This window comes from Diceros bicornis, chromosome 24, assembly GCF_020826845.1.
Source record: "Diceros bicornis minor isolate mBicDic1 chromosome 24, mDicBic1.mat.cur, whole genome shotgun sequence".
Taxonomy (NCBI): Eukaryota; Metazoa; Chordata; class Mammalia; order Perissodactyla; family Rhinocerotidae; genus Diceros; species Diceros bicornis.
Genome location: NC_080763.1, coordinates 24,957,675 through 25,028,403, shown reverse-complemented (window position 1 = coordinate 25,028,403; position 70,729 = coordinate 24,957,675). Strand labels below are relative to the sequence as shown.

At 49.6% G+C, this 70,729-nt stretch overlaps 2 protein-coding genes across 4 annotated transcripts; one reads left to right on the top strand and one right to left on the bottom strand.

Moving 5' to 3' along the window:
• The first annotated feature begins 16,474 nt into the window (after positions 1-16,474).
• ZDHHC22 (zinc finger DHHC-type palmitoyltransferase 22) lies at positions 16,475-25,788 on the top strand. The gene is made up of 3 exons (XM_058567428.1): positions 16,475-16,653; positions 18,488-19,027; positions 23,812-25,788. The coding sequence occupies exons 2-3, from the start codon at positions 18,502-18,504 to the stop codon at positions 24,075-24,077; spliced, it is 792 nt and encodes a 263-aa protein (XP_058423411.1). The 5' UTR covers positions 16,475-16,653; positions 18,488-18,501; the 3' UTR covers positions 24,078-25,788.
• A 15,537-nt stretch (positions 25,789-41,325) lies between these two features.
• CIPC (CLOCK interacting pacemaker) lies at positions 41,326-57,642 on the bottom strand. 3 transcript variants are annotated; one of them, XM_058567425.1, is made up of 4 exons: positions 57,581-57,642; positions 51,627-51,814; positions 47,001-47,170; positions 41,326-43,680 (listed from the first exon to the last, which is right to left on the bottom strand). In XM_058567425.1, exons 2-4 carry the CDS (start codon positions 51,760-51,762, stop codon positions 42,793-42,795), a joined length of 1,194 nt encoding a protein of 397 aa, XP_058423408.1. In that variant the 5' UTR covers positions 51,763-51,814; positions 57,581-57,642; the 3' UTR covers positions 41,326-42,792. The 3 variants fall into 3 exon arrangements, with proteins under 3 accessions (XP_058423408.1, XP_058423409.1, XP_058423410.1); XM_058567426.1 differs by lacking the exon at positions 57,581-57,642 and adding an exon at positions 57,427-57,500; XM_058567427.1 differs by lacking the exon at positions 57,581-57,642 and adding an exon at positions 52,141-56,685.
• Between the last annotated feature and the right edge of the window lie 13,087 nt (positions 57,643-70,729).

The following is a 70,729-nucleotide window of genomic DNA, read 5'->3' as shown; positions in this document are numbered from 1 at the left end:
GCCTTGCCTGGCACTGGGTGGGGAGGGGAGTCACCCTATATTTGCATATGTTTAACTTTTAAATTGGACTGGCTTAACTTGGATTTTTAATAATTGAAAAAACTAGGAAATCTGATCAGAAACTAGGAATCTGCCAGGAATATCGTTCAGGGCCAGAAGAGAATTGACAAAGCGTGGTTGAGGGCTGTGATTAGAGACAAAGCAAAACGTTTCCTGTTTGAATCCTGTCAAATTCATACTCTTCCATAAACCAGGTCGTTATGAACAGAAATATGTCTGGAAGGGTACGGAGCTGGGTGTTAGACAACAGTTAGATTTGGGGATGTGACTTTTCACGGAGAACAGGGTTATGTCCTCCATCCAGTCTGCCCTCGGAGTCTCTAGCCCATCGGGGGCCCAGCACCCAGCCAGCTCTGAGGGGATGAACTCCATCCTCTGCCTCCCCACCCACAGGGTAGAAGCTCCTTTGGGCGCAGCGACCTGACCTCATTCATGTCTGTCCCCCACAGCACGGGGACAAGTGTCATAAAAGTCTGTTGCATCAAAACACCACCTCAGAGTCAGGAAGGCTTCTATCCCAGAGACGGGCCAGGTGGGCATGATACACAGGGGACGGGGGCCAGAAGGTAGGTCAGGATGAGGATGGGAATGAGACGGGCAAGTAGGGTCACCAACTTGTCCCCAGGGACTGTTGGTCACGCTGGGCCATCCAGACACCCCTAGGGGCAGGGTCGGGTAGAGTGGAGGAGAGGGCTGGTGGAAGTGGGGTGAGAACAGAGAGGGGTGGAGAGATGGCAGGGAGGGCCAGAGGCAGGGGGAGCTGCCTTTCCTTTGTCTCCGTGGCTTTTACATCTTGTGGGGAACAAAGCCTCTCTCTACTGGGAGGGGCTCCTTTTCCTTAAGCTGGGAGGGGTGTGTGTGTGTGTGTGTGTATGTGAGAGAGAGAGCTCTCTCCCTCCCTCCCTCCCTTTCCTCTCTCTCACACTCACAGCGGCCTGCCCCTCTCCTCCAAAGCTCCAGTGGGAATGACTCAGCAGGAAAGCGAGGCCTGCTCCTCACTCTGGCTCCAGAGCAGCCACTGGGCCCCCACCCACCCAGATCCCTGCCCCTGCCTCTCCTCCCTGTGGCCCCCACACTGGCTGGCCAGAGGCGTGAATCTCTCTGACCCCCATCACAAGGGCAGGGAACTTCCCAGGCTGAGGCCCCCGCCATGGAACTTGGCGACCTTGAGGGGAGCTGGGCAGCCTCCTGCCAGGCAGCAGAGGCCCCTCACTCCCCCATTCCTGCCTTCTCCCCTCAGGAGCGAATGTTTGTGGTTCCCACGTGCCGGGCACTGTGCTAGGCTCTCAGCACACACAATCTCATTTCATCCTTACCCGGTGAGGTCGGTGCTATGACTGCTGCCATCTACAGATTCAGAAAGTGAGGTGTGAGAGGGCACAGACCTGGGCTGGGTCACGTCTTCATACCCAGTTCCGACAGACACGCATGCTCACAGGGGCTGAAGCGTGCGGGCAGACACTCACTCAAGAACCGTAGGGAGCAGCAGACGAAACAAAACAAAAAGCTGGGAACAATCCGTGCTCACCCAGTAGGGCTCGTTAAATAAATCATGGTGCATCTGCATGACGGGATACCACGATGTCGTTAAAAAGGATGAGGCACTCCGTGTGTACATGGACATGAGCGATCACCAGGTCCAGCGATTGGCTTGTGCCAGGCAACCTCTCAGCAGCCAGGAGGGCTGGCAGACAGACGCGCCCAGCACCGCAGGCAGCCCCAACGGCGCATTCGCACAAACAGAAAATAAGGCAGAGTGCAGAGCGGCGAGCCAGTGGGCGACCGCGTGTGCGTGCGTGTGTGTGTGTGCGCATGTGCGTGTCTCATGCACACTTTGAAAGAGGCTCTCATCTGCAGACCAACTCTGGAAGGAGACACAAGGAAGTGGTGACAACAGTTGCCCCTGGGGAGGGGAACAGGAGACTGGGAGCAGAGGGAGGAAGTAGACGGTGCCTTTATTGCACCTCTATGTGATTTAGGTCTCATTTATCCCTTCTGAAAAAGAGAAACCATCATTTAAAAACTACAATGCAGTGTGTAAAAGCAAACTCTCTGTCTGTCTGACTTCAGAGCTCAGACTCTGAATGCTAAGAGTGTACCGCCTTAGAAGAATTTGGACCATGTGTATATGTGTGTGTGCTTGTGTGCATGTGTGAGAGTGTGTTTGTACGTAGGAGGTGAATGCATATAAACTTTCAGAGCATCCAGCTCCTGGTCTCCAAGTCCTGTTTCCAGGATGTGAGCTGAGCCAGCCTTAACCCCTAACTGCCCTCCCAGCCCTCTCCCCGTCTCCCCTTCCTAGATGGCTGAACAGACTGTGCGGGGAGGGGAGCAGGCTGCCCAGACAGGCCTCCAGGTGCAGGACTCTCTGCTGCGTGGCCCTGGCAGAGGGGAGAAGGCGCCCTCCCCTTTGAGGGCCCCCTGGGAAGTTCCAAGCCAGCACTACAGACCTAGATGCAGGGAAGGAGGAGGACAGGCCAGAGCCAAGGGGAGGAGCACTGGTATGTGGCCTCCCTTGCTGAGTGGAGGGATGATTTTTCTGGGCTTGGAGAGATGAGAGAGAGGGCAGAGTCAGTGTCCCTGGAGATCAGAGGTTGAGGTGTGGGCGGGCTGCCTGGGGAGTGTGGAGCAGACAGGGGAAGGGGGCAGCCAGGGGAGCCCACAGCCCTTTGTCTCAAGTGACCGCCTGAACCACAGGCTGGGTATATGGCTCTTTGCTTCCATTACCAGCAAGGTCATATTTTCTCTCCCTGCTCCAGACTTAGCCTGGAGAAGCCGGTGGGGACAGGCAATGCTGCGAACACTCTCTTGCCCCAAACGTCTCCTCCGCCACCTGGCAGTCTGCTTAAAAGTCTGCCATCAGAATCCTACCTGGGATGGATAACTGATGACCGGGGCGGGGGGGGGGGGGTCGTGGGCTTTCGAATCGCAGAGCTGAATCCAATCACAGAGCTGCCATCTACACGCTGGGTGACCAGGGGAGCCTAGTGGCTCTCAGGCTCAGTGGTTTGATCTGTCACATGGGGCTGAGGTACCCAAGGCACAGGGCTGGTGTGAGGGTGCAGGGAAAAACACTGTTAAGGCCCCATCCCTCATCCACACCCCAGGGTGCCTGAGACCCCCTTCTCACAGGAAGAGGTGATGAGCAGGCAAATGAGTATTTTAAAAGGTGGGGGAGGAGAGAACAAGGTGAGACTGAGGGGCCTTCGCCCCCAGGAGGTGTCCCCTAAGCAAGAAAGAGAAGGCCATGGCGGGTCAGGAAAATACATTTAGCAGCATCCTGGAAACCTCTTTGCCCAACTCACCAAGGCAACCAGCGCCCGCTCCTGCTGTGCCGCAGCCGCTGTCACGGGGCCTCCCACTCGATGCTCCCCGCGCCTTCACTTTAGCCAGATTCCACTCTGGAGAGGGATGAGGGGCAGGGCTGGGTGCAGAGGGGGGTGTCTCAGGGGCGGGTGAGGGGCGCTATAGCTGGACTGCAGGGACAGGACCGTGCAGCTGGGAGCTTGGGGGGTTTACAGTACCGATTGCTGGCAGTGATGATAATTACAACAGAACACAAATGTCATTTACACGCAGAGAGGAAATTACTTCATTATTGTCTTTGTATAATTCTTGTTCTGTGATCTTACACTTATTGGGTTATTGTCCTGGTTAATTATGCTGAGGAGGTTGCTAGGTAGGGGCACCCCCTGTAGGCAGGAGATGGTACCTCACAGGCAAGGTGTGGTAGAGAACTCGCATGATTCCTCAATAACTGTTCTCCTTTTCTTCCCCAGAAATTGGACGTACCTAGAATAAAGACTCATTTCCTAGCCTTCTTTGTGTCTAGACAATGTCATGTGACTAAGTTCTAACCAATGGGAGATAAAAGGAAGTATCACGAATAACTTCCAGGGAGTGTCCTTAGGCAGAGAGGGTATGTACCTTGCTCAGCCTTCCTTCCTACATCCTGCTGGTGGAATGTTGATTTGATGGCTGGAGCTTGAGCAGCCGTTTTGGACTGTAAGGTGGAAGCCGCATGCTAAGAATAGTGGGGAAATTATATAGAAGGAGGCTGGGTCCTGATATCATGAAGAGCTTTGCCAGCCCTGAACTGCCACCTCCACCACGAGGATGAGGACTATACTTGAGTGATGACAGAACAGGGTACTGCAAAAAGCTTGGGTCCTTCCTGACACTGTAGAGTGACCATATTAGCTCTGGACTGCATGCCTCTAGACTTCACTTACATGAAAGCAACATATGTCTACCTCATTTAAGCCACTACTACTTTGGGTTTCCTGTCCCTTCACAGCCAAACAAAATTCTCCTTCCCCCAGGAGGAGAGGGGTGGGGAAGACCCCAGCGAAGCCTCTGTTGGTCTGGACGTTGGAGGGTATTTACAGTGGTAGGGGCCAAAGATAATGGCAAGTCACTCAGTGGCCTAGGAATTGGAAAGGGAGGGGCTGGGCTAGGTCCCTTTCTCCTCAGAGTCCCAGAGGAATGGGATGAGGGCTGAAGACTCAGAAACAAGATGGTGGCTATGCTAATTTTACTGTCCCCTTGGGACTGTTAAGCAACTAGAAGATGGAGACTGGCACAGCGCCCAGAACATAGTAGATGCTCAATAAATATTTGTTGAGTGGCCGACTGACTGTACTGGACTAAGGAGTTTGAAGGAGAGACTGAAGGGGGCCAAAGCATCCCTCAGGATTGGGGGTGGTAGAGACCCAGAGAGAGATCCCCTAGGAGAAGATGACTTGGGAGGAGGGGGTAACAAAACTAGAGTCACGTGGTCTGCCTCACACCCCTGCCCCAATAGTGCAGCATATCCTCCCGGGGTCAGCTGGGAAAGTTCTGCATTCAATGCATGCAGGATACTCCTAGGCAGAGGTGTTTTACAGCTAGCGATGCACACACGGCTTGTTCAGGGAGCCCTTGTTCCTCAACCCCAAGGGCAGGGGTGATTACTGCACTCTTTCCAGAAGAGAAAGCGACCCCCCAGAACTGCAAGGTCGCTTGCCCAAGACCGCTCACCACGAAACGCAGCAGCTGGGACTTTAACCTAGGGCTTCTGATCACAAACATCACCTTCGTGGAACAAAGGACGCGGCCGGGAACTGCCGGCTCCGATGGCTCGCTCCTCTGAACGCCCCAGCCCAACGCCAAGGCCCAGGTTGTGGTTTGTAAAGCGCTGAAATGAAGAGGAGGTGGGACAAGGCTGGGGAAGCGTGTCAGGCAACTCTCAGCAGATTGGAGAGCTAGTAGACAGACGCACCCAGCACTGCAGACAGCCCAAACAGTGCATTTGCACAAACAGAAGAGAGTGCCCCTAACTCAAGATGCTTTACTGCCATCTACTGGAAAATTGTCATAATAACCATACAAATCTCTGATGACTGAAGTGTGAAAATCACGCCCCCTGGAATTGTACAGTGCAGAACCTGAACAGCTGTAACAGGGCAACCCTAGATGCGTCTTCTCTTTCCTGAGAGAATTAAAAAAGCCAGGGTCCCTGCCACCATGGTAGCTCAAGTCCTGCCCTCTTCTTTCCTGCCTGGGAGTCCCTGGCTCAACCAGACAGTCTGTAGTGGTCTGTTTCCATAGTTTCACCACCCAGGCCCCTCTAGAGTCCATCCATCATTCCTTCTACTCTGTGCACATGTCCTGAGCATCTATTCCGGGCCGGGTTCCATGCTGGGCACTGTGGGTACAACATGGGCAGAACCCAGTCCCCACCCTTCCTGGGCTCACAGTCCAATGGAGGACAATTGAACAGGCCGTTAAAATTTGGTGTCATACGGCGGCAGAAGGACACATGTCAGCTGGACTTGAGGGCTTAGGGGAGGTTTCCTGGAGAAAGAGACAGCTCTGTGAAGGCTGAGGAGGAGTCCAACAAGGCAGGCAAAGGGGCGGGAAGTGTGTTCCAGGTGGAGGCCACGGCAACTGCAAAGGCCTGAAGGCTGGACTAAGCATGCAGCCTACAAGGCTTTGGCGTAGGATCCTGGAGGGTCCCTGGTGCATCCTTGGGGCTCCAGGGGTCCCAGGCCTCTCTCAGGGAAGGCTCCCCGCAGAGGTGGGCACTGGAGACAATGAGTCAGGGAGCTGGCTGCTGACTGAGGCAGCAGTGGGGCTGGGGCATCGGCTCACTCAGTCGTCACAACTGCTGACGAAGAACCGTTACTGTGCCCACACTCTGTGGCTTAAATTGAGGCTCAGGGAGGTTAAGTAACTTGCTCAAGGTCACATATCTAGAGAGTGACTGAGTCAGATTGGATCCAGGTCCATGTGACTCCAGGGCTGGCAGTGGCCCCCAGGAGTGTGACATGTGTCTCTGCTGAAGGATGCCAGCGGGGGGAGAGACAAGCTCCATCCTCCTCTCCTGTTGGCTTTCAGGTCTCGGTTCCTGAGGCCCAGGAAAGGAAAGAGAAGGAGCAGCTCCTCATGCAGAGAGGACGACCCCCCACTGCCACCACCCCCTCAGCCCGGGCAGTTCTGCCGGAAGGTCGGGGCCCAGCACCCTCCCCAGGCCGTCTTCCCTGTGTGACCCCTCAGCTCAGGAACCAGGCCTTCTTCCTCTGCAAGGCCCCAGAACAGCCTTCCTGTTCCTGTGGGGCCTCCGAAGACTCCTTGTTTCTCTCTCAAGCCTTCAGGCTCTCCCAAGGGTTATAGAAATGTACGAGGGCGTATTTTCCTGTCTGGATCAGAGAAGGCGTGTACATCTACCCTGGACTCTCTGGGCCCTTCACCATTTACCAGCTGAGAGCTCTTGAACATTCTCCTGAGCCTCTGGCTCCTCTGCAGTACGATGTGGATAATATCTTACCCGGCAGTTTGAGACCTACAGGAGATAATGTATATAAGGTCCCTGGCATGTGGTCACTGCTTACCGCTTCCCCTCAAGTGGTCAACTGTCAACTTGCTATGGTGGGGGACTCAGGCCAACAATCCTGCTTCTGGCACTATTGGAGTCTGAGTTACACACCCACCCCACACACACACATGTACACACACACACACACACGAGACAACCAGGAACTGATGGACGTGCAAGTACAGCAAGTGCCCAGCACAGAGCTGGGCCCAGAGCAGAGCGGGGTTCAATGCCTTTCCCCTTCCTTCTACCTTCAAGCCTCAGCTGGAAATGGATGGAGCCAGGAGGGCTCGGGGACCCCTTTAGCTCCCGGGGGGCTGAACAGCTGGGGTCATGGGGATTGGACCTTACAGGGTTCATTTACCTGCAGGAAAACGCTTTCGGTCTGTTGTTCAGCCAGGCCTCTGGAGGCTTCCATTAGGGCCAGGAGCAGGGCCACCCAACCCGTGAGCTTTAGTTTCCTCATCTAAAAAACGAGGCCAGTAATATTTACTTTGCACCATCGTTGTGAGAATTAAAATGCAAGAAGTACCTAAAGCGTCTACCACAATGCCGGAGACAAGATAAGAACAAAATAAACTCTGGTTATGAGCACAATGATGGGATCCAGGGGGATTGGGAACTGTCTGAAGGACGCTACTCCGAACCATCCAACTGCCAACCACCGTGGGAGGTGGAAAATGCGGGGACCAGAGCTGAGGAAGAGCCAGGATGCGATCTCTCCCTCCTCCACTCCTCCATGGGAGGGATGCTGGCGCAAACTTTCTGGAGGGGAGTTTGGCAACAGGGATCCTCTGACCCAGCGACTCCACTTCCAGGAATGCAGCCAAGGAAATAATCATAGAGTCTCACAGAGTTGTTTGTGCTAGGACATTCATTGCAATGTTGCTAATAATAGTGAGAAATTGGAAATAATCTAAAGTTAGAGATGCACTCAATACACTTTGGCTGAATGCCAGATGGCCAAATGTGAACGTCAGTATTTGGGGGAAGTCTAGGCCGACGCCTAAGATCACCTTCACGGGGCAAACATCTGTGATAAAGGAGTACATCAAAGAGTGATTGGTGATGATAATTTCATTATTAGTGAATCTCACTGTCAATGCTTAATAGTTTGACATTATAGTCAGGAACAATATTTTCCTAACGCTGGCAGTAGCTAGCTTGCTCCTGTGTTATGTATGACGCACGTTTGTGTTAATAAATCGATGCTTGCTTTCTATCGGTGATGGTGGAGGAGTGTCATGCTCACCTTTTCCTAATGCTTCTTCTTTTCTTCGTATTCTTTATATTCCTTCCCGTGTTGGGTCAAATACGATTTACCATAGCTATTGTTACACCTGATTTTAGAGGTTTTCCTCCTCGTGAAATTGGGAGGTTGACATTCCATTTTTAGTTTATCTTTACAAGGTGTAAAGAATTACAAATAGGGCTTTTTATTAAAGCCTCTTGGCCCAAACAGAATAAAGTAACCAAAAATTGACTACATTTTTAAAGATTATTTTGTTTAATGTTATGAATGCTAGTATCCCAAACAATTCTGCAAAGATTACAACTATGACGTAATCTAATCTCTATTATTCTGCTTCATATTATTATTATTTTGAGGAAGATCAGCCCAGAGCTAACATCCAATGCCAATCCTCCTCTTTTTGTTGAGGAAGAGGCGTCCTGAGCTAACATCCAATGACCATTCCCCTCAACTTTATATGAGACATCGCCACAGCGTGGCTTCACAAGCGGTGCGTTGGTGCACGCCCGGGATCCGAACCTGCGAACCCCGGGGCCAATGGAGCAGAGCACGCGCACTTAACCGCAGCACCACCTGGCCGGCCCCTTAATATTATTATTTTAATGTTTTGTTGTTGTTGCCTCAAAAAGTATCTTCTAAAAGTATCTGGTTGACATGTTTCCTCAATATTCGTATTAGCTATCAATGTTTTCTTCTACATTTAAACACTTGAAAACTCAATAATTATTTCTGTACATGAAGGGGACAATGTTTATAATTATCGTGAGTGATACATCATTTTACTCATCCAATAAACATACACTCAATCTTTGACTGATAAAATTTCAACAAACAGAGCACGAAAGAAGATACTCGTTACAAGTTACATCTAGAAGCTTATCAATATTTGAAAGTGATTATGTATTAGCGGTAAATCCAAATGATGTGCCATGTGTGTGTAACAGGTGATTATGTTTCTTGGATGCAAAGGTTACATAACATGGTCACAGGCTCATGGATCATATGCAAGTCCAGGGAACCCAGAAACGACACTGAAGTCTAACTTAGCTATTCAGTCTTTCAGAGACCAAGACTGAAGATAAAGCCGGAGAGCATATTTTGAACAGATACTAAGGTCAAAGCCAAATTTGGGTGCATCCCTACTAAACTGTGTCCCTTCTGTAAGAGGGACATACAAGGTGCCCATCAAAAACAACATTGCGGAAATGTACTTATCAACACGGATGGACTGTCTTACTATTGTTGGATTTTAAACGCTGGATATAAGAGGATGAAAATGTGAGCTCAAATTTGAAATTAAGGGGAAAAATTTGAATATTGAAAAGATTGAAAGACACATACAAAATGTTAATGATGTTTATCCCTGGGTTTAGAATTGAAGGATTTCTGCTTTATTTTTAATTAATTCTTTTGTACTTTCTTACAAAACGTTACTCAAATGGTTTTTAAAAATAAAAAATATTTAAAGCACAACTTTTCTGTCTCCTCTTTCTGTTTCATCCAGGGCCAGATTTCAAGCTCGCTGAGCTGGCCAGATGGCCCGAGACACTGACAACAGCTGCTTGTAGGGCTCGCTGTCCATGTTCATTTGAAGTCAAGGCTGTGGCAGGCTGGCACTGCCTTTCCTGGGCCTGTGTCTGTGAGCGGAAATGCCAAGAGGAAGACAAGGGTCACTGGGAGGGTGGGAGAGGGTACTAGCCCCATTTGACCAATGAGAAACTAGAATCTCAGAGAGGCTGGCAGTGCCTGCTTCTGCGCTGAGACCGGGGGGGATGGATAACTTAAATGTGTCTGAACTTTTCCATAGTAGAAGATAAAACTCCAAGGTTGTCTCCCAAATTAATTTTCATTTTCCTCTTTATCAATACAACTCACAAATTTTAGCTGGTTACATAACTACCAGTAGCTGGGTGTGGCCCTGTGACTAAGCTCCGACTGATGAGAGGTAAGCAGATGTGTTGTGTGCAACTTCCAGGAAATGTCCTTAAAGAGAGGGGCATGTCCTTTCTCCTTTTCTCCTTCTTGCTGGCTGGAATATGGACATGACGGCTGGGACAGGAGCAACCATTTTGGACCATGAGGCAACATGCTCAGGATGACGGAGCAAAAAGATAAAAAGAGTCTGAGTCTCACAAGACCATGGAACCTCCATACCAGCCCTGGACCGGCTCCTTTAAACTTCATTAATGTGAGAGTGAAGCAAATTTTCATTTTAGTTTAAACCAGTGTTTTCTCGGGGTTTCTGTCACATGTCATAGAACCTAATCCTAATTGATTACAATAGCCATCACTTAACGCTTAGCGTGCCAGCCACTATTCTAAGTGCTTTACAGATGCTATCTTGTTTAATCTACATAACAACCCTATGAAGTGGAAACTATAATTAGCCTTGTTTTACAAATCAGGAACTTGAGACACAGAAAGGTTGACTGATTTGCTCAAGGTCACACAGCAAGTGGCTGGTGGAACTGAAATCTACATCTACATGAACCTACGTCATCCGATCCCAGAGCCTGTCCTCTGCCTGCTCTTCTGGACCCTCTCCTCTGGCTCCTTTTTATCCTCCAGTCCCATCTACACTCTCTTCCCCACCGCAGGCCTCTTCACGTCCACTCCACTCCCCATCCCCCTCCATCCCGGCTCCAGTAAAAAGCCCCTTCTCTCCACACGCTGTTTCACCAAGAAGAGATTCTGACTCGATAATTCATGCTGAAGTGTGAGAGATCAACACCAGCATAACATGTTGCCTCTCCACAAGAACAACGGGCTCTTTATTTCTAAGTCAGTGTGAGGGTTTAGGAAGGAGCCACGTGGGGTGAGGCTTGGCCATTGGGATCCAAGTGACCTGGGTTTTATTTCTGCTGCCAGCAAGCTTTGCAATCTTGGCAAATCTCATAACCACTCTGAGCCTCCACTTCCCCCTCTACAAAATAGGTAAGTCAGACTTGCATTAGGCAGGGTTGTTGTACGGATTAAACGAAACAACCAGTTCGAAGGCACCTGGCCCCCCATCAGCCTGGCACATAACGGGTGGCAGTAAACATGAATTTTTATTTAGTTGAATTCTGCTTATCCATTGTTCCCTCCAACCTAGTTTTAAAGGTCAGATATTGAGGTATAATTTACATCCAGTAATGTCCACCCTTGTAGAGGATACAGTTCTACAGGTTTTGACAAACATATAGTCGTGTAACTACCACCATAATCAAGGCATAGATTTCCTCACCCGGAGTAGTTCCCTCATGCCCATCTGTCCCCCCAGACTGTTTCTTATTTATTCTAAGTTTTTGAGCACCCACTGTGTAGCAGGCTCTGTGCTGGGTCTCAGCTACAGAAACAAAGCTGACGGTAAATTCCTGACTTTAGGGTTTATACCAGACGGGAAGAGACAATAAATGGGAAGAGACAATAAACAAGTAAATAAACAAGATCATCATAGAGGCAGTAAGTGCTACGTAGCAAGCAGGGCTATGTGGTAGCTGGTAGCTGGTGGACTATTTCCATACAAAGGGCAGGTGCTAAGTTGGCATCCTTGCCATGTAAAATTCACAACAAACTCTGCAAGTTAGCTAAAATCCCCATTGAATGGACACGGAATTTGAGGCTCAGAGAGGCTAAGGAACTTGCTCAAGGTCACACAGCAAGTGAATGGGAAAACAAGGATTCAAGCCCAAGTCAGCAGACACCAAAAGCTCACAGCAAAAGCTTGTGTTTTTTTCATCACACCACACAGCCTGTCTCTTGGGCCCTGTACATCTCTGCTAGAGCAGCAGGGGAGTTGGAGACATAGGGGTTCAGGGATGTGAGGTCTGGGTCACCTGCTGCTCTGCAACCATAACAATGTATCCAAGAGTCCTACAACCAGCCAAGGGCACTGCAGTGACCTCGCTCTCCTGTCACCCCTCCCTCCTCCTCTAATTGAGATGTCAGCCTTCTGCCTCATTCTCTCCTGTCCTGGACACCTGGCATCAGGGCTCTCAGCAGAGACAGCTGATCTCCCCTGCGCCTCCCCAGCCTCCTCCATCATGAAGACATAAAGCGAGGTTATGTCAGACAGACGAGTGTGCACTCTCTCAGCCCCCCTTTTCTTCTCTTTCCTCTCTTCTTTTCCCTCTTCTCCCTTCTGCCCTCTACCTCCCTCCTCTTTTCCCTCCATGCCCCCCTTTCTCCCTCCATTTGCCTCCTGCATGCCTTGAGAAGAAAGGCCCAATTAATCTTGCTGCCACCACCTCCGCTAAGCCACGCACTGGTCCACAGGCACAGACATCCTTACCAGGACTGCCTGAGCTGTCCCTGGAAACCAGGGCTAATTGGTAAAAGATCACATTCGTTTCTCCACAGCCTGAACACTCCAAAGGAGGCTCTGCCAAGCCAAGCCAAGATTTCCACCTTGATCCATCAATCACCAAGGAGACCGCTGGTGTCACCTGTCACCCAGAGGGTGACATTCAGACCTGCTGCTTCTGCCTTGACATGTGGGCTCGGTTGATGAGCATCACTGTCCCCACCACACACACACTCTCCAGCACCGCAAACAGTGGAGTGCTCTGCTAGGCGTGCTGCACAGTTACTTTATTTTTGTCATTTCACATAAATATCTTACCTAAAGAGAGATCATGCAGGTCTTTTATCCTGAGGGAGTAGGTCAGATCCCTGCTTCCTTTACGCAAGTGACGTGTTCCAGAAAAGTTGAGGATCAATGAGATTTTTGCATGTTAAACCACCCTTTAAGTCGAACATAGGCAAGGCTTGCAAATTAACATGCAGCAAATCTCTGAACCTCGGTTTCCTCGTAAGAAAAATGGGTTTAATCATGTTTGCCCCAGCTAGCTTGCAGGGCTGTTAAGAGACCCGGGGAATGAAATTTTAATTTTGTGGATGTACTTTGCAAACTGCAAAGCACTTTATTCCATCAAAGTAATGTTGTTGTTAAAAGGAAGATGTAGTTGGCCAAGTAAATTACCACCTCCAAACAGAAATTCTGCGATAATCTAATTTGCATACATTTGGTTGGCTAAGATGAAGATTACATGTTTTTCAAATCCACGCAGGCAGGGAGGGCGTCTCACTAAACCTTGTGAGACTTGAGGAGCACTTTGTGGTTGCCCCTGGCTATGACTTGCTATCGGCAGTAAAAAGCAACCTGTCTGAAGATGTCTACTAAAATCTTAATTTCAGGGCACCAGCTAACCTTGAGACCCCAGTCCCTCTCCACCCTGCTCAATCTGAAATCAATCTGAATCTTTTTTTTCTCTTCATTAACCCTTTATTACAAGTCACATGCTTATAGAAGTATAGGTGGACTTAACGCGAAAAAATCAAATGTATCCAAGAATAAAAAACACAGCACAGAAAGTGCTATATGCATTTCAGTGTTCACGCCGGAGACAGCGGGCGCCCAGGAAAAAGCTCTGAAATAAGAGCATGAGAATGAAGGAAAATCCCCATAGCCTCTTGAGGTGTGGCCCCTGGTGTCTTGGAATGTTCTCCATCCCAAACACATGGGGAGTTGTAGGGCCAGACGGATACGTGTGTGGGGTTCCCCACCCAAGGGAGAAGCGGCTCGCTGCATAGAGGTCCTCTCTTTGTACACAACATTTTGAGGCAAAATGGAAAGATTGCCACTTGGGAGGGAATTTTATTCAAATAACACCACTAAATAGCAAGATTTATGGCACATCTTTCTGGGAAAACGCTCGGCAGCAATCAGAGGCCTGTCTGTGTTCCTGCCCCCTTGGGATGCCTGCAGATACAGTCATAGCTTAACTACGAGAATATATGACAAGTGCAATGGAGAGAGTGGTTTATAAATTATTTTCTGACGCTGTTTATGGAGGATGAGACCACAGTTGGGATGGGTGGCGGCAGGATGCGAGATGAATGGTGGATGTGGCCTCACCAGACATTTCAAAGACCTTGGGACACAGCTTTCCTCTCGGAGAGAGACCAGTATCAACTCATCAGCCAATACATCTTTACTCAGTGTCTCTTCCAGGCAAATCATCCTCCGAGGAGATGCAGAGGAGACTCCAAAGTATTTCCAATATAGAACAAGAGGTCTCATTTTAGTTGGAAAGATAAGATGTTCTCAGGGATAAAGATAAGGGCCCAGAAGATAAATAGGAGGAAGTTAACACTATCCAACCTCCTGCCGAGATGGAGGCACTTAAATTACATTATCCCGTTTGATCATCATCACCACCAGGTAACATCTTCATCCCATTTTATGGATGAGAATACTGAGAGCAGAGAGGTTAAGGTTCAAGGTCCCACAGCTGGCAAGTGGCAATCAAGTGTTCGTTCTTAGTCTGCTTAATTCCGATGGAGCCAGAATCAAAGTGAAGTTTTCAGATTGCCCTCCCTATTGATTTTGCCAGGGATAAGCACCAATTTAGAAAAACAAAATAACATTTGGCTGTACTTCCTCTTATTCAATTCACTGAGGGGGGGGCTGAAGAACTACTCACTCTAGGTCCGAAGCTTTAATGTCCTTTTCTGTTGATAAACTGTATTTCTAAATAAATAATTCTTCTTGTCCATTTGCGTTTCCCTGGCCAGATCTCTGTCTCTTTCCTGGCTGAATACTCCCTTCCCCCACTGACATCTTCCCACATTCCTTTAGCTTCCCTCTCTCTCTCTTTCCCTCCCCTCACGCACACACAAATTCAGACACACACCTTCCCACCACACACCCATATGCCAAATAAAATTAGAAATACCACCCGACTCTCAAGGTATTTAGGGAATGGAGATCTTCAATCAATACAGCCCAAACCCAACACTCCAGGCTCCCTCCCTCCCAAGCCAGTGTGAAAGGCAGGCAGAGCTTGTGAAAAGGGCCCAGACAGCCATGATCTTGACACAAAACAGCTCTAAAGGGTAAAAGGCCATTTGTGCTTCCTGTGTCTGTCCTGTGGCCACTGGAACTCACAGGGCTACCAGATTCCCCAGGGGCCAACATCTGGCAAGCAGGTTCTTTTGCTCCTATGCAACACCCTTTCAGAACATGAAAAGGTTTCCTGGCCCCCTTTTTCTTTTGATGTACGCTGATAAAACACAGAGAAAACAAAATATGTTTTGTTCATATTCAAAAATACAGGCTGAGCTGATAAGCATATGGTCCTTATTTCAAGGGATTGCTCTTGTTTTAATCAACCAGTTGAGAAAGCAATAAACGGTTATTTATTTATGATGTTTGCCTTCATCCAGAAGAATGAAACAGGGCAGGTGGGTGAGTTATGACAGCCCAGGAAACAGAGGAAGTGGTGTCACCAATATTCCTGCAGTGTTTCTAAAGATCTCTCTGCTCCACCCCACCCCCATTCGACACACACTGGCCAAGTGTCCCCACCCTCTTAGCACCTCTCAGTACCCACCTCAGAATAGTGAGGTAGGGAAGAGGAAGGAAATAGGAATAGGGAGGTGGGGGTGGGGTTCCAGGCAGAAGCTCCTAGTTCAAGCTCTGTGTCTGGATAAAACCCTCTGTTGTCCTCCCATCTCCCAAATCAGAGCTCCCCCTGGTCTCAGCGGGTTGTGTCGAGGCTGAGAGCAGGTGCATTTGTTCAAATCCAGGCTCTGTCACTTCCCACTGCATGACCTTGGACATGTGACTTAGCTCCTCTTTGCCTCAACCTCCTCATCCACGCGATGGGGATCATCAAGCTTCTGCTGAGAGGATTAACAAAACTGCCTTATGCTAAAGGCTTAGCACAGTGCCTGGTACATAGGAAGGGCTCAATTAATGGTGCCAATAATTATGAACTAATACTCCAATAGCGCTTACTACGGGCAGGCCCTGTTTAAGGGCTTTACATAGATTGTCACATAATCCTCCCATCTCTGTTTTACAGATGAGGAAACTGGAATCTGAAGATCACACAGCAGTGAACGTTGGATATTCAGACCCAGGCAGACAGCCTCCAGAGTCGGGGCTCTCAACCCCTCTGTGCACAATGACGCTGATCTTTATGGGTGTTGCCCGTGGCAAGCTAGGCTCTCAAACCCCCAGGCTTCCCTCGGTCTGAGAGCAGAGAGCAGGGAGGGTTGTCAGCCACAGCGGGGAAGGAAGGAGCAGAAGATGGCTAGAGCATCCACACTAGGGCCGAATCCAGATCCTACAGTTGGAACTGGTGGCTGAAGTCAGGCAGGGCGCCCCAGCCCGCTCCTGGGGAATGAGGGGAGGGGAGGCAAGTCCGCGACACCGAGAGGGGTGGCCAGAGCGCCGCCCCCAGGAGGGGAGGGGGGTGGCGGGGTTGGGGGGGTGCCCAGCTGCCATCCCCGCCGCCTCCTGGCCCCCACTAGCTGGCGCCCAAGTGGGAGGACGGCAGCTGCCCGCTCCCTCCTCCCCACACCCCCGCTACCTGCCCAGTCCCCGAAGCGAAGCGTGAGGAGGCTGCGAGCCAGCGGGGCCGAGCCCACAACTTTGCAGCCTCGGGGAGGGTGAGAGCCGGCGTCCAGGGCTCCTCTTGTCCGCGGCCAGAGCTCGGTGAGTTCGTTTCCCCACCCCTCTGCGGCGATGCGGCGGCAGCGGCGCGGGGGGCGGCTTCCCGGGCGTCCGGGAGGCGGTGGCCAAGAAGCTGGCGGCCGGCGGCGCCGCCTGCCTCCTAGGGCTCCGGCTGTGCCGCCCCCCGCCGCGGGCGAGGCCGGCGCCAGTGCTGAACGGACAGCTCTCCGCGTCCCGGGTCGCTCGGGGGGTCTCTGCTGCCCCTTCTCCGGCGCAGGGCCGGGGCTGCGGCTGCCCGCCGAGCGCCTCTCACTCCCCGAGCCCATGTCCTTCGCCTTCCAGGCGCCGCGGCGCATCTGGAGGCTGCTCCCGCGCCCCCCTGGCGACCAGCGTGGGGAAGACACTTGCTTCGCCGGAGCCCGGGGCCGAGGGCTCTCTGGGGTGGGCAGCACCGCCGCAGCCCCGGGAAGCGCACGGCCGGGGCGGTACCGAGCCCCCAGCGACCACCCCCGGGCGTGCCCTGCGCTGAGCCGCAGCTGCGGAGAGAGGCTCGCGCTCCCCACGGTGGCCGCGGGTCCCCGGGGGCACCGGCACCCGCAAAGGGGACTCCAAGGTGATCAGTCGCCCAGTCGAGACGGGACAGCCCGGACGGAGGCCTCGTGGCATTCGCCCATCCTGGTTGCAGCCTCCTTCCCAGAACTTTTCTGCACCTCGGGCTCACAGACTCATTAGCCCCTGGAAAAGTTCTCTCGGGCGCCAGAATCCTATTTCCCGGTGGCTGCGGAAGCCTGGCAGGCATCAGCGCTGTGGGGGGCGGGGTGGAGTGGGGATGCGGTGGGGGCTGCGTCTAGCGGCGGGGGTCGATCCGCCGAAAGGCTGGCCAAGCACCCACTCCTGCGTCCAGGGCGGGCTTGTTGGCATCTAAACGGTTTCGGCGCCATCGGGGTTGTTTGGGTTTCTCGCTCCAGGGGGGCGGTAGGCGGGCGCGAAGGGGGGATTTTAATTTTGTCGCCTCAAATGAAAACGCTCTTTGCAAAGAAATAGCCTGGGCAACCAGCGTCGGAGAGATGGGCTGACCAGGACCGGCTGACACAAGTGTTTCAGCTGCCCCCTCCCACCCCATCCGGTGCCTGAGCGCGTGTGTGAATGTATTGATTGTTTTAATTGATTTTTTTAGAAAAGCCAAGTGGCAGCGGTTGCGTGTGTGTACACACAGATATACACATACACAAACACAGATACCCAGGCGCACACAGATTACACGTACAGTCACACAAAAGGAAACCCCCGCAACACACACACATACACACATCACGGACCCACAAGCACACAAACCTCCAAAGAGCCTGGGATACCAGATGAGGTCCCTGAGTACGCCCGAAATGTGGGGGGGGGAGGGGGCAGGGGGCGAAGAAAGGGGAAGTGAAGCCAGACTTCCAGTGGTCATTTCTCTCTGCCCCCACCCCAAATCCTCCGCTTTCTCCTCCTGGGGAATCTGAAGGAGAAATCCCAAAGCTGGTTTGTTTCCACTGCCATAAAGGAACGGAGCCCTAGCCCCTCGTTCCCCACTGCAGACTTCGAACAAGCCCGGACTTCGCCCTCCTTGTGCCTGACCCCGGGGCGCCAGGGCACCGAGGTGGCTCAAAACCCAGGGAGCAGGCACCGGGAGGTAGAGCCTGGTCCCCAGGGGCCGTTGCGGTCTCGGGGTCTCACGCCTGCTTGGTCCCAGATCAAGGAAGAGAGGAGGGGTGAACCGAGGAACAGGGGTGGGGAGCACGGATTCGCGTGGAGCGGGACCGAGAGACAGCGCCGGAGGAGCGCCCTAGGGCGCCCCCTGGACACGGCGGTAAGTCTTTCCTCTCCCCTGGGCCCTTAGGAATGTAATCGAGGATGCTGGCCCTGAGGCTGCTCAACGTGGTGGCCCCCGCCTACTTCCTGTGCATCTCCCTGGTGACCTTCGCGCTGCAGCTCTTCCTCTTCCTGCCCAGCATGCGCGAGGACCCCGCGGCAGCCCGGCTCTTCTCGCCCGCGCTGCTCCACGGGGCGCTCTTCCTGTTCCTCTCAACCAACGCCCTGGGCAATTACGTCCTGGTCGTCCAGAACTCCCCGGACGACCTGGACGCCTGCCAGGGGGCCTCGGCCAAGAGGGCTCCATGTCCCCCGCCCAGCACCCACTTCTGCCGAGTGTGCGCCAGAGTCACCCTGAGGCACGACCATCACTGTTTCTTCACCGGCAACTGCATCGGCAGCAGGAACATGCGCAACTTCGTCCTGTTCTGCCTCTACACCTCCCTTGCCTGCCTCTACTCCATGGTGGCCGGCGTGGCCTACATCTCCGCCGTCCTTTCCATCTCCTTCGCCCACCCCCTGGCCTTCCTCACGCTCCTTCCCACCTCCATCAGCCAGTTCTTCTCCGGTGAGTGGGCCTTGGCAGGCAGGTTGACTCCCCCACTCCAACTCCAAGTTTGCCAGATGTAGCAGATAAAAATAAAGGATGCCCGGTTATATAGTAATTCCAGATAAACAATACATAACTTTTTAGTATAAGTATGTCCTAAATATTGCATGGGACATACTTATACTAAAAAAATTTACTGTTATCTGTCTGAAATTCAAATTAACTAGGCATGCTATATTTTATCTGGCAACCTCCCTTCCTCCCCCCACCCATCCTCTTTCATCATCATCTCCTTGCTCACCATGGACCATTTGGTCATAGAATTGTGGCGATCCAGACAGTACACCTGCTCTGTGTTAGGCGGGGCTGGCCACCTCTCCATGCAGCCTGTGACGTACACCCATGCTATGACCTTCCTCTGCCTGGACCCCAATCCTGCTCACACATCCCCCCAAGGACTTTCCCTCCAAAGGTCTTGCCAACCAACCACAATAAGGTTGACCAGAGTGCCAGGCCAGCCCCGGCAGAAGGCTAAACCCTGCCCTCCTGCCCCCTGTGTCTGAGCCCACCAGGCTGTTCTCCAGCCCGCAGATGGCTCAGAGTTGGGGACCCTGGTTGGAGATGCAGCCGTATTTAGTGGCTCCATCTTCAGACACAGAGCCGGGGGACTGCTATAGGATCTGATCCCCCAGGAGTCTCTTCCACCTGCAGGAGCCAGGCACGTGGGTCTTCACACTGGCACTCAGTGGGCACCTTGGTGAGGACTGTACTTTATGTAATGTGCCCCAAGAAGAGCTTCCTGATGCCTGGCCCAGAGGGACCTGGCTCCTGGTGGCGGTTACCGTTTTACCTGTCCTTGAAATTTGCCCCCACATCGTTTTCTTCCACTCCATCCCTCCCCTCATCTTTAACTCCTACTAACTTAGTTCTTACAGTTGGTAGCATGCACGCATGTGTGTGTGTGATATTATCTCCATTTCTCAGAGGAAGAAATTGAGGCTCTGATGGGATTAAATGGCTTGCCCAGGATTTTATGACTACTGGTAGCAGCATCTGGCCTGCCCCCTAGTCTTTAAACAGCCCCCAGGAGCACAGGGAATACAGCGTGGTTCCTTACCCATTGACCATTCAGGGACAGAGAGCAGCTCCTTCGACTGAGAACCCAAGGTTGTCTTGATGGGCCTGGGCTGGATGTTCATAAAAATTCTGCTCCACTCTGGGGGAAGCCATCATTTCGATCTTTGTTGGGGCTGCAGCCCGGTCCTTCACAGGCGTAGAACTATTGTGCCATTTGGCGATGGAAACACAGAGGCCCAGGAAGGACACAGCCATGGGGGCTTCCTGGAGGCCTGGCTGAGCTGGGCCCAGAACGCAGAGCTCTTGGGCCTTCTGGATCCTGGCACTGGCATAGGAGGCTGCTGGGACCGAAATAACCAGGACGGGGGAGGGTAAGTGGGCGGGCTAGGGGGAGGAGTGTGAGCACAGGCAGGTGGAGGGATGAGGAGAGCCTGATTACACTTTCTTTTCCAAGTAGCTTTATCACATAAAAATGGATGGTTCCAAAGGGAGGATCTTGAAATGGTTTGATTTGAGATAAGCCTGGGCTTGAGGCCTGTCCATATGTGCCAGGTTTGGGAGACAGGCAAGAAAGGAAGAGGGGCCTCTTGCTTTGATCTGATGGGAGGACAGAGCCAGTCAGTGCCTTGGGACCCAGATCCCTGTTCCAGCAGAAGGATGAGTCCCACCATCTTTTCCCTCCTCCCCATACCCACTAGGAAAAGGAGGCCAGGATTTCTAATCTCCAACTCTCCCATCTCCCTCCTTTGCCAACCTTTCATCTCTCCCCTTGCCAGCCCTTCTGTCTCCTCCCCCACACATACACCACACCCCTTCAGCTTCTCCCTTCCTTTCTCTTCTCTCCCTATTCTCAACCCAAACAGTTTAGGGCACACCCTCTCTCATCCGCTCCAGAGGACAGGTGGACGGGAGGGGGGAAGAAGGGACAAGTTGTTTCACGGATTGAGCTGTCCCCAGCTGTGGTACTTTCCCTGAGTCAGATCTACCACCACAGCAGGGGATGGCTGTGATGTGGGCCCTGTGGGCTAGAAGTGGGAGGGGTCTTCTAACATGAAGGTGGCTGCTGATCACAGGCCCTCAGTGGATGACAAAGAGGTAGGAGACTGGCCAGATAGATTTTAGAAGTTGTCCTTTCTTTTGGCTTCGTGGGACTGTACAGATTGTGTCACCTCTCTGAGCCTCATTCTTCTCATCTGAGAAATGGAGATGACACCATCTGACCTGTGTCATGGCATTTGGATAAGTACACTGGTGCGGTGGGTGCCACCAGAAAGCCCAGCAGAAGGGAGAGGGGACTGTGTTTGTTGAGCACCTATGATGTGCTGCCCACTGTGCCGGCCTTATTTTCTCCAATCCTCACTACGTGTCTGTGAAGTAGGTATTCTCATATGCATCTTAAAGGCTCAGGAACTAAGATTCAGCAAGGTCAAGTTGCTTCAAAACCACACAGCTGGTATGATTTCAACCCAAGATTTGTACTGAAGGCTGCTGGGTCATGCTCTTTCCACTAACACACTGCCTCTTGGGGGCTGCTTCTTGATGAATGAGCCAGTTTGGAAGGGAAGGAGCTTCTTGTCCCTGGAGATGTATTAAAAACGCTGGGTGATGATCTGTCGAAAGTGTTATAGATGATTGGTGGGAAGCCGGGGCGGAGATATGGGATATGGTGTGACCTTTCAGGCCCTTTAGGAAAATTCTGTGATTTTCTAAAAGAAGCAGAACTATTATTAAATAGTTCAGAGGAGCTGAGGCAGCTTGAAACACTTCGAGAGAAAGCAAGTCCCCAGAATAGCCTTTTGTAGCTGCTGCATGGGGCCAGGAAAAGGCCACAGGTCTCTTCCGCATGCCTTGATTTAGTGCCAGAAAAAAGCCTGTGGAAAACAGCTTCCGCCAGCCCAATCTTGTCCCTGGGGCTGAATTGCAAGGCAGGCCTGAGCCTGATGGCTCTGATGTTCTCGCGTCCCAGCTCGAGGGCCGTCTTTGCCTGTCAGCATTCCTTGAGCCCAGAGGGCACCATGGGACCAGGATCTTTCATCCTGTACATGGCTGCCTGAGCTAACCTGTGCTGACAAGGGAGAAGTGGGTCAGAGGGATGGCACAGCCCAACGTGAGCCCTGTCCCGCTGCTGTCCCATGCCAGCGGAGGGGCTGTTCTCAATGCCAGCTGGAGCGAGCTTTCCATCCCCTGGGCAGCTGGACTTATTCATCTCCAACTTTGCACAGAGAAACCTGCTCTCAAAGCTCCTAGGGTTGAGGGCAAGAGGAGGCTGCTAATGAGCAGACCTGAATCAGGTCCACATCCTCCTGGCTGCTGAGTCCACCACTGCTTGGAATGGACACGTTTTAAAAGTCCAGCCCTTTAGGGGTCTGGAAATTGGAGACTTGGGAGACCAGGGAAGAGGAGGGCTAGGGCCAGGGGACAGTGGGAAAAGGGCAGGATATGGTTGAGATTTACAGAGGTCGAATAGGTTGGAAGGTGGGGTCTCTGGAGCAGATACCCTCACCTCGCTGGAGTAGGTGGTGGTGTGCTTGCCCCAGGGAGACAGGGGCTGAGGAAAGCTTTTGAGTTCTCTCCTGGGCCCACTGCTCTGGCCACTGGGCAGGTCAAGGTGGCTGTCACTACCACAGCTGACTGAGTGGCAGCCCAGCCAGGACTCCAAGCCCTGGGAAGGAGAAGGAGAAAGCTTGATGGTCTTAGGAGTTAAACTTGAGCCCTTTTTGGCCCTAGTCTCCTCATCTGTGAATGACACCTGGCAGGGAGCACTGCAATAAGTGTGACCCAGAGTGCTGGCCACTTCACATATAATTTCCTTGAATCATGCAATCCTATGGAATCATTATTATTATACCCATTTTACAGATGAGCAAACTGCAACTCAGAGAGGTTAAGAAACTTGTGTAAGTCCACGGAACTGGGAGATTCAAACCTAGCATGGACTGACTACCCCAACTCTGAAGAAGTGTGGGATCTCTTACTCAGTGGATATTTAAAACCAGTAACAGAGTGCTGGCTTAGAAGAGTTAAGGGGAGGTCCTGCTCGAGGCAGGGGGCTGGACTGATGACCTTGGGGGCCTCTCCCAGCCTTAGGAAGCTCTGACTGACAAGACAGGTCTGGCTGAATGTTCTGGTGGCCACACGGTCTTCTTGTTAACATTAATGACTGAATTATTCTCTAAGTCGGCGCTCTGCACTGCCCTTGAGCCTGAGCTCGTGACTTATCCTTCTTGATGACTAGGCCCTATTCTCCATCATGCTGTCACTTTCCCGAGTCCTCCCAGCTAGTGCTCCCAGCTCCACAGGGATAAGGTGCTGCAGTCTAGACAGCTGCCCAGGCGTTGGCTCTCTGTCTCGGGTCCTCAGCTCACCCTCTCTACTCCTGAGAAAAACTCCTTCTGTTTCCAGCCTAGAAAGAGAAGGCAGAGGGAGACGGGCATCTCTCACCCTAAGGAAATATTAGCATCTGGGAGCTGCCTGGCAAAGCTTCCTTCCCTTCTCTCTCACGTCCCCGGTTGTCCCCTCTCACCTCAGGAGCCATCAGCACTAAGGAAAAGTTAGGGCAACTAGTTTATCTTTCCTCTCCCTCACCGCAGCACTGAGATTGCTACAAAACGTAGCTCCAATTTCATTAATCTCCCTCCCTTCCTAGCGGAAAGCGCCTGCCTGGATCGCAGTTCTGTACGCGGCCTGGGTGTAAAGTGATTCTGGTGTTTCCCCACCTCCTGCAGGAGCTGTCCTAGGTTCTGAAATGTTCGTCATCCTCATGCTCTACCTCTGGTTTGCCATCGGCCTGGCCTGCGCTGGCTTCTGCTGCCACCAGCTGCTGTTGATCCTCCGGGGGCAGACCCGCCACCAGGTGCGGAAGGGGGTGGCAGTGAGGGCCCGGCCCTGGCGCAAGAACTTGCAGGAGGTCTTCGGGAAGAGGTGGCTGCTGGGCCTGCTGGTCCCCATGTTCAATGTTGGAGGTGAGAACTCGAAGCAGTGGAACAAGTAGCAAGCACTACCATCATTTCTGTGTGTGTGTCCTGACTTCTCCTGAACATCAGACCATGGCACCCTTGTCTCCACCCATGACCCACTACAATCTCGTGCTGGTAAGGTCCTAGCATCCACCCCTGGTCTGTGACACATAGAGAACAGTGTTGGCTGGTGGATCATGACAAGGTGGAAAAATGACTGCCCTGGCATTGTAGGCTCCCCACGAGCCAGCCAGGTGGCTGCCGTTAGGAGACCTGTGCTTTTGTTTCTTCTGTTGGGGTCCCTGCCTTCCCCCTCTGCCTGCCTCGTCCACTCTTTCCCATGTCTGTTGTCATCGTTGCTATCTGCTAATGTTCTTCCTCTGAGCCCCATCTTGGGAGTGGGGAGTGGATTCTTGCTGCTGGTATGATGCTCCCCGGGACCTGGAGGCTGGCAGAAAATGTTTAAAATTACCATAATTGAGAGGCAGCCAAGTCAGCTCCAGCAACTACTAGGGACATTGGGAAAGGAGGGGTACATGTCGTTGTCCCCTCTGGGCAATTGTGGGCAGTGGGAGGGAAAAAGAACTCGGTAGCTTGCTGCCCATTCCCCCAAGTTGCAAGGCCCCTTCTCTGGGACACAGCAGTCAATGGCCTGGAATTTCTAACTGCTGTCCCCTGTCTGCCCTGCCCCAGCTGGGCACCCCAGCCCAGTCCAGGACCTGGCTGGATGCTTCCTTTCCTTCGCACTCTTCCAGCCTTTTCCCTTGGTCTCCAGCCTCCAGGTCTTTGCTAGATGCTGGGAAGGCAAGGAAGAAGGGAGAAGGAAAGGGGAGATACTGATCAATGAGATTGGCATGTGACTGCATAACCGTATAGAAAAGGACGTGCGGGGGGGAAGATAATGAGGAGTGCAATTATGAAAATAGAGGAAGAATGCCTAGGGGAGGGGAGGAGAGAGTGTCACACAGGGGTTGGGCACTGGAATATTTGGGGAATGAGAATGAGAGAGGCAAATAGGTTCATTTTGCCCTGTATAAAGGACATTCTAGCAGCTAATGTTGTATTTAAATGGCTGCCTGGCGAGGTAGTGAGTGCCCCTAAAACTGGAGGTATTCCAGCAGCACGGACTAGGCAGTCGTCTGGCAGGCATGCTGTGGAAAGTATTTCTGCACAGGATCAGGAAAGGGAAGAACTCTTCCCACCCCAAGATTCTAGACTCTTCTTCACGATCGCCAAGTCCAGAGGCAAGATCTGCAGAGAGGTCTGTGAGTTATTTGATCTCATGGAGGGTGGGGCAGGCAAGGGGGGTCTGAAAACCATGATGCAAACTTTCAAGACCCTACCCAGCCACCAAAGTGAGGGTCTGTGGAGAGGCAGGACTCCCTGGGTGTTAATGCTAGTTGAGGAGGTTGGCATTTGAGGACAGGGAGATGGAGCAGTGTCAGGGCAGGTGGGGGCAGTGGTGAGGAGAGCAGAGCTGGAAGGTCATGCTCAGCTCTGATGGGCGAGATTGGGAGAGTTGAGGCCGGAATGGGGGAGACCAGAATACAGGAGTGCAATTGCCAGAGCAGCCCCGCTTATCTGACTGGCTCTGTTTAGGGGCACTGCTGTGTGTTCTGGGACCCAGAAGCCCAGATCTCTGAAGCATATGAGGGAGCTGGGCCAATACAAGTGCCCTCTCCTGACTGGGTCCCAGGGCCAGTCTGCCATCCATGCAGGCAGCAGAGCTGAAGCCCACACTCTACAGCGTCCCCAACCATTGCCACAAGACACCCTGAGTTCTTGAGGCCAGCCTGGGAGGACTTAACCTTGATCCTGCCTTCACGCCCCCTAGAGGGCTAATGTAGTTATGGCTCCACCGGCTCATACTTCTCCCTCACATGTTCATTCATTCATGCATCCTACATATATTTATTGAGCACCAACTATGTGCCAAGTCCCTTCCAGACACTGATATACAGTGAACAAGACAACAAGATCCATGCCATCAGGGGCATCTTGTCACTGCCCCCATGCACGGACTCCCACTCCCTGAAAAATGGTCACTGCCATCTTGGTGGTCAGCGGAGCAGGTCACTCGAAGGGGAATGATGGGCCAGAGAGAGTTGAAGGGGAGCCCAGGCTGCCTGGATGAAGGAGTCGTTAGGGGACATCCTCACCCCCAGTTCTGGCCGTACTGAAGGAGTGGGAATGGAAGGGAGGAGGGGAGAGGCCCTGGGTGGTCCAGGCCTTGGCTCTCTCCTGACCCCAAAGCTCTAGCTTGGAAGCTGGCCCTGCCGTTCCCAGCTTCCTGGAGCCCCAGCACAGAGGAGGGAGCAAAAGGGAGACCCGCAGCGGTCGGCTCCTGGCCAACTGGTCAGTGGGGGTGCCAGTGGGGAGCTTGCCAGGTGGGGGCTTGAGTAGCATTTGTACACATGGCCTGTATTGTCGGTGAAGAACGTCAATAAAAGATGTGGTTTTAAATTGGATTTGCTGTGATCGTATGGGCACTGTGGTTGGCAGCAGGGCTGGCAAGGCTGGAAAGCACTGACGCAGCATACTGGCTGTTAAAATATTTAAGGTAAGTATTACAAAGACTTCTGTTCCGGTAGGTACGTAACCATTGTCCAGACTCCCTGAGTAACCCACCCCTGCGGCCCCAGCTGCTCCTGCCCCTCCCCTGGGATCCCTGGCTCACTTCATTCCAGCAATTAAAACAGCAATGCCTGGCACCTGTGTGAGCCCCCCCGCCCCGGGACCCTGCTCCAGCCCTTCAGCCAGTGTCCATTGTGATTGGTCTGGGTTGTGCTGTGTGGTTGGTAAATGTGTGGGTATCACCCCCACTTGGTAGCAGGTCTGCAGTGCTGGAATCGGCGGACTCACAGGACAGGGATGGAATGTCTAATCTGGGAACTTTCCTCCTCCTCCTCCACTCCTCCTCCCCTTCCCATGTCAGAGGACAGGTGGGGAGAGAATGAAGAGGCGCGTCCACCTGCTCCTTCATCACAGCCAGAGCTGACCACCCCTGAGGATCAGCCAGGGCCCCCTGCCCTCTCAGCTCCTACATCACATGGAGACCTTGGGCTGCCCAGCCCTGGGGGCAGCTGGGAGGGGTTGAGCCCTGCAGGGAGGGAGTGGTCCCTGCACAGGTGAATGGGCATGACCTCTGATGCATCCTAAGGATGTGCAGGCCTGGACTGATGGAGGACACAACTGCAAAGTGCTGATTCTACCTGGGCTGTTGAAGAACCTCCAGCCTAGGCCAGTGTTGTATATGGTGTGCATCCTCTGAACATATGCCAACAGGCAATCAGCAAGGCAGACCCCAGATATGCTGGGGCAGGTGGGGAGGGGATGAACGGAGCCGTGGCTAATCCTCAGCACATTCTAGAGCATGGGCTGTCTACACTCACAGGGCAGACACACCTGCTGTGTCCACCATTGTATCCTTGATGCCTAGCAGGGGCTGGGCACAGAGTAGGTGCTTGATAAATACTGACCAAATGAATGCACAGATTGTGTGCTCATTCACGCGCTCCACATCTCTTCTTCCGCTGATGTGCCACTGCGCTCTGCCCATTGTGGGGCTGGAAGATGGACGAGACAACTCTGTCCTCCAGGGGTTCATATCCTGGGAGAGGTTCCCAGGAGTGCTTGGAGCGGGAAGAGAGCCCATCTGGGCCTGTACCTGGAACAGTGAGCATAGGGGACAGCATGGAGAAGCAGAGGAAGTTAAGGCTAAGAGTTGGGACCAGAGCAGAGGGGCCTTGAATGCCAAACTAAGAGATCTGGAGTGAATTTGACAGGTAATAGGGAACCATCAAAGGTTGTGAGCAAGGGAGCTACATGATTAGAGCTAGATTTCAGAAAGTGGAGTCTTGGCGGATAGACCGGAAGTGAGAGGGACCCAAGAAGAGGCATTTGCTATGATCTGAGTGTGACGTACCCAGAGTCTGGGCAGGAATAGTGGCTGTGGGCTGGTAAGGAGGGGAAGGTATCAGAGCTACTTCACAGACAGGGAACAGACTGCAGGGGGGCTGGGGAGAGGGCCCAAGATGATCCTGAGGGTTGAGACGGAGTGATCAGGGTAACCTCAAAGGAGAGGCCATCAGGAACACCGGGGTGGGGAGAAGATCATGATCCTGGGGTTCAGGGCCACCCAAAGCCGTCTCCTCTGTCATTGGCCCATCGTTTGGCAGTCTGTGGTATCACTCGTAACTAACCACTCTACAACCTTGAGTGGAGGAAGAGGTTCGGGGCAATCTGCACATCGTATGTTGCAGCACAACTCTCTGACTCCCAAAGCCGGGGGGAACCATTTGCCTGTGGCACTAGAGGTCATGGGTCCTCTGGCCTACACACCCAATGTCAGAGGGAGTGGGACACTTGGCTCCCCAGTGCCTTGATATTCCCATCTGGAAAGTGGGCACTCTGCTTTGGCCCACGCCCTAGTGTTGGATTAGGCAAAATATGAACTGTTGCACTCTGGGGCTCAGGATCCAGGTGCTTTGGGAAAAGAATGAACTCAAGGGGACCTGAACCACATCCCCCTCTGCTATAATGAGGAGGCCAGTCCTTAGGTCCCAGGGGCCATCTTCTAGCCAGTCTCCTTCCCTGAGAACATGGTTGTCCCTGCCACTCCATGCGTTTGGCTCCTCTCTGTACCCTGTGGCCTCCAAATGGCCTCATTGCTCCCCCTCATCCCCTCCTGTCCTGCCTCTGGGCATGCTCTCAGGGATGCTTGGATGCAGCCCCTCCTGCTAGGGAGAAAAAGAAGGGATGGTCAGGGAGCAATCACGCATTGCTCCTGCTTGCCTGTAAAGAGATGCTTTAGAGATGAGGCAGACCTTGGGCCTGATCACCAGCCAGGGCAAGCCTGCTGGTGGGGCAGGAGGTGTCTGGGGTAGCTTAGCTATTCCTCTGCCTCTGCTTTCATTCCTCTCTCTGTGGGTGGCGCTGGCCCAGCTCCTCCATTCATTCCTCAAACATTCATTGATGCCGAATCGATGTCAGGCATGATGCCAAGAACCAGGAATGCAAAGATGAATGAGACTTATTACCTGACCTCGGGGAGCTCACAGAGAAGAGAACCAATTGCAGATGGTTGTAGTTCAGTGGCATGAGAACGCTGATGGAAGGGAGAAGGACAAGGTGCTACGGAAGCCCAGAGGAGAGCACTCAGCAGTAGGTAGGCTGGAAGACTTCCCAGAGGAGGTGACATCAGGGTCATGCAGGATGAATATGAGTTGGCCAGACAGAAAAGTAGGACTGTGGACTGGGGTAGGAGGGACCGTGCAGAGGCAGTGACGCAGGTGAATTCTGGGAATTGCAGTCTCCATTTAGAGTGACGGGGGCATGAGTATACATCCTGCAACCACAGTCAGAGAAGATTTTAGTCCTCAGGCCATGCTCCGCACGGACCCTGCCTCCTTCCTCTGATCGCTTCTTATAAAGCCTGACTCATCCTAGCACAAGAGTGTTCTGCTTGGGTGAGTCAATCACGAACTGACCTCTAGTTTTTCTCAATGATCAGCAGGGTCATCCAGGTTGGAGACCAAAGGCAGAGGGTCAGCTTCATTCCCCAGGGATTCGGCCTGAAGCTGCTGGAGAGCTCAGCAGGGAACGTAACCCCAGGCCCTCCAGGATCAGTTCAACTGACCCCATCTTATCAACAGAGTCATTAAGAGTGGTTTTTCAGGGGCCGGCCCAGTGGCTTAGTGGTTAAGTGTGCACGCTCCGCTGCTGGCGGCCCGGGTTCAGATCCCGGGCGTGCACCGACACACCGCTTCTCCGGCCATGCTGAGGCCACGTCCCACATACAGCAACTAGAAGGATGTGCAGCTATGACATACAACTATCTACTGGGGCTTTGGGGAGAAAAAGGGGGAAAAAAAAAAGGAGGAGGATTGGCAATAGATGTTAGCTCAGGGCCGGTCTTCCTCAGCAAAAAAAGAGAGGAAGATTGGCATGGATGTTAGCTCAGGGCTGATCTTCCTCACCAAAAAAAAAAAGAGCAGTTTTTCAGGAACTGAAACCCTTTCTCCAGCTCAGGCTAGTTGAGACCCCAGCCCATCAACTGGGCCTGCGCAAATGCTTGATAAGTGACCTTTTTGATGTCAAGGGGCTAAAAACTCTACCCTCAGATCATGGTAACGCCACCATGTTGTGAACATGCCTCCTACGAAGAGCTGGGAAGCTTGACTACCTTGCGCAGATCACCCATTACCTCACTTCTCCTTACTCTCAATCATCTATCTCCACGCTTCAGACCACCTTGCCCCCTACCCCGTAAATATCCCTGAGTCCCCATTTTCAGGGAGGTGGACCTGAGATTGATCCTCCCACCTCCTCCCTTGGCTGCCTTGTGATTAAATCCTTTCTCTTTGCAAACTCGTCATCTCGGTAATTGGCATAATCGTTCGCCGGGCAAAAACGAACCTGGTTTGGCAATAGGAACATCAGAGATCCCTGGACCTCTGTCAGCGCCCAAAGAGGGGCCTCTGGGACTCCCCATCACCCCTTCCTTCCCGCACAGCCTCAGAAATGGTTTCTACCAAGATGGCTTCCAGGAGCTAGAGCACAAAGGAAAGGCTAAAACCCTGAAATGTAGGGATGCCCTTTCATGATGTACAATCCTCCATCCTGACTGGCAAGGCCCGCATCCCCTATGTGGCCCTCTGCACCCCGGTGGGCACCCCTCACTTGCCTCTTCCTTTAGCCTAGGCCTCTCCCAGCCCCCTACATCTCACATCTCCACAGGCCCTTTCCAGCCCCCGGGAGTCTCCGCTACACTCGGCAGCTCTCCCGACTCACTCTCTCCTGTGTGGGTTCCACCTCCCACCTCTCCCGCAAACCTTGGCGGGCAGGAATGGCACAGGTGGACTCCTCTGGCTTCCCCCACACCTAGCACACAGTGTCGGACACCGACACTAGTGTCGATGCAGTGATTCTACTACGAGTAACAATGACCAGCATTTGCCCATTCACTACCTGCTAGGCCCTTGTCATACACACTTCACCCACATTAACTATTCATTCCTCATAGCAACTCCTTGAGGTACGCTTTATTATTACCCCAGTATATAAGAAACTGAGGCACAGAGAGGTTACACAACTTGCCCAACACCTTGCAACTAGTAAGTGGCAGAGGTGGGATTCGAACCCAGGCTGCATGCTGCTGAGTTTATCCTTTTAAACTAGACACTAGACTATCTTTCTATTGTGGACTCTTGTAGACACCCAATAAATTCCCTGCTGAAAAGTAACAAGGAGTCAGGTTTTCACTCACTAATTCATTGATTGATAGACTCATTCAACATGTTTATTGAGCCCCTGCTCTGCAGTAGGCACTGGGGAACACAGAGAAAGGAAGTAGGCTCAGCCTCTGCCTTCACAGAGCTGACAGTCAGCTGCTTCAGGTGACTGTGCAGGTGCGAACAGGCTACCTTCAGGGCCCACGAGGTGCCTCTGGTCTCTCCCAGGCTGATGATTATGGGAAGTCGCCCTGCGTGGAGCAGCTTCTTCCGGAGGCCGACTGTGGAGGTCTAAGTATAGTCCAGGCTAGGGATCCTGCCCCAGGGCTTGAGGACGCTGCCCAGCCAGGGAAAAAGGCCTGAGCATTTCTGGGCTGCTGCCCTCCCAGGCGGTGTCAGAGGGCCTGCAGGAGGGGAGCAGACACTGCCAGGAGGGGGGACACAGCTGGGCACGTCTCACACCCACCCCTGGAGACCAGGGCAGGGGGGGCACCAAAGACTCCAGAATGAAGCAGACTCGGAGGAGAACATCTCCAAAGCTCATCTAAGACATGGGAAAAGAGAAGCCTCCGGAGGAGCCAAAGGGCTGGCTGGTGAAGCGGAATCACGTGTTAACGTCCTTCCCACTGAAGGGAGCGTTAGGGCAAAGCTTGTGCGGGCAGGGAGTGGGGCGCTGACCTGGAACCCTGAACCCAGAGCAGCGGAGAGGTAGCGCTGTGAGGCCCTCCCAAGAGGAGCAGCCCCTGCGTGGGCTCCTTCCCAGAGTCCTTGTCCCCCAGGGCCCCCTTTCTGGCCTGCTTGTGATGCCTGAAAACTCTACCATTAACATCTTAAAAATAGCACTGACCCCCCAAACTCCTCCTTCCAAATTCTGGGATTTGCTTGAGCTGCTTTCTTTTTCTGCCTGACAGCTCGCTGAGAGTTGGGCCAGAAGCGTCTGCATGGGGGATTTTACATGGAGAGGAGGGGAGAGTGGCGTCCAAGGCATGAGGTACTCTGGGGGGAAGGGGGCCCTGCATAAGCTGTGGGAGGGGCGCCAGCCTGGGGAACTTCTCCACAGCTTGGGGCAGGAGGAGGAGGGACAGGAATTAGTCCCGGGGGGAGCAGAACTGAGCAGGGAGGTGCTCACATATCTCCACCCAGAAAGTGGCATCTTGTCAAGATCACCACAATAAGTCCAGAGTGCTCAGTGGTTCTGCCGCTGAGTCCCTGTGTGAACCTGGGCAAGTCACTACTGTCCTTGGACACTGGACTCAGACTTATCAAAAACTGGACACTCTTAGCTCTCAATGGAGCATGTGGTTTGAATGACTCCCCACAGGGGCAAGCACATTCTACTTTGCCACAGACTCCACCCCTCCCCACTGTGCAACACACAGCTGCCCACACTCTTCCTCTGCCAGTTTGGTCCCTGGAAGCTTCTGAGTTTGTGACCCCTGACAGGCTAAGCTTCTTGAGAGCTGGGTTATGGTCCCGGCTACACCCTAGATGTGCTGTGTGACCTTCCATAAGCCGCTGGGCCAGGTCTGGCAAACCTTCTGCCCAGCATTGTGCTGTGACAGTGGGGGAGAAGGCAGGAATAGCACTTAAGAGAAACAGCAGTGAGGGGTATGACCCCAGAGTTGGAAAGGCAGGGGAGGTGAAATGACATGAATTTGATTTTGATGGATCCCGAGCCAGCAGAGGTCACCAGCAGCAGGGGAAGTGTTGTTCCTGCTTTGCTCAGACTGCGAGGATTGCTCGGATGGTCCAGGTGGAAAGAGAGCCAGCAGACCCGAGGAGGGACGCCGAGGGAGCGGCCAGGTGAGCAGGCGCCGAGGCCCATCCACCTGGCAGCTGAGACCCAGAATTCCCTCACATGTGCCGGGTAATTAACAAACAGAGGACCCGGGGATGGGGGACGTCGGCTCGCCGGAGAAAGGATTTAATTAGCAACGCTTTCAGGAGAGGAAAATTAAATCACAGGAAACAATGGTGCGCTCCGAGGAACACGAATCCCCTAAACTGGCTCCTCAGAGCTCTGCGCCCGCCAGGGCCGCAATTCCACAGCCGGGACCCCACCCCGTAGGACACGGGCCGCGCGGGGCTGGATCTCAGCTGGCATCCCCGCCACCCGCCAGGGCCCCCTGCCGTGACTAGGCTCTGCCGGAAGGGGGCGCCGCCGGGCCGCGCGCCCGGCTCTCCTGGTGCCCGGGCTCCGCGGGCAAAGATGGGGGCGCACCAGAGACCCTGGTGCCAACCAACCCCCGGGACGGGAGGGGCTGATGCGTTTCTTGCCTCGCCGAGCCACAAAGGCCTTTAGGGGTCAAAAGGCAAGATCTGGGACCCAGACTTGTGCTGCTAATAGCGGTCTGACCCGAGACTCATCTACCGTCAGGAAAGTGGGGAGAGCCGGCCTGATGGGGGAAATGAGGTCAGGGAGTACAAGGACAGGGCACCTTATCCACACCCCGGCCCCGTGCATCACCTCCTTGGGGCTTCTTAGCGCTCACCACCTGGCTCTCATCCCTACCACCCCTCCGCAGGCCCACGGTGGCCGGGTGTGCACCCCTCTCCACCTCCTCCCTACCACCTGGTAGTATTCTTATTTGCGACCATTCTTGAGCTTGTGCTAGATCCAGGCCACGTGGTCAGTACTTGGCCTGGGGAAGTTCACTGAATCCTGACCACAGCCCTGTGCCTGTGGTTAGCCCAGATATGCAGAAGAGGAAACCTGAGCTCAGAGGGGCAGAGGAAGTCGCCCAGGAACACACAGCTGGTGACATTGACCTTCACAGCCCACTGGCCTCTGAGCTCTTGCATCCAGGGAGCACCTGTTTTTGATCCTCAGTCCCTAGCACAGAGCCTCCACATAGTAGGTGCTCAGATTTGTCCAATGAGTGGCAAGTGTTTCCTTGTCAGAGGAGGTGCTACTAGCTGAGAGGCTGTGCGGATGAGATGAGATGGTGTGTGTACAACACCTGGCACATACTGGACCACTGTGAGCATCTTGTAAAAGCTCGTGCCAATGCTTCTCACACTTGACAGTGTGCGAGAATCACCTGGGGATCTGGTAAAGATGCTGATTCTGAATCAGTCGGGCCTATGATTCTGCGTTTCTAACAAGCTCTTGGGGGATGCTACTGATCATACCATACTCTGCGAGGCTAGTCTCTCCGCCTCCCCCTCCTCCTGGCCCAACCCAACCCCAATCCCAATCCCAATCCCACAATAGAGAGCCATTGCAGTAGTTCCCAGCCTTGTCTGCACATTTGCAATCACCCAGCTTTCAAAATTACTGACCGGGGTGGGATGGAAGGTCCTACCTCCCAGAGAATCTGATAGAATTGGTCTGGGTGTGGTCTTGGCATTTAAGAGCTCCCCAGAGGCTGGCTCTATGCAGCCAAGGCTACAACAGCTGCAGAGGAGGTGCCTGAGGAGGGTGGTAAGTGAGCAACGAGGTTTGAAGAAGTTCACCTGATCCAGGCGTGGAGGTTGGATTGTGCAGGAGACTGGAGGCTGAGTCACTAGCTAGGAGGCTGGGCCACGAGTGAGATTAAGGATCCTGGCTAGGGTGGGGCCAACAATCAATGTTCCTGACTCCTCAGTAGCTCCCCACCCCTTGGCTGTATAGCCCCAAAGAGAGGTGAGGCCTCAGACAGGCTGGGGAGAGCGTGCTTGCCAAATACTCTGCAGGGTGTGTCCTAAGGAGGGGCTCTGTTCTGGGTGCAGCAGGGTACGGGAGGCAGGCAGCGAGCTCAGCTGATCGTCTGCTCCCTGCTCTAAGTACAAAGTGAAAGGCTGACCTTGGGCCGAGATCACCGCAGCTGGCCCTGTCCTCGCTCTTTGAATGGCATGCGTCACCAGCAGCAACAATCTTACTGTTTATTGAGCACCCACCACGTGGGGCCACTGTTCTGGACACTTTACACGTCACGGCACAGTAATCTTTTAGAGTAGACTGTAAACTAACAAATGAGGAAACAAGGCCCCAGGATGGGATATAACTTGCTAGGATCACACAGAAACCAGATCCAGATCCAAAGCTGTGCTATTTCCAACTCACCGTGATGCCTCTGCTCATGCTCGTTTCTTTGGCTAGAACGCTTTTCCCCTTCCTCTCCGTTTATCTAAACTCCATTGTCTGCCAAGGCTGAGCTCAAATCTCAACTCGCCCTGAGTTCCTGTTGAGGTCTTGGCGACCTCCCGCAGCTCTGGGCTGTGGTTGGCCTTGGGCACCCAGTCACACTACCTTGCCCTGCTCCTTTCCCTGTGACTCCCGTCTTCTGGCTCAGCTGTGAGGGCTCCAAAGCCGGGAGCTGTCTGGAGCACACGTGTCTTTCTGGAGGCCCTGGGCGTCAGAAAGTGCTTGGTGTTGCCAAGCCCAGGACTAGGGTGAGGCAAGCGAAGAGCTTACGGTGCAAAACTTGAGGTGCTCACGCTGGGAGTCGTGGGAGGGCTTCTGTGGGCAGCAGCCGGGGAGGGCGGAGGAAAGCAGACAGGTGCCTTTGGAGGTGAGCTCAGACATCTGAAGGTGAGTCACTGAAAAGGATAATCCACTTCTGAGAACTCGCCCCTAGTGTGCTTGGGTGTTGGGGTGAACTTATCAAGTAGTTAATACATTGTGCCTATATCAACACTTCTATTCTCAACTAGTAGTTTAACATTGAGTTCCCACCCTAATCAAAGGATGCTAAACCCAAAGGTTATCAAAATGTTTGAAATAAAAGTAGGAGTGAGTAGGATGTGTCACCTTGCCCAGGCTTACACACCCTCCTTCGGATGTATAAGACCTAACGGGACCCAGACCATCAAAGGGGCGATTGACTAAGTGATGGTCATGGTGACCCTCCCACTAGAATGTAAGCAGGGAGCACATCTGTTTCCTTTATCCTTCTACACCCTGCAACCAGGTCAGCACAACTGTGTTGACAACTTTGTGTATTTGTCACCCTGAAGTAACAATGACAACATCTTAGGTAGGCTTCAGGAATCATTAAAACTTTCAGAAGTGGAAATGATTAAGGTTTGAAAATAATACAAGTTTTGGCGGGGGGTGGGCTGTGGTGGTGAAAAACCGAGTAGTAAGGACCTAAGGACCACATATTTGAGGATTTTTAAAGGTCCCCAAAGTGGGACTTACCCTGGGGCTGACCTATGCTGTCAGGTGCCTGCTCACGTCTGACCCTGTGGGTCCCAGAGCCCTTTTTTCCCTTGATTAAAAAAAAAAATCAGTGTGGCAGAGACGTTTACGACCCAGGGCGTGCTCTCCCACATTTCCCAGTCCCCTGCGGTCGGCAGGGCCGGGAGGCCAGTCCTGTCCCAGCGGCCCAATCTGACTAGTATAATCAGCGACGTTAGTCACTCACTAGCTGGGGGCTTCACGGAGTAACTGAAAATGCACTTGGAAAATGCTTCCAGAATGAAAGCAGGACATACTTCCAGATACATCTTGACTAAACAAACATCGACTTGGAGGCTTGAAAATGGCTTTCACCTTAAGCTTATCCTGGGCCCCCTCAGCCTCCTGGAGTGCCATGACCCGTGAAAGCACACTGTCTAGACCCTGCCTGTAACCGCGTCTGGCTCTTTTGGCAGCTCCCTGCCCTTGGTGTGTTTTGCTTAGGTGAACACTCATTTGCATTTCCCGAGCAGCCCAGTGACTGCGAGGAGAAGCCCAGAGGCCTGGCTGCAGAACAGAGGAGAGTCAGAATTAAGCATCCACTAGGAGGACCGCTCGACCTCCAGAACCAGGCTTTCCTGCGTCTGTTAAATGTGACACAGGGCCTGCTGAGGGTGCAGTGTTTTATTTGTGCGTATCTGTAAGCTTCTCCTCCCCTCACTTCGCGTCAATTTATTAATTTGTACGAGGGTGAACAGAGATGGTGCTCTCAACCCAGCTCTCTGTGGGGATATTATTACAGTTTTACCATCCCTGAGTAGCAGCAGGTCTTGGTTTTTCAGCCCGGCCCTGGCAGCTACCATGTTCTCAGCCCCACACAAAGGGCGGGCTCCAAGCCCAGGACTCCCTTCTGCCCACCCAGCAGTCAAAGGCTTGGCCCCTGGAGAACAGAGGCCCTGGCCAGCTGTTATAGAGACATTTACCAGAATTATCAAGCACCCCTCCAAAGCCACTGCAATTCTTGAGTCTAGGAAAATTAAAGGCAGCTATTTTTACTCTCACGCTCTCAAGCCACTCAGAAGGCTTGGTTCCACACACGAACCATTCAGCCCGACTGGGTCCCTCACGCGGGCTTGCCTCGGGATCCCACTTTCAGTGTTTATTCCTCTTCATTTCCTAACAGCTTCCACCCACTCGCTGTGTTAACTTCGCACTCCACAGGCTTTTCTCTCTTTCTCGCTCATCTCCTCCAGCTGCTGTAATTTGAAGCAGGAACCACACAGACTGTTCTTTCAAGCAGTTCTCTAATGGCTTGCATAACCATCCTTCGGAAAGAGAAAGAGATAGGAGAGCCACGTGTCCTAAGAATTAAGGAGGAATTCTGAGAGGAAGACGCCAGAGTGGGCACATGACTCCATGGACCCACAGAATTATCTCCTCCCAGGAAACCAAACGCTGGGTTGAGATTTGCTCTCTTCCCATTGGTTGTAAATGAGATTTTGGTAGAAGACAATCTTTATTATTCCAAGTAAACAAGAACCCTTGAGGGGTGGATGCAGTCACCTGAATTCCATCTCTGGGTTTGTGTGCAGGGAGGCTAGCTTGCTCTGTGGAACAATTTTAAAACACTTTAGAGACATCATTTTTTTTTGCACCTCACCATAATCTTTGAGTGTCAAGTGGACAGCAAGGATTACTCCCCTCCTCTTATGATACAAAACCTGAGGTAGCAGAGATAAAGGCTGCTTCCTGCTGCCTCTTTCTCCTCAGCAATTCTGACTGTTCAGTGTCACCCAGGCAGACCTCTTCTCATCTCTAATCTCTCCTCTGGTGTGGATGAAAGGTGATACCCCGGAGGCTGGGACCAGAATAAAGTCCTCACCAGGTACCACCGCATCTACATGGTCTGTGACTGTTTACCTTAAAAGTAATGGTAAATCAACCGCAGAGCCTCCCTACCACACGTGCAGAAACATCCTCCCTGATTGTGGGCAGAAAAATCTGGAAGGAAATAAAAGCTAATTGACCTACTCTCCAAAATAGAAAACCAGTTACATCCTTCATTTCAGATGAAAGGAAAGAGCTGTTTGCAGATGACTGACTGGGAAACGACATGATTTGATTTAACCCCAAATTATTCTCCTTTGGGGCTAATAATTCTTTGTTTGAGAGCAGTCTGTTACATGGGATTTAGTGAATCCATGTTAGCTGCAACCAGGTAATCGGAAGAAAGGCAAAACCAAGGCAGACGGGCAAAACGCCTCTCCCCCGAGTCACATACGTTAAGTTAAACCCCCACAGAACACTGGAATATTCAGCCATCCAACCAGAGCACTGGGAACCTACTCTGCAGGCACCCCAGGTTTTTTAATTTAATCTGTTTATCTTACGGCTCACTTGTAACACCGCTATAGGTGTTACAAAGGGTTGGAGCTGGGACAAACCATAGAGAGAACAAATTCCCACTGTTTATTACTCAGCTGAGAGGAGTGACACCTAGAGAGGTTCAGTGACTTATCCAGAGTCACCCACTTAATGAGGAACAGACGTGACAGGTGCGTGCAGTTCTTCAGACCCCATTGCACCAGGCTGTAGTCTGGGATGATGCCAGAAAAGATGTGGATTACACAGTCATGTTTGCAAGGCGTCCTAGGTGGACAATTATTTCCATGTACGGGAATCGAGCTGAGGGGCTGGGGGCTACAAACTCAAGTAACTGTGCCCTGCTCAGCCTGGCAGGGGCCATACTGAGTGCCCGGCTGCTCTGGGGTCTGCTTCATATGGGAGGATGTCGCTGTTTCAGAAGGGGCCTTCTCTAGCCATCTTTACTCATTTTTATTTCATGTTAGTGGACTTATAGCCATATTTTTAAAAGTTACTTAGAGGGCTGACCCCATGGCTTAGCAGTTAAGTGCACGCACTCTGCTGCTGGCGGCCCGGGTTCGGATCCCGGGCGCGCACCAACGCACCGCTTCTCCAGCCATGCTGAGGCCGCGTCCCACATACAGCAACTAGAAGGAAATGCAGCTATAACATACAACTATCTACTGGGGCTTTGAGGGAAAAAAATAAATAAAATTACAAAAAAAAAGTTACTTAGAAAATTGGGTAGGACAGAAATAATGTTGTAATAACTAGACTATAGCAACTCTTTAGGCCTTCGAATGAGGGTAAGTTTTTTATTTTTCCTTGGGAGGAAAAAAGTCTTGGGAGGGTACCCTGACTGGCCTTGGGGAGCAGGAGGACTCCACACATCTCCCTGCTGAGCCCCTCTAGGGAAGTCTTGACGAGGAGGAGCAGAGGGTTAGGAATCAACTCTAAGGAGCACAGAGGAAGGTGTAAAGATGTACTTGCTAAGGGCCTCTCTGTTGTAGAAAGAACTTCACCTAACGTGGCTTTAGCTTATCCCAGGAGTCAAATTCCATTTGTGAAAGCGTCAGATCGGATGGAAGGAATCACTGGATTGTATTCTCCTCTCACTCCTCCCAACCTCCCCAGTACAAACCTCCGAGGCTCCAGGGAACACTGGAGTGTTCACTTGCCTGTAGGTCCTCTTAGTTCACACTGGTGCAAGTCTCAACGATGGATTTCCACAAGCTCAGTGTCTAACCCCAACATTCCCAAATGTCATGAGTCCACGTGTGTGAAACTTAAATCACTGCAAATATTTACTCTAGCTTTCACTTAGTATTTTTAAGCAGTATAAAGCAAAAAGGCCAAATATAGTTTTCAAGTAAGTGACTTTTATTTTTCTCTGACATTTCACAGTCAACTTCTACAAAACTTCATACTTCCTCAAAAGAATTCACATTTGGTAAATAAATCTCTACCCTAAAGAATTCATAGCAGGAAGAACACTTTGATATATGCAGGAGAGTTACTGTTCTGCTGAACGAATCATGGTAGAAAAAGTCAGACAATAATCAATAAAAAGCAATGAGAGTGTAATAAATTACAAACGTCACTAAACTCCATTCCCATACCCAATTCTATCAGCAGCTTTTTCTAGATGTGTTTCAATACTGCCAACAAAATCTGCCAGAAGTTCTCCTAAGGGTTGGTTTGAGCTAAGAATGGCTTCTCACTTTGAGAAAGCAGTCGCTGCCACAGTACTTCATACCAGATCAAAGCATGCATTGCTGAGACCAGAACTACTTACAGCCCATGCGACCAACGCAGATCTTTCTGCTCAACTCCTAGGCTCCTCCAGTGGCCGATCTCGCTCCTGGCCCCAGATGTCTGCTAGCCTCAATGGATCACACTTTCCAAGATCTAGCTTCTCTACTTGGCTTCTGCTCACAGCCCCACCAGGAGAAGAACACCCATGCTAACAGCCTAGAGAGGCTTCCGCACCAAGTTAGAAGAGCAGAGAAGAGCCAGGGGTGGTGCTGCTTCTCGCTGCCACTCAGCAGTGAAGATCAATGATGGCTTTCATCATCTTTTACTGTGACAAGAAGGGAAACGCAAACCTTCATGTAGGAAGAAGAGTCCAAGAGGCTTAGAGCTCCACAGAGGGTTTTTCCGATGGAATAAATTTGGTTCTCAGCAAGTGTGTGCAGATTTCTGACACTCAGTAAGACTCATGACTGGTGCCCAGGCTGTTCTGAATGCACCTGTCTCTATAGCTTTGCTGCCAAACATACTCTGCCAAAAAGGAAGCTTCCTTGCATGGTGTGCAGAGCAGAGCTGCTGTAGTACCACACAGATTCAGGGGAGGCAAAGGGAGTGGGCCAAGAGCAGACTACTCAAAGGAGCTGAGTCTGCTTAAAGACACATTTGCTCCGATGCTTGAAACTCTTTCAGAAACAAATGGCAGGTAACAATTCTACATTGATCAGGAGCGTGCAGAGATTTTACCGAATTGTTTATTTCTAAATCAGTCATATCTAAATCAAACATGTCTGAGAACAAAGTGTAGGCAATCTGCCTACATTAGAGTTACAACTACCTAGTAAATATGAGCGTTAGTTTCTGGCTTTCGTAAAACTTCAAGAACATTTTCCTTGCAGAAAAGATGAGGCTGGTCATAAAGAACTTATTAAGGTAATTTGTACAAAGATCTTCAAGAAGATGAAATTTTAGAATAAGAGGACAGAAAGTCTAAAACGTTACCACTTAGAAATCTAAGTAGTTTACCTTTACAATGAAGCTGAAACAATGTGTACCATCTGGAAATCCTCATCACATTCTCCATTTCTAGATGAACTTCACGTAACCAACACTACACCTCTGGCTCTGCTGCCAATATCCAACACATGAAACAAACACACAAGACTCTGCTCCACAGTCGCTCCGCATCACTGTGCATCACACGGGACAGACGAAAACTTCAGATATGAAAAGAAAATGGATGAGAAGAATACTTTCCAATGTCTTGTGGACTTATATTTAATAACTTTAGGATGATTTTAATTCCAAGTTTATCAAGCTTAACAATCACTTCTTTCCTTTAATAAAAACAAAAGGAAAAAAAACGTGGCAGCAGAGGGTTAACTTACATTACACTCTCAGGAACCATGAAGCTATCTTTAAAAAGATTTTCACACATAAAACAGGTTGCATTGTTTCAAAAGAGAGGGAAAAAAAGCATAAATTACCAAAATATCTTCTGGCTCCTGACCAAGAGATGCTGGCCATGTCTACTTTGTTCAGACTCTAAGTCAAAAAAGCAATTCATCAACTATAATTCCAGATGGTACTGAATCCATTCCATACTGTAAAAATCTGAAGTATTTTGCCTACCAGTTTAAGTGAAGAGAAATCTGGCTTGTGACTACAGTGTAAGAGTTAAATGGTGCAGCTCTTTCCCCTTGACTTTCAAGTTTAAGAAAACAAAGGTTAAGTGATTAAGAGCTTGCACCCCAAGCTGAACCTGTGCCCAAAGCACTTCAGGTTTCACCCCAGTGGCCCGATGCGTTGTGGAATGCAAATGCACCTCCTATTTTCCTCTGAGACTAAGACATTCCAGGGCAGAGCCACGAAGGATCCTCGAGTCACCTACTCCCTGGCTTGACAGGTGTCGCTCTTGTGTCGTACCTTGACAGGTACACTCATCCATGTCACTGGCCCCTGATCACAGTGAGTGAGTGGGACGGTGGGAGGTGACAGCTGGAAGAGCCCCACAGTCATCTCCACTGCTCTGCCCTGTAATCCATCCAAGTGCCTGCAGGCTAAGGAAAAGAGACTCAAGGACACTCCGAATCTGAGGTCCTCAGTGGAACAGAGACATAAGTAAAGTGTGCATAGACCACAGGTTAAAACAGCAGCCAGGTATTGGCATGTGGTTTCATAAGTGAACTGCTGAAGAGTTTAAGTTTAGAAGGAAAGCTCTTACATAAGTTTTGGGAAACAGGAGTAAGAGAATAGCAAAGGAGCTAAAAGGAACCGCTCAAGTAACAGGAAAATATGCCTTCTCAGCTATATGTCTGGGTGATCAGAGAATGCTTCTAGGTCCCTGCCAGTATGACGAGACCCAGATGTTAGAGAAGCCTGCAGCTTGGCCCAAGCCTGAGGAGCCCTGCTCTTGGTGGCCTCTATAAACAGCTGGGTCTGCTCCTTTAGCTGGTCTAGTTCCACCTGAGTTGCCTGGTTCTGACGAATTAATTCCTTGGTTTTCAAAGTGATCTCCAGCAAACCAGACTTGTGTAGGACTACTAGGGTATTCTGAAAGCGCCTGTGTTTGCTCTGCCGCTGCTCTGAAAAGATATCTGGGCTGCGGCAGAGGTGCTCGGCGGCCCAGAGAGGTGAGCTATAATTAGCTGACAGTGGCGAGAGGGGGGAGCTGCTCTCTAACCCGTGCAGGGTGCTGTCTGATGCACAGACAGGACTGGCGGGGGAAGCAAAGGTCAGACTAGGAGCTTTAGCCACATGGCTGCTGGACACTGGCTGAAGAGTCTGTGGACTTCCGCCTGCCACCAGGGAGGGCACCCCCTGCAGAGCTGAGTCCTCGGCAAGCTTGGCGCTGGGAGGAGCGGGCGCTGGGGGACTGGATGGCACAGCACCAGGCTTGGCTGGCTCACTGGAAGACAGGCTCGGCCCCAGTCTCTCAGTACAGACCTTCTTCTGCATTCCACTCTCTCCTCTTTCTTCTGGGCTGAGGCACCTTTTGCCTGGGTGGGGGGCTATTTTGGTGTAAGAATTGAGAATAGGCAGGTAGTTCCTGGAGTCTGACTTTTTCTCGCCAGCGTGACGTGGGCTGACAGGAGACGGCATGGGTGGGTGAAGGAGCAGGAGCTGTGGCTGCGCCGAGATCACTTCAAAGGAGGGCTGGACAGTCCAGGACTGGAGCGGGGAGGAGCCGCTGCCCTGAAAACAGAGGGAAGAACAGCAGACGACGCGTTACCTGCTGAAAGCACGGATGCTCGGGTTCCGTCAAAGGGACAAGCAGACACTCAGGTATTCATAACCACTGCAAGCACAGAGCTTCCCTCACCCACAGGGCAGCCTTTCTCAAGAACATGACTGGAGAAGTGGCTTGAAAATCCATTTGGATCTGATAGCATAATTTTTTTTTCTTTTTTTTTTACTTTTCCTAAGAGAAAACTGTAAGAAATATCTATTTTTATTCAAGTGTTATCACTCAGAAAAAGCAACTGTAGGTAGGTGAAGTAATGACATAGCTAAGGTCACAACTGAGGCAACAAAAATAGAGACAGTACGATTTCCTGGAATAAGTTAAAATGTGCTGATCTCAAGACTATAAACATGACTTCACACCCAAGTCTATCTTCAGTTAGTTACATCTGGAACCTCTTTCACCTGAAAACAACTTTTGATTAAAGTTACATAATGTCAGGAATCCATGGGCCCCTTTTCAAGGCAGCGACACCCAGCAACCATAAAACCACTCAAGAAAGTCACAGCTGCCGTGTCTTGGTGCTCCTGCAGGCTGGCACTGTGTGCGATGTTCTACATGGGTTGTCTCCCTAAATCTCCATACAACCTCATGAGGTAGTTATTTCCCTTCACAAATAGGACTCTGAGGCTTAGAAAGTTGACATAACTTGCTTTAAGTCACCAAGCTACTAAGTGATGGAACTAGGATTCCATCCTCTGTGTGACTCTGAAACCCATCCTAACCATTCTGCTGTACTGCCTTTGTTATATTATCCTCAATTACACATTTTTACTTTTAATTAAAACACTGATTCAGATGGAAGTCTAATAAAGGAGGACATGGCTACTTGTCTCCAATATTTAAAAGCTACTCCAGGGGCCGGCCGGTGCATGTGCTCCGCTTCAGCGGCCCGAGGTTCGCCAGTTCGGATCCCGGGCGCGCACCGACGCACCGCTTGTCAGGCCATGCTGTGGCGGCGTCCCACATAAAGTGGAGGAAGATGGGGACAAATGTTAGCCCAGGGCCAGTCTTCCTCAGCAAAAAGAGTAGGATTAGCAGATGTTAGCTCAGGGCCGATCTTCCTCACACAAAAAAAATAAATAAATAAAATAAAATAAAAGCCACTCCAGTTCCAATTCAGTCCCAAAGAAATGAGTGTAGATGAAGCTAGCAGAGAGAGAGCCTGACAGAGCTTCTTATCCTCGGTGGGGTCATTTGATGTAGCTGAAGAAACCTATGGACTATCTTCCTACACGTGCACACCGTTTTGCACACATTTCAGCTTCTTGGATGCCTGGCTAGGAACGCTAGGCCAACTATAGTTCATCTCCTGTGCAAAGGCTGGGATGACCTGCGGAGCCTGTTCTGGAGTCCTCCTGGTGTTCAGATATACTCCGGGATGTCCGTAAGCAAGCAACGCTAGGCCTGGCAACTGCACTCCCCTGTCCAAGGAGATCCACAATCAGGGGTCTTCTGAAGCGGAGATCAGCCTAGCTGTTAGAAGCAAAACTTCAGGCTACCCCCTGGTCACTCATGCCCTAGGGGTGGGCCTCCAAGGCAAATGGATCCAGAAAATATCCAATCATTGCTTTCCCAAGATCATCTCACTGGACTGTTCTTCCTAATGCTGCTGCTATGCCCACTGCCCTAACAGATACTTAGCTTATTTGTTCTATTATTAGCTTTTACAATGTATTACTCATGCTGAAATCATCTAAGGGCATACGGGCCAAGATTTTAGACCTGCACAGGACCTCAGAATCATTTCACACAAAGCCTTCGTGGTAAAGATGAGGAAGCTCAAGTCCACGGTGGTTAAGTAATTATAATTAAGTAATACACAGCCCAGTGCAGAACTGGAATCAGACCTCACAAGAAAAATACCTAAAACCAAGCAGCAATAATCAAGACGACTATCACGATATGCAGAGATTTAAGTATATTATTTTTTTAATTTTAAAATGTGCTGGATTCTAGCATGTGTGGAAAAATAAAACAAAACTCCTGGACTACTCCATTAGGTCAGCCTGCCCCCAAGCCTCCTACGTCCTGATCAGCCCAGCAGCCTTCCCTGCGGGTCTTTGTCCTGAAGGACGCAGCTCTGCTGGAAAAGCCTCCTCGCTCCTCAACTGTGGGCTGTTCTCAGCCCTCTGGAGCTGCCAGCCTCGCCTCCAACAAAGAAGGCAGATAAACACAGACGCACAAGAAAGAGTGACAAGGGAGCCAGAGAGCGAGAAGCATGGCGGCACTGGTGGGGCCTGGACAATCTCATTTGGGCTCCCTTTCATGTCTTTATTCTCTCTCTGCATTTCAATAAGCAGAGCTGTGCTTCCCACTGTGATGTGATTTGCTAGGCAAAAATCTTCAAATTCTTTTTCCAAACTCACCAGGTTGCCTTGTTGAAAATCAGTTTGTGTTCCTCAGAAATAACTAGGTAATAGTTAAAACACTAAGGTTTCCTGTCAGGCTACAGCCATATTCTTCCACGCAAGGTGGGAAAGTCAAGAACATAAAGCCAGATTTCAAATTGCACTAGCTTCAAGCAGCTCCTCAATGGACCCATGCGAGAACTGATCTATTTTAGAGCAAAGTCGGGTGAGGTTAAATGTTCTTAACCAAGTTCACAGGACTGAATTCTCTGTTTCCAACACGGGGGCTTAGCTTAGATTTTCACCTAAATCTCCTTTTCTTTCATAGCTAGACAACAGGGTACTTTTCACCTCCACAGCAGTGCCGTGCGGACTCTGCTGGGACAGCCACAACGAAGCCGGCGAGCGGCTTTCTCACTAACAACATCAGCTTTGGCTGATTACTAAGAAAATGCTCAGAATGCGACAAGAGAAACATGGAAATTGCCTCTACTTCTTAGACAAGTAAATGCATCCCAAATTTCTACATTCTCAGGGCAATTCAAATTAAGAGATCTTTGGTTTCTACTCTAAATTCTGCCATATATTAGAAGGCGCTACAGAAGTTAGGACATTTCTGCTTGGTTCCTTTATACACGACTAAAGTATTCTGGAGTCTCTTTGGACCAACTAGGAATACAGAAATAAAATAGTCTTACTGTCTGAACTTATGAGAACACGTTATGACTCTTGTATTCCTTCTTAAAACACTGTTGGTAGTTGAAAGGAAACATCCTCTCCCAGGACAGACACACGCATCAGCGTGGTTCTCTGGTGGTCTGCTTCTAAAATCTTTCCTTGGTAGAGAGGGAGAGGCTCTGCACACAGAAGCTCAGAAACCCTAATCTGCACAGGTGTTAGGAGCTCTCGGTCCTCCTCACCTGTTTGACCAGCACGTTCTTCATGACGACCATGGGGGACAGTGCAGGGAAGGCACTGCTTGCCGTCTTGGAGCTCTGCCTTGGCCTGTCTTCTCGGCTCCAGCCTAAGGCGCTCAGCATGTCCTCGGACTCCATCTGCTCTGCCGAGCTCAGACATTCTGAGCTCCCATCTGGTGGGCAGAGGAATGGTTAGTTCACTCAGTCTCTAGGCTAGGGGCTCTTAACTGGGCCTCCTAGGAAGCCATGGACCCCCTGAAATTGAATGCAACATTTATGATATGTGTCCTTGTGAATTTTTCTGAGGAGAGGGTGTTGAGCTTTCACTGGATTCTCAATGGGATGCATAATCATCCCTCCCACCCCAAAAGATTCAGAATCACTGCCCTAGGACAGCAGACTTCCTCTCTAACTCCTTACAGACAGACGCCTGCGGCAATCGGGGTTCGTGTGACAGTAATCATCACCACGCTACAGGAGAAATGGGTTGAAGGCTTCAAACGTAGGTCATTACTTTTAAGAATCTCTTGTTGAGGGCCGGCCCCGTGGCTTAGCGGTTGGGTGCACGCTGCTGGCGGCCCGGGTTCAGATCCTGGGCGCGCACCGACACACCGCTCATCCAGCCATGCTGAGGCCGCGTCCCACATACAGCAACTAGAAGGATGTGCAGCTATGACATACAACTATCTACTGGGGCTTTGGGGGGGAAAAATAAATAAATACAATTATAAGATTTAAAAAAAAAAAAAAAGAATCTGTTGTTGAAAGGGGGGTAGTGTGTGACCTGGCACAGGATTAAGACTTTCAGAGGCTCTGGGTACCACAAGATGTAATTATAATAAGAAGAACAAAACCAACCTGTAAATCTCAAAACTTACATCCATGCTGAAATTACAATAGCTTCTTCTTAAGTCTTCTAATTGTAAAATTCTGGATAAGTTCATCAAGGCTGAAATTTAAATGTGTCTTTCTTTGTTATCCCCTCCACCGAGTTTAGCATCTCCTTTGTTGGTGTCCTAAATGCACATGGAGTGTGCCTACTGGGATCCGGCACAATGGCTGATAGACAGAGCCTCTCCAAGGCAAAGAAAATAAGGTTCCCTACTGAAATCCACACAAAAAGGACTTAATTAGCCACCTGCTGGAGTCAACAGAGAGACTGCTGTGGCCCGCTAGTGAGGAGCCTGGCAACACCCTCGGTGCTCACCAGGAACCTCAGAGGAATCTGCACCAGGCAGGACTGGAACGTGACTACAACTTAGGCGAGTGCAACTGTCAACACTTGCATTTAATCAGAATCTCTAGTGAGGCTTTTAGAAATTACAGATGTTGGGGTCCTCCTCTCCACCTAGTGAGTTGATTTATCTGGTGCCCGGGCAGGTGTGTTTTCACAGAGCACCACAAGGACTAATCCAAATCTGCGCCTCCAGTCAAGAACCATTGGACAGAAACAGAGGATTCAGGAGCACAGCACATGCCTAGTGCTGGATGGGGGCTTCCAATGCCATTATGTACAAAAAGGAAACCAGGGCTCCCTGGAGAATGGCTGATTCCAAGTCTTCGGCAGGGCAGGCATGAGATGAGCCTGGACATCTTATCGTCTCAAAGCGTGGAAGTGCACAAACACAAGTCGGGACATGTCAAAAAGACACAGGAGCTATGGAGAAGGGACTCCCACTGGCCAAATCTGGGACAATTTGAGCATCAAACTGAATTACAAAAGAACTCCAGGAATCCATAGTGATAGTCAAAAAAGAGGGTGGAGGAGGGGAAGCGCTTCTTTACAGAAGAATGTCAGCTAATAAAATGGACAAGGAATGACAGAATGAGATCACCACTTTTAAACCACAAATGTGGTAACTGATTCAGGCGAGGCTCATCAATGGAAGCTAAAACGACTGGTCAAGAGTTTGTTGGGGACGGGATAGTCACACAATCTCAGAGTACCCAACCATAAATTACTTATTAATTACAAAGAGAAAAGGGTCCTCTTACAATAAAGAAATCTGGTATTTGCTTACACCCTACCTAAACCAAGTGGTCAACCAGGGCGTCACCAAGAATAAGACAAATGTAGGAGTCTCCTTATATGTTGCAATGGGAAGGATATCACATCAAAAATCTAGCATTCTGGTAAAAAATGTTTATCCTGATTCTAATAACGGGAAAACTGCCAGAAAAATCCAGAGTGTACACATTCTACAAAACAACAGGCCTAACTCATTCAAAGATGTCAATGTTGTAAAAAAGAAAAAAATGAAGAGAAGGGAAGAAGAGGGAGCTGTTCTAGACTAAATAAGATTGAAATGACAGGACAACTAAATGAAATGCACAACCCTCAACTGGATCCTGGATCCCAAACAGCAGACAGACAAACAGACAACAGCTATAAAGGACACTACCAGGACAAGGGGAAAAATGTGAATATGGTCTGTAGCGAATTAATAACTATATCAATGTTAAATTTCTTGGCAATGATAGTTATAATGTAATTATGTAGAAGGATGTTATTTTTTTAGGAGACTCATACTAAAATATTTAGGGATCAAATGTCAAGTGTTTGCAACTTATTTTTGAACAGTTCAGCATAGACATATATATATAAAACGTGTGTGTGTGGAGAGAGATAAAGCAAATACGACAAAATGATATCACTCAGTGGATCTGAAAGAAAGATATCTGCAGTATTCATTTACTTTTGTGTAGGTTTGAAACTTTTCAAAACATAAAGTTGGGAAAATAACTAAAATGGAAAAAACTACTTGGTTTTGCAAATTACATCATACTCCAAGGTAAAAGGAATGATAACTCAGGCAGTGACAAAATCACTGGCACGTGGCCCAGGAGTGGCTGGAGACATTCACTGAGGCCACTTTCTGGAGCATAATGAATTTGATTTTTTTTTTTGGTGAGGAAGAGTGGCTCTGAGCCAAGATCTGTGCCAATTTTCCTCTGTTTTTGTATGTGGGACGCCGCCACAGCATGGCTTGATGAGCGGTATGTGGGTCGCGCCTGAGATCCGAATTCGCAAACCCTGGGCTGCCGAACTTAACCACAACGCCACCGGGCTGGCCCCAAGTTTGATTATTTTTAACACCACTTTATGTCTGAACAGCACAATACTTTTAAGGCACTTCTACATAGAGAATAAGGAAACCACCAGAAAAACTATCCAGCCTTTGGGACATACTACAAAACAACCGGCCTGACAAAGCTGAAGTTGCTGGAATGAGAAGTACCAGATGTCAACAGTATTGGGAATAATAGGTGGTAGGATCATGGATAATGTTTATTTTCTTCTTTGCACATTCCTAAATTTCTAAGCTTCTACAATGAGCATGTACTACCTTCACGATATAAAAAACAGACGCAAACCAAACACAATTATTAAAAGAAAAAAAAGAGACACTAGGCCTGCAATGTTTCTCAAACCCGTCTGATCACATGGACCACCAGAGACACTTGTTAAAAAAAAAAAAAAACGCCTTTCCAGGCTCTCCCAGACTTCTCACAATCTCCAGGAGAGGGGTCTGCAGCCAGTGTTTTTAACAGATGCTTCAGATGAGCATTATTATGACGAGATGAGCTTAGGAAATAATGCCAAGAAATAGAGAGAAAAACCCAAAGGGCTACCAGTTGGCCCTCCCTTCCCTGGACTGTCCTTATCCTAATCCTTCGGTGGATCTGTGCTCTGTTCCTCTCTCAGCAACACTCTATGTATAATTCGGCTTCTCATGCAGCATGCCTACAGGGAGAAAATACACCAATCTAAGGATGAGCGAGTTTCAGTTTTCCTAACAGCTGCATTTCTCACTATAAATTAATAAATCAACAAGATGGACTGATTAGTCTCTGTGAGGCTAGATAATATAAATTTCCTCTAGCAGAGGGCTCCGCTCGCAGGATGCTGACCAGCCAGAATCGCCTGGCATCACCCCTCTGCATCCCCTGGGCCAAAAGTGTTGACACTAGAGCTGTATTCAAGCCATGACCCTCCGACCCGGAAATAAAAAAGAGCCTCAGCACAAAATTAAAAGATTCACTGGGTATGCGGCTAGCCCTTTCAGGTAAGGCTTAAGACCAACTAGTGGGGAAAATCGTTCTACCTTCTTGTCTCTAACAGATTCTTAAGTTTAGAATTGGGCCAGGAGGCTCACAGTCCAGATACAAAATGCACAGATACTGGCAGGGATGGGTTGTAGGGGGAAACGTTTTTAAACCCAGCAAAATTACTTTCTTGGCAAAAGAGTTACCTTAAATTATATACCACTTTTGTTTTAACTTGTTACATGCTGACAACATGCAGTAATGTTTTTTTCCTGCAATGCAACTATTCCTATGAAAGAGGAGCTAAAACAACAGAATTATGGGTATTTACAGATTGTGTCCAGTAACCGCTTGTAGCAACTGGAAATGTAGGATGCCAGATCATTCCTTCAGAACTGACCCCACGCGGACTCTGACAGGTAGCCTGCCATATGGCATCAGAATTACCATTTTAAGAGATCAGATAGTTATTTATCCTGTAGGTGAAAGCTTCCCATCCTTATCACAAAAAACCAGTTTTAGGGAGGACGCTTTTCAGGCAAATCGCTTATTACAATGTAGAAAGAACGAGGTATTTTTAACCTGAAAATCCCGAGTCCTTATCTGACTCAGCAGCAGCCACACCGTGTTGACGAACCACCTTCTTCACCTCCGTGCCTTTGCCTAGCTTGGCCGAGAGTCTTCTGGGGCTCTCTCTGGACGGGATTTTCCTCTCCATGTTTCACTGGGCCGGAAGTAGACTCATCAGGACTCTTGTCATCTGGAATGCCCTGTGCAAAACAACAATTGCATAACAAGTCACTGCCCACAGGGCTGACACAGGTGATCCACACGGTGAGTAAAGTGGGGCAAAGAACACCGGCCTCACCCACTTCCTCTCTATTTTCCCAGGCTTCAAAGTTTACTAACAGTAGAGTGGTTTGCACCCAAAAGGAGGGTCACTGTCCTCTTGCTGTCCTCTGATGCCATTACAAATTCAAAGCACACAAACCACACACAGTGGAAGCTTTGTAAACTGCTAACAAAGGCACATCTGATTAGGCTTTTCTGAATGAGTAACCCACCCTGCTCCCTGAGGAGGAGAGGCGATGCCCACCTGGACCGGCTTGCTCTCCCAGTCTGCATTTGAAGGCTCCTGACCTATTGCCACCTCCCATAGTGCAGTTTCTCAAAATAACCTTTCACTTCTTTGGATGAGGTACTGAAAAGAGTAAAAATAACTCCTTATGTATGCATGCTACATTTTGACTTAAAAAGCACTTTTAAGCACAAATAAGATCATCTATAATCGTGCTTTGATTGTATAAAAGCCCCTAACATTATTGCTGTTCAGGTTATCTCACCCGAGCCTCACAATGTCCTCCTCAGTTGCTATCCCATCTTACAGAGGAAGAAGCTGAGGCTCAGAGAAGTTACATTCAGTTATTTAAAACTATTTCTCAAGTGCCTACTATAAACCAGGCATTGTGCTAGGACCAGGGACAGAATGAAGAGAACAGACATGGACACTACCTTCCCGGAGCTTCGGTCTAGAGACACAGGAACAAGCAATCACACAATTAATTAACTGCTGCTTTGATGACAGGTATGAAGCGGAGGGGCTAACAGTCTGGGGGACTGGAGAAGGGCAAGCTGTCCTGAGGCAGTGACGTGTAGCTGGGATCTGGAGCATGACAGAGTTAGCCAGGGGAAGGGGACGGGTGAGGGGTGGAGGTGTGAAGGTCCTCAGGGAACAAGGAGCCTGACACAGTGGAAGAGCTGGAAGGCCAGGGAGGCTGGAGCACAGTGCGGGGGGCAGAAGGCCATGTTCTGAGAGGAGAGCGGTCAGTGGGGGCCGGACAGGCAGTGCCTTGTAACCCATGTTGAGGAGACTCTGGATAGTAAGAGCAATAGGAAGCCATGGAAAAATTTTAACCAGAGGATTGACATGATCAGATTTGCATTTTAAGAGCATTTTGGATGCTGGACTGAGACTACAGTGGAGAGAGGCCAGAGTGGTAATGAGATTACTGGGATACGACCATAGTGGTCCAGGTGAACGGATGTGGTGGCAGTGGAGATGGAGAGAAGTAAACGGGGGAGACATATTAGGAAGCTGAGTTGATGGGGCTTGGCGATTGTACATTGGGGGACAGATGGCAGTACTATCTTCTAAAGCAGGGAGCCCAAGAAGAACACAGAAGGGACTGGATGGGGTGGCTGGGCTGGTCCAGTTTGGGCCATGTAGAGAGAAGCGACTGGGTCATCCAAGGGGAGCTGCTAGGTAGGGTGTCACAGGTATGAGTCGGAAGCCCAGGAGAGAAGACTAGATTTGCTCCAGTGATGCACAGCTTGTCCATAGCAGATCCAGAACTAAGCTAACAGTGCAAATAATGAGACAAATGAGCCCTTCAAAGGGCTGGCAGGGGCTGAGAAGGTTCCAGATGTTTTAACAAGGCCATTTGGGTCACCAAGGAATGGCAGCTCTAAGGCTGGCATAAGAACAGAAAGGATACTGCAGGGATAAAGAGAACAGGGGGCCAATAGGGAAAACAGTAATAATAACAAAACTGGGTGGGTGCAGGGCTACATGTGTGTGTCCCCGGGAAATTCACATGTTGAAACCTAACCCTCAAAATGACGGTATTAGGGGCCTTTTAGAGGTGCTTAGATCATGAGAGTGGAGCCCTCACGAATGGGATTAGTGCCTCATAAGGGAGGCTGCAGAGAGCTCCCTAGCCCTTTGCACCATGTGAGGACAGTGAGAAGTCTGCGACCTGGAAGAGGACCCTCACTGGACTGTGCCCGCACCTGATCTCGGACCTACACCCTCCAGAACTGCGAGAAATAAATTTCTGCAGTTTATAAGCTACCCAGTCTGTGGTATTTTGTTATAGCAGCCAGAATGGACTGAGATAGTAAGTGGAAGCAATGCCTAGTAATGTTTGAATTCACGCGTGACTCCATCCAATTGTCCTTCTGAGTGGAAAGACGAGCCCCTGCCAAACAGCACTGTATCTAGAATACCCTGAAATGCCACGTCTGAACATCTCTGCTAATATGGCATCTAGTGAAGATCAACTACTCCAGGAGCAGGGGAGGGACTCAAAATAAAATTATACAGAAGACGACGATGTTTATGAGCGTCCTTGAGTGACCCTCTTGCTCAGACTTTTGCATACAATAGAAGTAGACTAGAGGGGACACACACTGATTTGAATTTTAAGCACAGTTCCAAGTAAAAAATATTTTGTGTCATATCTAACTCATTTAAGGGGACTGGCTTCCCCATTCAATCCATATGAACCATGCACTCTTTGACAGGTCACATTTAGTACTTCGTGCATAAAAGACTCACAATGGCACTGTCACATCTTGCACACACTATGCAAAAGCAACGTCTCTCTGTCGGATGGCTATGAAGTCTGACAGCACGGAAAATCCAGTTTAAAAAAGTAGACTAAAATGTAAAACTGTATCTCTAATTAAATCAGGATCCTTTTGTATCAAACTCAACAAATGAGCACAGTTTCATTTTCCTGAAATAATACCGTCTGAAGGTGAACAGGAGGCTTCTTCAAAATGGAAGGAGACATAGGTCGTGGATGGGCAGTCAGACTTTTCAAGTCTGACCCTGCTGCTGATTCAGATTAGGGAGGTAGCGCATGTCAGTTGCAACTAATTAAGAACTTGACAAAGATTCCCATTATCTTACTAAACATGGATTATTTTACAGGTATTTTAAATAAAGCATCCCAATTTAGTCTTCCACAAACCTTGTGACAAGACAAGAAAAAACGTCTTGCTACTGTTATTACAGTGTAGTCAACGGAGCTAAAGATACACAGCAATTTATTCTGGCTCATAGACAATTTGCAGGACAATACTGATTGTGGAATCAAAACACTGAAACGTTAACAAATAGGTTAAAAGGAGAACAGATGCAAAAATTTTAGATTCTGGGAATTGGTGGCAGTTGGAAACAAAGAATGCATAATCTACTTTAGGATAGTAAATTGACTACTTTGGACGTGAAAGTGACTAAAAATATGAAAGCTTCCGTCCTAAGTAAAGTTCGCGTTAAGCAGAAGAATGCCTTAGTGTCCCAGGGAGGGTCAGGTGGGATGGAGAATGAAGGGCTACATCATGCCAGGCACCTTGAGCTCTCTTCTCTGAGAGGGGAAGCACTTCCCTCCTGGGAGTGCCACTGAGGCCATCAATTACTCAGTGAACAACGGACCCATTCAGACACAGCTCCACGTGAGGCCCTCAACAAGGGAGAAGCAGACAGTGACAGCATTTACTACCGGAGCTCTCAAACCCAGGGCTGTGCGAATGGCAAAGTCTGAAAACCTCAAGAAGATTCTTCTTCCTCTTTGGTATTATCTTAAAATCAAGCTAGATGCTCATAAGCTGACAGGGGTTGAAAAATGGGTTACCAAGCTCCTACCCACTGTGCTATCTCTGCTTCCTGGCACAGACTGGAAACCACTAGCACTGCTTTACAAACATCTCAGATCCTCATGTGTCTGACTTAAAAGGACTCCCCGAATTGTCAGAATTGACCCTAATGGGGCCTCTTGTAAGTGCATACGTAACACATTGTCCAAAAGGTTCCCGGAGAGAATAGTACACACTAAAACTCATAATGGGAAGTGAATCAATAAACATAGAGGTTTCTATAAATAGGTATTAGATAAAATTCTAACAAGTGCTCCACAGCACTTGGCTCTTTTATTTTTGCACTTCTTACATCAGAGTCTATTATTTGTTTGTCTCCTCTACCTCGAGTTGTTTTTTCATCTCTGCAACCTCAGCGCCCAACAATTAATGTGTGAGGTACTTAACAGAATAATAAATTCCAACAAATCTGTCCTGCTGAGTCTCGCTGACAGCCCTAGCGGCTTAGCTGTCACCGAAATACCTGAACAGCTTGAAGGTCAAGATTCTGCATTTCCAAACACCACGGTCATCTCAAGATCTAACTGCCAGGTCTGGTCTCCTGCAGGAAACACACATCTCATCTACCCCTTATTCTAAGATGAAACCTCAGGGATAAATCCACCAACCAAATTAAAGATTGGTTTAATCCACAAACAATCTCTATGGAGATTTAGGCTTATGATAAAACGGGGACCCAGAGTTTACAAGGAAAGGATCTGAAATGCTGCTCTCAGATCCCTCCTTTTATAGATACTTGGCAACGTTCCCCAAGAGCTCAAGTTCCTTCTAAAATATGTCACGTGTATAACATGCGTGCACAGAAGTGTGAGGTAAAAGCACAAGCACAGGCTTAAATGCAACCAAGTGATAAGACCACAGAAAATGAAGACCTTACCACCCAGAAAACCATCAGTAATCCCAGTGAGAAGTATAAATGCATTACTAGGTTTCTCTGAAGTCATTTTTTCTTGGTCTGCATATTCAGAGATACCATTCTGGGAGAAGGTCTGTGCATTTTCACAGAGGACAAAAAAACCCATCTACCGAAATCTCTGATATTCACCTTCCCATTCACATCCATTTTCATTTTCCAACTTGGCTGCAAAGTCATATCCAAGATCCTCAACCCCAATTCCATACAATATCCTCTGTTTGGAACCATGTATGGCTCACTCCATTTTCCTCTTTCAAAGAGGAAATAAGACTAGAGAACTTTCTCAAATCCCAGCTTTGAGAGGGTTCACAGTAACCGTGCCCACCTTCCCATTTGCACCAGCCCACGCTGCATCTGTGCCAGACAGCAGGAGCACCCTCCAGGCATCCACCAGCCTGCCAGCTCAGCAGGGCAGAACTGGGCAGACCCTAGGACTGTGCTGTGACTGGCATACCACCAGCCTCCCAGGGCAAATGCCCAGGCAATGCGTACTGCCAGGACTTGGGCAACCAAAGGGAGCCTGGCTGGGGCCTGTGCCCTGGGTCTGGATCAGAGCTCCCCCAACCCACCCGCTAATCATTACTTCCTTACTTGGCACTGCCCACCTTCTCCCCCACCTCCCCATGCCCTGGCACCACGCCTGGCAAGCTGGCCACCTAGGGGAAACAACCATCAAAGTGGGTGACAGCAGTTCTTTGGAAAAGACAACACACCTGTGCCCCAGGCCCAGAAGGCGGCACCACCCTCACCCCCAAATTGGAGGACCAAGACCCTCACCGGGTTACCAGCTCCCACGCCCACATACCTGCCCATACCTTAACCCCTGCTCACAGCCCGGCAGGCCTCCAGCCTCTCCTCGCGCCCCGGAAGCCCAGCAGGCTGTTGCCCCCAGGGCTATAAGAGGGTCCACCTCCCTAACGGTCTTCCCCCACCCGGTCCTCACACAAGCCCCCTCCCCACGTCCAGCCCCTGTCCCACCCATGATTCCCTCTCCCACGCAGTCCCGCCCCTCCCAGCAAAACCCACCAACTCAACGACGGAGGGACGCACCACCTCCTGCTCCCGCCGTTTGGCCTTCTGTCCCCCGAAAGTCCCGGTTCTCTCTCCGCCCACCTCGCTTCCCTTCTTCTCTCCCCTACTCCCACCTCCTTCCCCGCGCGCCCAGCCCTCCCTTCCTCACCTAGGGCCGGGGTCGCTGCTCCACGACCAGACTCGCGGGTCTGGTGGCGCATGCGCGAGCCCGGCCCCGCGGCTCCATGACAACCCCGTCGTCGCGGCGTCCCGAGCTATCCCGGCCGCGGCCCGCCCATCGCTTCTTCCCCGCCTCCGCGGCAGCTTGCTCCAGACACGTGACCCGGATCGGATGACCCGGCACCATAGAGACTGCCCGCTGTGCTCCTAGAAAGGCCCTTGGAGGCGCGCCCTGTTCCCGCCTCCGCCGGAAGGAGTGGCTGGCACGCCTCTCTGGGAGAGCGGAGGACGTCCGCTCTCTCCGCGGCAGGGGGCTGTCTCTATGGTCGGTTTTCCAGGCCTCGTCGCCATTTTGTACCGAGGACCTTGAGCTCTGAGCCGCTGGGGATGGGTTTCGAGGCGGGGTGTGGAGGAGCCGGGGGGTGGGCGGGCCTGAAGCAGACATGGCAGGAGGCGCGCTTCTCCTGCGGGAGCGGGTGGAGGGTGGCCGGAGGGAACGGCTCTCTCGGCTTGTACGCCGCGACACCGTTGGGGTTGGGGACCGGGACAGGCCAGGCCTGTCTTGCACGCGAGCCCGTGCGGGGCGGTCGGCGTGGGAGGGAGCCGTGCCGCGACCGCCCCGCGCGCTGCTCGCATGTTTGCCACGCCTGCCGCGGCGGCTGGGGTGCGTTCCCGGCCGCCCCTGGAGACAGGGCTCCGCGAGCCTAGGGCGCAATCAGTATTTCTCTTGGATGATTTCATGTCATTTTGACTCACTTTGTCCCGTGCGACTGTCCAAGATGTTGAGTTTTATATGGATACTGTTTCTCATGCCGGCGCTTGGCGAAGTGTCGCACACGTGTAACAGCTAAAGAAAAGGGGGTTGCGATCAGTCGAAGTTCTGATGCGTTGAGTCAGTGAGGGATACTTCTTAGATTTGAATTTAAAGAGGCTGACAGATGGAGGCAAGTTCTAGAGCTGCCCTGTCCAATAGGGTAGCCACCAGAGGGTATTGAACTAATTAAAATAAAATTTAATAATTCAGCCTCTTAGTTGCGCTAGCCATATTTCAAATCCTCAATAACCACATGTAGCTAATGGCTATTTTATTGGACAGCCGCATGCCAGCATCGCAGCAAGTTGGATTGGACAGCTCTGATCTAGATGATGGGGAAAGAGGAAATCGCCCTCTGTTGCTGGTCTCAGCCTTTCTAAGCACTGCTAGGTCATAGTGAAATCACGTTAATCCTCCAGACACAGATAATGCTAATGCATTACTAGATATGAATGTATTTATTAGCGTAAGCTCTACCAACAAATAATTGAATGCCTACAGCATGTAAGGCTTTTGTTTAGGGGATGGAGGGAGTGAAAACAATAGTAAACAATTATGAAGTAATTAAGAGCCAGGCAGCTTTACATGCATTCTCTTATGATGCCTCTACAAATTTATGAGGTCGGTGCTATTATCATTTCCGGTTTATAGATGATGGTGCTGAAATTCATGCCCAAGATGACACAACTACTAAGCCCAGGATGTTAACCATTAAGCTGTATTGCCTCTCTGGGGCAGAATAAAACAGTCTTTGCCTTCAAATACCTTAGAATCTGATATGGGAAATAAAGACATGCTCTAGTAAACAGGATGAAAGAGAATGTGATAAATGCCAGAGGATTTTGAACAAAACCTAATTAATAAAATCAAAGGAGTAAAACAATAACCTTCAGCTTGTTTTTTGTTTGTTGTTGGAGGAGGAAGAGACCAGGAGCGAAAGCTTTAAGAAGGACAGATAAAAGTTGGATTTACAGTAATAGAAGTGGCTGAGAGCATAATGCATACGAGGCAAAAGAAAATAAATGAAATAAGGAAAAGCATGAGGATTATTTTAGTCCTCCAAAGGTGCAAATAAATCAAACTTCTGTGAATTTACCTATCTTATGAGCAGACAGCCATGCTGTATCAACTTGAACTTCAAAGACAAGTTAGGTAATGGAACCAAATGAATCAGTCCGATTTACTGATAGGCATAATTTTTATTGAGCCGCTGTATGGTTTTATATAATTATATGTATAGAATAAGCAATTCATGAAACTGATAATATTTTTATATAGCCAAACCAATGTAAAAAGTTTTCTTCTTTTCTTTTTTAATTCACCAGGGTTTGTAAATCAGCATTTCTCTTGATAGTTTCCTGGTGCCATGAGTTCTTTAATCTTCGCTGTCACACTCCTGTTTAGGTTAAGGTTTCCATGACCTTTCGAAGCACCATTTCTTGCTGTAGAGACCTTTCCAATTTGAGTCCTCTGGATCAGTTGAGGTTCAAGGCTCATTTTGCCACCACCACTGCCAGCAGGGGGAGACCTGCTCCCTTAAATGCTGCACTTAAGGATTTGCAAATCGCCTTCTTTTCCTTTCTCCGGTCTTGGAGTGGCACGGCCTGGAGGTGAGAAACTGCACCTCCACCCAGCCTGCTTCATGAAGTTGTTACCTGCCCTGTCCATGTGAGGATTGGAGTTTTCAATCCTGCTATGAAGAGTTAACCTTGTGCTGAGTTTTGTTTGAAGATATTTTAAAGTATCCAATATAGTATATAATTTAAAATATTTATAAATAATTGTTTAATACTTATTTTAATATTTCAGGTTGAATTTAAAATCAGTCATTTTTAAATTATTTAAAAGTAATTAAAATAGTGTAAGAGCAGTGAAAGTATTCAAAAGATCTAGTTTCAAATCCCAGCTCCTATCAATATAATTTTATAAAAGAAGGGGCATTTCAATGTCTTCCCCCACATACACTTAGGAAGGAAGATGGGCCATAAGCTCTCAATTTAAAAATTGAATAATTTGTGCTTTATCAAAAACTCATTGCATTATTCTTATTTTTCCAGTTTTGCTGAGGACCAGTGAAAACATCACCATGAAACTGGCACTTGAGAAGCATCTACTTTATTTTTCTGAACTGTAGTTTGGCCACCTGTAAAACAGTTATGCTCTAGTCTGAATCTAGCAACCAGCATGACTGGTGTTCACCACTTCCCACTTTTTTAAGAGGATTTGATGGGATGGTGGGTGTGTGTATGCTCCAGAATCCCCGAGCCATGGTCAGTGAGAGCAGAGGAGAGGGGCTCCAGCCTGTGTGTGGGCAGAGGGATCTACAGGTCCCAGGCTGGCAGAGGCAGAGGTGGACGATAGCAGGATGCATGATCTTTTTTTCCTTAGCAGTCAGGTGAGTAGGCCCCCAACAGCCAGGTCAGTTCTTGGCTCATATTCTTAGGGGCTGTCTGGAAGAGCAGGAACAATAAAAGGATAACATTCAGGTTACAGTCAGGACAGTAATATATAGGCACAAGTTTGATTTCAGGGGCAAGGGAAACCGCTCTCAAATAGTTCTCCATCTTCTTGCCAAAACCTGAAATTCCTTTTAAGTGTAATTGCTTGACATGCAAATACTCTAGAACTCAAGACAAATTCTTTCATAATAACAACTAACACAGAGTGCTTACTATTTGCCAGACACTATCCTAAGTGATTTGCCTAGATTTACTCATTTAATCCTCACGCAGTCCTATGAGATGGATGTGGCATCATTATTCTCATTTTGTGGAGGAGGAAACCAAGGTAAAGAGGCCATGTCACGTGCCACGGTCACTGGTGGTGGGTGGTGGAGCCAGGATTTGAATTTCAGAGTCCTTGCTTTTAGCCCCTCTGCTAGACTGCCTCGGTGTTCAGGTGGAAATGGTGCCACCACGCCCTTTCCTGCTGTGCTAAGGAGGAGGCTCGTGGGGAGCCAGCACGCACTGGGTACAAACACTTGTGTGGGAAAGGATGCCAGGGATGGGGACTGGGCACTATATAGGCAAACTTCACAGAAAACACCTCCATCTGGTCCTCTCTTTCTTTCGTTCTGCACATGGTAGAAATATTTGTTGTGTGTGGGGGTATGTGCTGATTTCAACCCGTGTGTCTTCCCAAACCACTCAGCAGTGCCTTTTACTTGTTAGATCCCCTATCTGGAACCTTTTTAGTGGAAAGAGTTTAAAAATGTCATCTCTCCCCACTAACTATGAAGTCTTTGATGTAAACTCACAATTTCTCTCTTTCTCTAGATGACCCAGAAAGCTGTTCAGCTGCCCCTTGGTGTGGAACCACATGATATTTGACTTATAGGTTCTCCTTGGCCTCATATCTTGCCTTGTAGGCTTCCCTCCCTTCTGTAAACAGCCTTGGGATCCCAGCTGAGTTCGCCTGCAGGGGATTGCCAAAAGGCAGGGAACACAGGCCACCACCGCAGAAGGCCAGCTGGAGCTGGGGCTCTTGAGTGGAACCTGACACTGCAGTAATAGGAAGCAGGCTCCAAAGCCCAAGGGTAGGAGCAGCCTCCACACAGACATGCGTTATGCCCCAGACTGAACACTTTCTCTCCCTTATGGCTTGATCCAGACCGGTTTGCATTGTAATTTTCTGGGTTCTTGTCTGTCTCTTCCACTGGAGTCTAAGCTCCTTCAGGGCGGTGATTGCATCTAATGTTTTTCTCCCGCAAAGCAAATTCTACGTAATAAGTGTTCAACCAACTTGACATCAGTGGGACCCCAGCTTCCTGAAAATTTAAGGATGGGCTCACACATCACTGACAGGACCCAGAGAAGGAAGATGCCACCAACAAGGGGAGTGAGTCGCTTCCAGGGCACCATACAAGGGCCGACTGGAGATCTCCTTTTCTTCTGTCAGTTCCCTGACACGCGCTCCTCTCTGCCACCTCCAGGCCTTGTGCACACAACTATATGTGTGACTGAGGCATATGAAAAGGTGGAGTGAAGGTAGCTGCTGCTGACAGGTTTGCTCCGCACTTGTAATTCTGCCAAAGAAATTCCAGAGCCTCTGTTGCTTCTCCTGCCCTACCCCACCCCGCCCCCAGTCATTGGAAGGTCTTTTCCATGGTCAGAGCATTTGCTCAGGAATGCCCTTGAATCATCCTCCCTAATGTTCGATTTGGCTCATGGCTGACTCTATTTGGAATTCCGTGAAGGACCTTATAAAACCTAGTGATCAGTAGAGATGACGGAGGTAGTGGTTTTACTTTGCAGACAGAGACATGCCTGGGACCTTCGCACACCAGCACTCCTTCCAGCACGGGCTAGGCGGGGTGGTGCCTGTGATGCTCCCCTCCACAGGGTTAGCCAGCTGGGCTTAAGTCAGCCTCACAACAGGTCGGATAAATGGGCCCCGGATGTTGGGTTGAAGCCTTGCCCCGGTGTTCACCAAAACTACACAGTTAATTTTATCTCAATTCAGAATCTACTTTCTGTGGGAGATCAAGAGTTGGCCACCCTGAAATATATCTCTTTACCTTGATTGTTTTCTCTGAGGACATCTGACCTCCCCCACTAACTGCCTAAAGAATTTGACATAGTAACTCCTTCCTGGAACAGATTTTCTATCTGATGGCTGTAATATAATGTAAAATAGATGTTACAATAGAAAAGGCACCAACAAGCCCATCTTATCGGAAGTTCTGTCTCTCTGGCCACATTCTCTGGATGGCCCTGCGAGGAGCTGCCAAACAAACATTTACATTTATAAGGGAAATCTCCATTTGTAAAGGTATCTCCCTCTCTGTATTGGGAAGAGGGCGGATGACCTCATTTCTAGAAACTTATCAATGTGGAAGGTGAGGCCTTAAATCTGCATAATAACCTTACCCTTGTTTACAGTGCTTTAGTGGTAATCTTCTGTAACTGACACCCCCCACCCCGAACGTCCTCCTTTGTCTAGCTGAAGATGGTATTTAAGACGAGAATTTCTGCTATTGTGTTGAGAAACACAGTATCCCTGGTTTCTCCCATGTATACATGTTATTAAACTTGGTATTATTTTCTCCTGCTAACCTGTCCTGTTAATTACTGGGCCAGCCATAAGAACCTTAAGGGAAAGGGCAGAGGGGCATTCTCCCTCTTCCCCCACATTTCTCTCCCACTGATTGCCTGATCCCAGAGTCCAAGGTCTCAAAGTTAAATCGCAAACAGGAGACTGAAAAGCAAGCAATTTCCGAAGAAGACTTAAATATGATATTCATAGGAGTAGGGGGTGGGCAAATATTCTTCTTAAAAAATATCGGGAAGCGGTGGTCCTTTTCCTTCATGTGAAAAAAATGAGTCTTCTTAGCCTCTCAAATTTGAAGTGGCATTTAAATTTAAGTTCTCAGGGCCAGCCCCGTGGCTTAGCGTTTAAGTGCTCGAGTTCGGATGCTGGCGGCCCGGGTTCGGAACCCGGGCGTGCACTGACGTACTGCTTCTCTGGCCATGCTGCAGCTGCGTCCACATACAGCAACTAGAAGGATGTGCAGCTATGATATACAACTATCTACTGAGGCTTTGGGGGAAAATGAATAAATAAATAAAATTATTAAAAAAAAAAATTTAAGTTCTCTTTTACTTAGTCAGAGAAGCTTCGAAATAGTCCTTATTCATTCTCCTATGCCTCATCATGTTTTCAGCCTATTTCAAAGGCAACCATAGTACCTGCAGTGGAGTGGAGTCTTTACAAGGCAGCTCATTTGCCTAAAATGGCTCGGAAATCACATCCAAACAAAGAAATCACTAAGAGCATTTTCTTCAGGTATAAAAAAGTGTGGCTTATTCGCCCAGAACTTGGTTTTCTTTGAGGTGTTGAGTGTCCCTTTTAAGACTTAAAAGGCTGCTTTCATCTGGTAAAATCTCATCCCAGCTGGAGTCACTGACACGCTGCTCTGGAGCCCTTCTTGAATTGACAGCCATCCACATGCAGAAGTACAGTGCTTTTGGTCTCCTGCTTTGTGGACAAGGATAACAGGATAACCCACAGGATCTGCCCACAGGGTAAAGCCAAGGAAATTCACTGGAATGTCTTGTGCTCATAATTTAACAAAATTCTCCCTCCAGCACTTTCTGACAGGGCATGGGGATTTTCTCCAGTGTCAGTGCACTTCAGGAGCAATTGTGTCATGCAGGTGCAGGTGTTCTTGGCTGTCCTTTTCCTGTTGTCTCCTCCTGTCACAAATAGCCCAGAAAGCAGTTGACAGGTCCATCTCTATTACATGGGGAATTACCAAGTGGTTGCCTAGCAACTCGAACAGCACATCAACATGGTCTCTGTTGTGGAATGTAGAGTGGTTGGCTTGCCTTTCAAGAATGACTATATTTGCATATTTCTTTTGGGCTTCTAGAAAAATAGGTATGTTTTCCTGGATTTAAGGCTATTAAAATGACCTTTTGTATTGCTTTACCCCAGTATTCATCTTATAGAAGTCCATTATCATAAAAAATGACAATTATCTGATCAAATCATTAACACAGCAATTGCTTCAATTAAGTTCAATTCAGTGAGCATCTTCTATGTACCAGATACAATGCTAGATACTGTGAGGACTTATCAGGATAAATAAGTATGGTCCCTGGTCTCAGGGAACTTATATGTTTAATAGATACGTATACATCATTTGTTTACCCATGTGAAATAGAGAACTGTGATGTATATGTAAAATGAAAGATTTTTATTTGGAAGATTTCCTTTGTGTTTGATCAAAGGATTTTTCCCTTTTATTTAGAGTCCTACCTTTATAGCTTACAGCTGCAATCAGTTTAAAGAGCTGCAATCAGTTCAAAATCACTTTTAAGACATAGCTCTTATTGGAATCTCAGTAATTAGCAGCTCTTGAACAGCTCTTGTTGAAGTATGACACTGCCAGTGTAGCTGGCTAGCGCTGTGCTGCCGTGTGTCTGTACCGCAGTCTTCCTGCATAATTGCTTGGGAGGTGTTCACAGCCTTCCTGCCTCTATTTTACACATTCCAGTTTAGAAAGAAGTCCCTTGCCTTTCTTTGTCTACTTTGCAGCATGCCATCAGCCTCACTCCACTTAAGGAGGGACTTGGGAATGTTCCAGATCTTGCATTAGGGAGTCTTCTGTTCACTTGAGCTAATTGCTTTCCCACTGGGGAGACGGTTGCTAGACAGAGCCTGGGGGTCGACTAGCCCCTTTCCCTTGAGTTGATTTGTTTGCTGGGTTGGTTTGGCATCTTCTTCTTTGGGAAGGTGTCAGGGCATGGTGTGAAGACACTGTTCCTGACAGCACCAGGGCACAATCCTTTGCACATCATTAGATGCCCTCCTGAGTGGACTATATGGAGAATCCACAGAGAAAAGAGGAAGCCCTTATGGGTCGTTGCACGGTGCCTCCAGGATCCTCCACTGCCACCTTCTGTTAGCACTCTTTGGTTTCTTGGCTTGCCCTCCCAGATCCCAGTGCAGGGCCTGCACCTTGCTTGTTTTCTCCACCATCCACTTCTCTCAGATCCTTTGCCATTCTTGAGAAATCATTCAGACCCCTTGTCTTCACACAGAGCACCTGCCCTTTGCTTCCAGACCCCACGTCAGGCAGAAGTAAGGGGACAAAGGGGAGAAGGGGACTGTACGGGACCAGCCCCTGCATAGATGTTCTCCTGATGCTTTCTCATTTCATCCTCATAACAACTTCTACGGACCTCCTCGTGGCCCAGTCCACAGATGAAGCTCAAAAAGTGCTAACACATATTGCTCTGAAGAGTACTAACATGTTCTCCTGTCTTGAGACAGCTTTTCAGGTAGGATCAAACCAACCGACATTTACTGTGCACTATGTACCTCCTAAGGTCAGGGACACAGTGGAGAGTAAGACACGGTCTCTCCCCCGAGAGGTTCACGGATCGGTTTTGTGAAGTGCTGTTAACGAGGATACAGAACACAGACAGAAGATCGGTGGATTCAGGTGTAGGGTGGGAGCTCAGGAAAAGATAAGCAATGCGCCATTTAAACTAGATCTGGGAGGCTGGCAGACCAGGGAGGCCTATTTACCTTTAAAAATTGGCATAGAGCAGAGAATCTGTTTCCCTTTGATGTTGGGAAATCCTTTACCGCTCTAATCTAAACCCTTTACACTGCTGCAGTTTACTCCCTATTTCCCGTCATTCCAACTTCAGTTGGAATAGCAAAAATCTTTGTCTAATAACCTAGTCACTCAGAAGCCTTTCAAAAGCAAATCATATCTGGTGCGCTACCCTAACATAAGAAAAAATTTTTTATTTTCCTCCTACCCCAAAACCCTGCAGCTAAACTTCTCCAGCAGCTGCCCCAGGAACAGTTTCTGAGAGATTCTGTGCTACTAGGGTCCCCCTAGTAGGGTGGGGGAGGCAGGGCCATCAGCGAGTGGGAGGTCTGCCCCAGATAATTGCACTTGGAAGGAGTCTGCACTAAGCATCTTTCATGGCATCTTCACTAAATACAGGATTTTTGAAGTTGAATGACATAGACAAGAGAATAATAATGTGCAGTGTTTCACAACACCCCACTACCAGACTTCACTAGCCTGCGGGTGCCAATGAGGTCATATTGACATCCAGACCTAAATTTCTTTTAACTCTGAGCCCCCCTCGAAGGTCTATAGAACTTTCTACTGGTCCCCTCTCCCTGCCAACTCTTCCTCAGCTATTTCTGGAGGCCCCTGAGGTATCTCCCGTAGATTCATGGACAGACCCACTCTGCTCTCCCACTGCCACATCCCCACTGGTGGTCTATTCTTCACAGCCCCTTAAAAGGGATGCCTTGAGCCGGCCCAGTGGTATAGCGGTTAAGTTCGCATGCTGTGCTTCAGCAGCCCAGGGTTTGCCGGTTCGGATCCTGGCCGTGGGCCTACTCACTGCTCATCAAGCCATGCTGAGGCGGCTTCCCATATAGAAGAACTAGAAGGACCTACAACTAGGATACACAGCTATGCACTGGGGCTTTGGGGCAAGGGGTTGGGGGGAACAGATGCCTCCTCAGCATATGTGTCCTCTGGAAGAAGACTGTTCTTCTAGTGGTCACTCCTGTTGCTCTGCTGGGCACAGCATCCTCTCTCAGAGCCACTCTAAGCCACCAACTTGGCAAAGTGGAGCGCGGATGGAGCAGTGGGGACAAATGACCTTCTCACTGATTGTCTGTACTGTGACCTGTGTCCCAAAGCAAAACTGCTTGTATCTTTAGTTGCTCAAAGTCTTACGTGATTACTCCTCTTTCTGTTATCACCCTAACTCTTCCCCCACTGGGGCTGCCAATGGGGCCAGGATGGGGGTGACAGTTCATCAGTTCCTGCGTTACTCTTATCTTTCTCCTTAGGGAGCTCTGCACCCAAACAAGACAACTCCCACAAAACAAATAAAACTCAAAACCTTTCTACTTCGATACAAAATACCAAAAGTGTGTCAATTGATGCAAATAGATACTAATACTTGGGTGAGGAGTTGGTGGTGTTCTGTAAACTCCATCCCATAATTCATAAAACCCAGGAGTATTGAGGGTTTCTTATATAACTTGAAAATGAGGTAAAGACTACCCACCCCACTCTGAAAGTTACCTCTTGTTTCTATAAGGGATATAATGCATGAAAAGCTCCCATCTCATGGGCAATCTGTGAGGATGCCATTTTAAGAGACATTAGCAATGGTTACAGTCCAAAATTTAACATTGTTTTGTCAATTGGGGTTCTTGCTCTATAAGAATTTTCTCTGTAGACTCTAAGAAACATCCACGACCCCCTCCCCCCATAAAAAACAACCAACACGAAACAAACTATTTAGATCCAGACGCAAAAGACAAAGACAGAAATGGGATTGCCCTAAAAGTAGACTTCATGGTACAGTGGACATAGTCCAGGGTGTGGCTTTAAAGATCTCAGTCGAATCCAGGCTCTGTCACTTACAAGCTGGGGTCCCCTGAGAAAGCCCTTTTACCTCTCGGAGCTGCTATTTCTCATTTCTAAAATGGAGTGATGAGAATGTCTGCCCTCCTTTCCAGAGTTGTGAGAATGGAATGAGATAAAATAATATAAATAAAAAGTGCTTTGCAAGCTGTAAAGTGTTTGTTATTCTCTAAAGGCAAGCTGGAAGAAACCACGGCAGCTCAGTCACATCTATGTGGCCTTCACTAGGCTGGCGGTGTCTTTCCCAGGGGTGGTTCCGTGTCCACACATCATGCCACCCTGTGTCTCCGGCACAAATGTGAGGCCTGGAACTGACAGAACCCATCCTGCTACACTACCTTGTCTTAAGACACAGCGGAAAATCCAGTCTGGTGAGCCCAGCCCTAGAACCAGAGAGAATGGGAATGACCGTGATTACATGAATGTGTGATCACTGACATGGAGCGCGAGATCCCCATCTCCATCAGAGGCCAACTCTTCTGAACCACTTCTCCTCTCAGAATCATTGCTGTGTTTTCCCCAACAACATCAGTCTTCATGCCAAGAGCACTGGTGATGCAGCATATCTTAAAAGAGTACTTCACTGTTATCTCTGGGATTTTTTCCAAATCACGGACGCTCTTTCTTCAAGTTTTGATGCTGGCACTTTCTTGATCTTACCAGAAGGATCCTGCACATGCAGGAAGTGCTTTTCGTGCAGAAACCAGGAAAAGCAGGGCCCCTGCCCCTGCCTGGAGCCCACTCACCACTGGCACCAAAATTTATTATGATAAGAAAAGGAATGCTATATTGTGTTAGATTCTTGGAAAGTCCAGCCTGTGTCACTAAATGGTCATGACTTTGGCATTAAAAAAGGTTTTGCGACGTGACTGGCCTCCACCAAAGACCCAATCCCAGCAGCAAAGGCTGCTCTAAGGCTGGGCATTCCTCACCCATCTCCCAAATTTTTGGCCAGATCCGTGAAACTAAGTTGGGGAGCTTTGAAGCTCTCTATATTGGGTGATGATTGGAGATATGGTAATAAATGTATTGGCTTTTTTTTTTTTTTTTTGAGGATTGGCCTTAACTTTATTTTGATATAAAGTTCTGTTGACATGGGATCTTGTCCCATTATCTGTCATTTCCCACTCAGAACCATGTCCCTTTTGCTATTTCTGTATAATATTTGTCCTGCACATCGTGCGGCCTGTGGCTCACCCATTCGCAGCTCCTTTGCTGCCCCCCTGTCTTGTGGTGAAGGTCCTGGCCCCGAGGGTAGGTTGGAGGTGGGGGTCCCGTCGCCTCCCCGTGTTTCCCCAGCTGGCCGCTCTCCAGCGCTCCTCCGTTTTGTACCCCTCCCCTCCCAGGCTCTTCTCATCCTCTTCCTCTCTGGCGCCCGCCCTCCAGGCCAACTCCTATCCTTTCAGTCAGTTCCACCCTGCAAGGCGACCCACCGCCCTCGCCCCTCTGGCTGATGCGGGCCTAAGGGCCTGCCGCACACGTAGCACCCAGGGCAGTGCGGGGCCGCAGAGCTGCTGGCGAGGACGTCCCAACTGCATCTGCGCAGGCGCGGCCCACCTCGCGCTCCCTAGGACTTGGGCAAGCATTGGTGGCCGCAGGGCGACGCTCTGTTGCCTGGAAAAGGGGACTCTTGAGTGAAGGCACCTGCCCCAAGTCTGGAAAACAACTCAACAACTCACTTTACACCTTCTTCAAATGGTGAAAGAAACTGTAGAAACTGGCTTTTATGGTCTAAGTATATTCTAAGTTCAAAACCCAAGTGTTCTGTTACCTGTTTAAAAATCCCTCTTTCAACATGAGCTTTGGCCAATGAGGGTATCTGGGACCGGAAACACATGGGATCTTTGTCAAATGAAGCCAAAACATCACTTCCACACAATATGCAATTTCTAGAACGGAGATAAAGCCTCAGTAAACATCAAACAATTGATAGTATGCAACAAAGGCAATTAAAGGCTGAAATAGAACATTGGCATGGTGTTCTTAAAAGAGTAATGTGTCCAATATTTAGTCAACATAGTGATGTGTTACTATTGTTTTCTTGTGGTGGGAGATCTGAAATTATGAAGAGATGGTTTCTGGATCTAAACAGGAAGAGATGGTGCCTGACCAAGGGAGGGAATCTTCACTTGCGTTGATTGGACAATAAACAAATATATAAGCAGCTCTTCTCTGCCCATTATTCTAAATCTTCATTGAAAAAACACTATGCCTCACATGAAATTGTAATGCATTATTTTGAAATTAATTTGTTCATATAGACAGGAGTCCCACAAAAATATTTTCCTGGGGCTGACTTAAGGATTGCCCCTGATGACCACTGCCTGGCCAATGGCGTGATGGATTTCAGAGGTATTAGAATATGAAAAAAACTTACATCTTAAAATAGATGAAATGCAATAATTTAG

Coding starts and splice junctions, on each gene's coding strand:
- ZDHHC22 (XM_058567428.1), top strand. CDS start 18,502: ATGCTGGCCCTGAGGCTGCTCAACGTGGTGGCCCCCGCCTACTTCCTG. Junction 19,028..23,811: donor CATCAGCCAGTTCTTCTCCG/GTGAGTGGGCCT, acceptor CACCTCCTGCAG/GAGCTGTCCTAGGTTCTGAA.
- CIPC (XM_058567425.1), bottom strand. CDS start 51,762: ATGGAGAGGAAAATCCCGTCCAGAGAGAGCCCCAGAAGACTCTCGGCC. Junction 47,171..51,626: donor TAAGGACTCGGGATTTTCAG/GTTAAAAATACC, acceptor TCTGCCCACCAG/ATGGGAGCTCAGAATGTCTG. Junction 43,681..47,000: donor AGAACGTGCTGGTCAAACAG/GTGAGGAGGACC, acceptor CTCTGTTTTCAG/GGCAGCGGCTCCTCCCCGCT.